General features: G+C 40.9%; 2 protein-coding genes and 1 long non-coding RNA gene across 7 annotated transcripts; 1 reads left to right on the top strand and 2 right to left on the bottom strand.

The window, feature by feature from the left end:
• Nucleotides 1–2,318: 2,318 nt before the first annotated feature.
• Nucleotides 2,319–52,428, bottom strand: LOC311258028 (long-chain fatty acid transport protein 6-like). 4 transcript variants are annotated; one of them, XM_084354066.1, is made up of 7 exons: nucleotides 52,333–52,428; nucleotides 51,751–51,903; nucleotides 50,914–51,006; nucleotides 50,665–50,773; nucleotides 12,745–12,835; nucleotides 3,551–3,672; nucleotides 2,319–3,462 (listed from the first exon to the last, which is right to left on the bottom strand). In XM_084354066.1, the coding sequence occupies exons 5-7, from the start codon at nucleotides 12,827–12,829 to the stop codon at nucleotides 3,286–3,288; spliced, it is 384 nt and encodes a 127-aa protein (XP_084210192.1). In that variant the 5' UTR covers nucleotides 12,830–12,835; nucleotides 50,665–50,773; nucleotides 50,914–51,006; nucleotides 51,751–51,903; nucleotides 52,333–52,428; the 3' UTR covers nucleotides 2,319–3,285. The 4 variants fall into 3 exon arrangements, 3 of the variants coding, with proteins under 3 accessions (XP_084210192.1, XP_084210193.1, XP_084210194.1); XM_084354068.1 differs by lacking the exons at nucleotides 2,319–3,462; nucleotides 3,551–3,672 and having other exon boundaries at nucleotides 12,658–12,835; XM_084354067.1 differs by lacking the exons at nucleotides 50,665–50,773; nucleotides 50,914–51,006; nucleotides 51,751–51,903; nucleotides 52,333–52,428 and adding an exon at nucleotides 13,722–13,802.
• Nucleotides 17,861–22,724, top strand: LOC311258525 (uncharacterized protein). 2 transcript variants are annotated; one of them, XM_084354862.1, is made up of 7 exons: nucleotides 17,861–17,942; nucleotides 18,779–18,990; nucleotides 19,356–20,029; nucleotides 21,208–21,253; nucleotides 21,393–21,451; nucleotides 21,545–21,655; nucleotides 22,078–22,724. In XM_084354862.1, exons 2-7 carry the CDS (start codon nucleotides 18,961–18,963, stop codon nucleotides 22,118–22,120), a joined length of 963 nt encoding a protein of 320 aa, XP_084210988.1. In that variant the 5' UTR covers nucleotides 17,861–17,942; nucleotides 18,779–18,960; the 3' UTR covers nucleotides 22,121–22,724. The 2 variants fall into 2 exon arrangements, 1 of the variants encoding a protein (XP_084210988.1); XR_014622740.1 differs by lacking the exons at nucleotides 21,208–21,253; nucleotides 21,393–21,451; nucleotides 21,545–21,655; nucleotides 22,078–22,724 and adding an exon at nucleotides 20,997–21,071.
• LOC311258546 lies at nucleotides 24,404–25,302 on the bottom strand. Its single transcript, XR_014622749.1, has 3 exons — nucleotides 25,216–25,302; nucleotides 24,819–24,966; nucleotides 24,404–24,522 (listed from the first exon to the last, which is right to left on the bottom strand). It is a non-coding gene; the product is annotated as an uncharacterized lncRNA (long non-coding RNA).
• Nucleotides 52,429–72,089: the final 19,661 nt, after the last annotated feature.

Consider the following 72,089-nt stretch of genomic DNA (forward strand, 5'->3'; position numbering starts at 1 on the left):
CAACGATAACCTCGCGAGATCAAGGCGGCCAAAGTTGTTAGAGCCAGGCGCCGCAGTTGCTCTCCACCGACTGCAAGACCTCAGGGCATGATGAGAAACGCCTGGCTGTCACCTGATCAAAGAGCTGATTGGCTCTAAGTTAGGACGACAAATACTACGTGTAATGGTTATATTTAATGCTAGATTATATGAATCTCATGTGCAATGAAGGTTTAATCTGTTAAACATATTTTGTGTGGTTGATATACTGTATATAATTACAAATATAAATAGCCTACATCAATAAATAAAGATCATAAGAAACCTTTGCTGCTTGTCCTCCCCATGTGTAGCCTATATATGTAGCTGCTAGAACGTTTGGACTGTTAATTCAGTAGCCTAGTTCAATTTCTGGGGATTTAGGGATTGTATGATTTATAAATGACAGTGCTTTTACATAAATCTACTTTGTAGGCAATTCTTATTCAATAAATATGACTTCCCAGGGCTGACATCTGCCCACTCGTTATGATTCTCACCTCAATCATAACAGTGTCATCAAAAAGTTATGATTGACAAATTTAGACCACAGTGAAAAGTAGTTATCATTTTAGAAAAATCCACTTTGTATGACCTCAAAACCGTGAACCTAAGAAGTATGATCAATTCATTGGTACAACGTTTGTATTTCTATTTGTTACATTTGTGAGATTAAATAGTAAAAATCACACCACATCCCATCTGCCCATTAAGAGGATTAACACAGGGGAATTTATGTGCAAAGTGGAAAAGTAGGGGGATCTCTTCTGCTTCAATTTCATCAGCGATCAAGAACGCATGCGCAATTTCTTCAGCCATAGCTATCCGAACGTGTTCTGCAAACTACAGGTAGCCTACAGATGGCTCTAACAGGACGGACATATTTCTGTGACTTCCTGTATATTCTTTGATGGCGGCTGGACACTGTCCGACTTGACTGCAGCTTTTTGTCACTGCCCCCTGCTGCTGCCGCCTGGTCTCGTCCACCTTCCAGGTGAGGCGCAGTTCATCTCGAACGAGCCTACTGTCTCACGGTGCACATCACACAGGGAAAACATAGAGCTGCCTGTGTTTTATTAATGTTTACATCAGGCTGAGTTCAACAAATCAGTTTATGCTACTGCGATTTATGTAGTTAAATACAGTAATCAACATAGTGGCAGGAAAGACTATTTACCAAATAACGTGTTACTTAAACATGTTTCATTGTGCTGTGCTCTAAAAATAAACTAACAAACTAGTGTAGAGTCCTGTATAAGGAATGTTCAGCTGAAATTTTCCCCTTAAATTTAGGTTCTCAGGAAAATCGCATCTTATCAGGTAATCGTTAATCGATCGATAAGGTCCATCAACTAACGATTAATGAATTAATCGATAATTTGCATCCCTAGTCTGTTGGTCTTGGTTAAGTACCACCTTGAAAAAAAAATAAACAATGTTTTGTTGCTTAAGCTTATGTATTCAGTCATTATTCAATGGTATACTAAAACCCATATGAAAAAAATTGCTTCTCACTGTTCTCAGGTCAAATATTTATATGCGATTAAAAATGCGATTAATTTCGATTAATTAATTACAAAGCCTCTAATTAATTAGATTAATTTTTTTAATCAAGTCCCGGCCCTAATAAAAATATATATGAAGAGTGCAGATCTGCCTCAATTTTGTCCTATGGAATTTTCTGCCCTCAAGCTGAGAAGACACCTGTTTCTGCTGCTGACACCTGTTTCTGCTGCTGTGTGTCGTCGGTATTGTTGGATCTGTTTGTGTTTGTGTTGAAAAGCATACTAAAAGTGTTGTCACAAATTGTAAAAGATCCTGTTGTTGTATTGATTGATTAGCGCTGTGGAAATTGACATACTGTGTAATAAATTATACCTTATTCATGTCAAGATAACATGTGATCATGGAGGAGGGGTTGAGTAAAACAACAGCCAGGACACAGAGAGGCTTCTTACTAAAATATGATCAAATATACTTACATACAAAACAGGGAAAATTAGAAATAAAGACCCATCTTTAATATTAACCTACTACTAATAAAGATAAGATTGAGGTAATTAAAACCTACAGCCACTAATTTTACAGTAAATAAATAAGAATCTTCTCAAGGAAGTTTTGTCAAATTGTTAAATATTCAAATTCTTTTTCAATTTTTGTAAAACAATAAACTAAAAAGTGTAGAAAAAAGAAATGTCACGGTTGAATACGGTGTGCCTGCACACACCATATACACTGAGTGTAGGTTGAATGTTTAACAAGATAAGAAAGCAGGAAAAACATTTTCTGCTCCACAGTTGTAGTTATTTTTCACATTTTGGCTTCTTTTCTTGTGAATTACAGGCCAATGTTACCTCTTCGGACAGATCGATATTATTCAACAATCTGAGGAAAGTTGTTGGTTAAATGCTCACAATTCATGGACATACATGTATGCAAACTGGGAATAAGGGAAGAGACAGTGGTTTTAAAGTGTTAAAAATCCCAACATTTTTTAATTATACTCCTCACTGTGGTAACTGATCACAAATCTGGGTTTAAATACCGACAAATGGAAATGAGGCCACAACATGGAATCACTTTAGCTTATTTTTCTGTGCTGTACTGGAGCACTGTCAGTACTTCTACATTAAAGGCAGAATAAGTAGGATCTTCAAAAAAAGAAACAACGAAGGCCCAACCACCCATAACTGCTGACATAACTGACTCAATCATAGATGAGTTATAAAAAAATTTAAAAAAGTCCAAAAACACCCAATCTCAAAAGTGAGAAGAAAAGTCACTTTCTCTATTTTTCTGAATCTGCACCAAAAGTTAACAGAGTCTAAAGATCTACGCAGAGACCCATCCTCAATCCAAGTTTCATGGAAATCTGTTGAGTAGATTTCGTGTCATCTTGCTGACAAACCAAGCAACCAAACAACGGACACGGGTGAAAACATAACCTTTTAAGCGGAGAAAACAGGCCCTCTCAATCATCGCGTATGAACCACTAGTAGTGTGCTACGGTGTTTGCATCTACAGAGGCCCAGTCCTCTGCATGTATGTTTTTTTTTTATTTTACTTGAGTTGGGACTTTTCTGAACATCAACCTTTGGGAAGTGGGCATATAGCCCCCAGCCAATAAAAGCGCACAGGGTATGAGGGCAGGACTCTGTAAAAATGTAGCGACTAGGTGCAAGATCATGCACACAAGTCCAGGAGTCCAGAAGGAGGGTTGTGTTTAGAAAATTCTACTCATTCCGCCTCTAACTTGTACTAAATGTTTTATAAATTGGTCTTTCCAGACACAATGTCTTGATATAGAGATAAAGTCAGGAGAACATAGTCCTTCTTTGAGACATCTAAGAAATACAGAGGATCCTGGGTGATGTCCGGATTAAAACCCTCCTGGACCAGCTTCACCTTTTGTTGCTTGAAGGTCTCGGTCACATCCAGAGAGGTCTGAAAACACAGAAAGGGATACAAACAAGCAGTTTAACTTGACACTTAAAACCACATAATGAAGGTAATGAATATCTGAAAGACTTACCTGTATTCTGAGAAACCATGGCCAGGGAATTGTTTTTACTACATGGTTGTAGAGTTTTGTCCCATTTAATTTGTGAGCCGGGTTTAAGACGATAGCAGCCATACCTGCTCGACCTTCATATCCTGCATACACAGAATGGAAAAGGTCACTGTGTCACAATGGAAAAATAGCAAAGTAACCGTAGTGCCTCCATTATCTTGCTTTGATATGTCTATGATATATGGCTATGGAGGCCCTGAAGTGCAACATTAATCGAGCTGCAAAGTGGACAGAGTTGCTGGTACTCAAAGTATTTAACACCACTGTAAAAAATGACATACAGCTATTTGTTAGATAAGTGTGATTTTACGTTTTTTATTATTACTACCTCATTATTAAACACTTTTCTTTCCCTAACCCTAACCCAAGCATGTGCAATATTTTACATCTGTTCATTTTTGTCTATGTAACTTATTAGGGATGTCCCGATCCCGATATGGGCATTTTTTCACTGATTGGGATCGGCAATTTTGAACGTGGATCCAAGCCCGATTATTTTTACGTCAGCTGTCGTCCACGGAGCGCAATTTACGGCAGAATGCAGTCGTGCTCGTAACGTTAGTCTGGAAAACCTGTGGATAAAATGTCCAGCCCATCTCCGTGAGAGGATCAGGGTTTAGTTACTGACTTTGTTTACTTGGTTGTTTTTGTTAGAAAAAAAACAAAGGATATGCAGAATAAGAAAGAGCCATATGAAAGTATTTACTTTGTTTTAACAAAAAAAAAAAAAAGCTATCAAGAACAGCTTGGATGCAGGTGATTTTTTCTTATTGCAGCTGTATTATCTAGGAAAATATTAGTTAGGGCTAAGTATCGGATCGGGACTCGGTATCGGCAGATACTAAATATCAAATGACTCGGATCAGGATCGAGGTAAAAAAACCTGATCGGGACATCCCTATAACTTATTGTTGTGTTTTGGGTACCACATCGTTACGGTAGACACCACTGGACTTTCTTCTCTGTACTGTCTTGTCACTTACATACAGTTTTTCAGTTGACTGTAGCTGTATGCACCCCTATTGCCCAAGAAAAATTTTCCTTTAGGGAAAATGAAGTATATCTCATCTTATTTCATGTTATGCCTAAAATAGAGTTGTTGTCATCCACAAAGGCCTCAAATTGAAATCTGAAGAAACACTGCAATACGTGCACACAATACACCTGTAGTTTATGCCTGTGCTGTTTCTGTGAAGGTGATTTGATTTGACCAACTATAAATGCTGGAAATGCAAAGTCCTTTTCATGTTCAGTGAAAATGTTTTGAATGTTTAAAGAGAAAACAAATATTTGAGTAACTCAAATTTTTAGATTCCACAGACCTGGGGTCCGTTTCACAAAGCAGGTTCAACAAACTCTGAGTCTAACCTTGAACTCTGAGTTGATCTACTCTGAGATAGAAAACTCTGAGTTTTCGGTTCCAGAACAGCTGATTTGAGTTAGTTTGATCAACTCGGAGTAGTTTCACCTGGAGTTAAGCGCGTGCGCCACAAGTATAAAAAGACAGCATCAGTGGAGCCTCGATTCGACGAGTCACCATGGCAACGGGGAAGAGGAGGGCTACGTTTTTCACCCCACTGGGCGTTTCAGGGCGAGGCACACTTTTCTGACCGCTCTGCATACAGTTGCCTTGCTCAAGTGCTCTGCATCTCCGACGTTGTATAAAAAAACTCCCTATTCAAAAAAAAAAAAAGAAAACACGCAGCGCAACACACAATATCTGCTGGGATGTGAGAGCATGACTTCTGTTGGTAATGTTGGAAATGTAAGGGCGGATTAGGTTGTGTATGTAAATGATGGACTGTGACGTGAAACGGTACCGCTCAAAAAGATAATTGTCTGGAAATGCAAGAACATCTATGCGCGGTCTGATAATCATCTCCCGACGAATATTTAATTCTTGCGCAGTAATGCTGCACCTTCATCCACGGGATCATTATCAAAAGGACATGCCATGGTAGTGAAAATAGTCGCCACCTAATATAACTTCTAATGTAGGCCTACTGACTGATTTTTGCAATGATTTTCTCAAAAAACAGACGGCAGAACTATATTACGCCAAAACTCTACTGCTGACTGAATGAATGAGGAAATCAAATACCGTGTGTGGCTGAAAGAGGGCGGAGACAGAGAGAAACTCGAGGTTTGTTGAGAAAAACCTGGTCCCGACCAGGTTAGGTTCATAGAGCATGTTACCATGGTAACTGACCGAGAGCTTAAGTTACCTCTCTCTGTGAAACAGGCTAGAGTTACCCCTCCTTCTCTGGTTTGAGTTACCTCCCTTTGTGAAACGGAAAACTCAGAGTTTCCCTCATTTCAGGGTTAACAGACTCAGAGTTTTCACTAAACCTGCTTTGTGAAACGGACCCCTGGTATGGTGACTGGTGACTATGGTGAGGTTAGATACAGTTAGCCTGCAATAACATTTGTTTTTTTGGCCACCAGACAAATATTGACATCTCAGAATTTTAAAGCTGGTTCAGTTGGTAAAGTTGTTAACCAACAGTTGCCTATTCATGCAACCAGTCATGTGTAAACCGTTTGTTGAATGTTGACTGATTAGTTTTAGTTTCAGTATGCCAATATAGCAACAATACATTTCAGTTGTCTATCCACATTCTCAACAAACTTGCCTCCTAAAATAAAAAACCCCTGGCAAGGTTGCGTTAACACAGTTTGAATTTTACAGACAATTATGCATGGCAGAAGCTGCAGGGATCACACACCTTCCAACTCAGAATAGAATTAATCTTTTTTTACAAATGTTTGACTTACCAGTGGCTTACGTTAGCTAACGCAACATGCAAATGAGACAACTTTGGAGTTACCAGGCGATGCATTTCTCATCTTTTGAGAGATGCAAGCTAACCAGCCAAGCTAACATGTAAAGGAGAAGTCAATACGAGACAAAACTGATGTCAACCCTTCATCTAGGATCCCACTGGACTTCTTGCAAGACCTGCCCTGCTCCACCTGTGATTGGTTGGATTCGTTGGTTGTGTGTTGTACGCTTGACTCAAACTGTGAACTCACAGTAGCTCTGGTTGCAATGTATGATGTTTTACCACCATTACTAACATTAGGCTATTATGGTGTCTTATTCTCTGACATTTTTATTTTCAAACTGCATGCATACAAATTATTTTAATCATTTTTGTAATTTTAATCATATACTCTTCGTTTGAATGACTTTAACATCAATCCAGGGACTAAAATACATATGAAAAACAGCCTTTGGTCTAACTCGACTGCATTTACAGCTATGTTCGTTTATTAATGTGCACTTGCCCTGGTAAATAAACCAAGAAATAAATGAGTAAATAAAAGTCATAATTTATAATCTTATGATAGATAATGAAATTATTTTTATTATGATTATTGTTATTATTATTATTATTATTATTAAGTAAATCATATATAATCTGCAGCTGACAACAGTTGCCAAACACTGCATCTCACTTGACAAAATGTGGGATTATTATGACAAAACATTTCCATCTACAATGGGAAGCTTCTTTTCTTTTTCTGAAATGTAATTTTACCTTGAAAAAAGTCCCAGACGATGTCTGAGACTATACAAAATATAATGCACAGAACAAAACGCTAAAAAACCTGTGACTGTCTTGAGGGTGATAACTTCTGTGAAACCAAAGTTCACTGAGTACATCTTTTTTTCCTCTTACACCCAGTGATGACTGTTTACTGCTCATATTACTGTAATGTGACAATCACTCATCTCAGCTGGTTTTTTCCTTCCAGTGGAATCCCCAAACAATATTAACGACTACCCCGACAGTCTATCTGCAATGCCCAAGTGTTTATGTTAATACCATTATGGTGTCTTAAAGTATTGGTTTCACTCAATTGAAATTTGTTTCATACTGAGCTAGTGGGAAAAAGAAATCACATTATCCACAGAAAGTTCAATAAAACCAGAAGGTTTAATGAAACTGGTTTTAGAAGCTGCTACATCAGAGATCAGTATTTGATTTCATATCTGTGTAGCAAATGAAAACAGTCACATCATCTTTCATGGAAATATAAAAATGTATATAATATATATATGTACATATACATATATATGTATATATATATATATATATATATATATATATATATATATATATATATATATATATATATATATACACCGATCAGCCAAACAATTCTGACCTCTGATCAAGCATAGTGTTATGCTATATTTATATATAGACTGATGAGTGTTTATTCTGTAATATTGTCTTCCTGCTTGAGCTTTACTGTCAAAGCACTTTGAAAACTCTCTTTTAAAGGTGCTATATAAATAAAGTTTATTATTATTATCATTATTATTATTAGAGTACGCCATTGAACATGATAAACTATACAGCGCTGCCTAAGTACAGCTTCAAGGAGCATAGCTCTAAGAGGATTTTGTCAATTAGTTTTCATTACTGAATGAATGTTATGTCCCTCTTGATCAGGATAGTAGACAGACCATGTTGACAGTGTGCAAAAAATGAAATACCACTTGAGGGGCAAAATGTGTTCCCACCTCAAGAAAGACAATGTCCTATATTTTACATACATTACTGTACAATTACTACATACTACAATATAAAGCTATTTGAGCAGGAATTTTATTTTTTTTCCATTTTTTATTTTTTTAATTATGTGTTTCTTTAAATCCAAATTTAAACAATTGTTTTGAAAATTGTGGGAGAACCGGAGCACCCGGGGAAAACCCACAGATGGTAAATGGTCTGCATTTCTACAGCGCTTTTCCAGTCCTCTCGGGCAGCTCAAAGTGCTTGACATGCCACATTCACCCATTCACACACACATTCATACACTGATGCTGGAGGCTGCCATGCAAGGCACCAACTGCTCATCAGGAGCAATTTGGGATTCAGTATCTTGCTCAAGGATACTTCGACATGTAGCTGGGGGGAGCCGGGATTCACAACGTCTAGTGACCTTCCGATCACTAGACGACCCGCGCTACCTCCTGAGCTACAGCCGCCCCTTGACAGAGGCATGTGGGGGACATGTTACCTCCACACAGAAAGACAAAGTATGGGGAGCTCCTGGTTTCTCCCCATTCTATGTCCGCAAGATATATGTGTGCCGCTGTGGGAGGTAACGGCGATCCACTGCCCCCCCATGCCTGACCACAGATGACATATGGTATCTACCCATTCACACACACATTCATACACTGATGCCGGAGGCTGCCATGCAAGGCGCCAACTGCTCATGAGGAGCAATTTGGGATTCAGTATCTTGCTCAAGGATACTTCGACATGTAGCTGGGGGGAGCCGGGATTCACAACGTCTAGTGACCTTCCGATCACTAGACGACCCGCGCTACCTCCTGAGCTACAGCCGCCCCTTGACAGAGGCATGGGAGGGACATGTTACCTCCACACAGAAAGACAAAGTATGGGGAGCTCCTGGTTTCTCCCCATTCTATGTCCGCAAGATATATGTGTGCTGCTGTGGGAGGTAACGGTGATCCACTGCCCCCCCATGCCTGACCACAGATGACATTGACACACACATTCATACACTGATGTCGGAGGCTGCCATGCAAGGCGCCAACTGCTCATCAGGAGCAATTTGGGATTCAGTATCTTGCTCAAGGATACTTCGACATGTAGCTGGGGGGAGCCGGGATTCACAACGTCTAGTGACCTTCCGATCACTAGACGACCCGTGCTACCTCCTGAGCTACAGCCGCCCCTTGACAGAGGCATGGGGGGGACATGTTACCTCCACACAGAAAGACAAAGTATGGGGAGCTCCTGGTTTCTCCCCATTCTATGTCCGCAAGATATATGTGTGCTGCTGTGGGAGGTAACGGCGATCCACTGCCCCCCCATGCCTGACCACAGATGACATTCACACACACATTCATACACTGATGCCGGAGGCTGCCATGCAAGGCGCCAACTGCTCATGAGGAGCAATTTGGGATTCAGTGTCTTGCTCAAGGATACTTCGACATGTAGCTGGGGGGAGCCGGGATTCGTACCAGTGACCATCCGATCACTAGACGACCCGCTCTATCTCCTGAGCTACAGCCCCCCCTTGACAGAGGCATGGGGGGGTACTTGTTACCTCCACACAGAAAGACAAAGTATGAGGAGCTCCTGGTTACAGCTTGAGTTGTTGAAGCCATCTTACTTCTTCCACTTCTTTGGTTTCCTTAATCCCAGAAAGTGACGGTCTCTTTTCCAGACAGTCTTTTTTGGTTTGCCTTGGTGATTCTCCTCAGAGACTTGAGTCACGTCAAGAAGTTCAGGGGCCAGTGCAGTAGTGATCGACTCCTGCTCACACGGCTTCTCCTCAGGAACTTGAGTCACCTCCAGAAGTTCAGGGGCTAGTGCAGTAATGATGGACTCCTGCTCGCACGGCTTCTCCTCAGAGACTTGAGTCACGTCAAGAAGTTCAGGGGCTGGTGCAGTAGTGATGGACTCCTGCTGCTCGCACAGCTTCTCCTCGGGAACTTGAGTCACCTCCAGAAGTTCAGGGGCCGGTGCAGTAGGGATGGTTTCCTGCTGCTCACACAGCTTCTCCTCAGGGACTTCTTTCAAGGCCTTAAGCTCTGTGGAGAGCTCAACGTTGAGAGAGATCTGAACATTAAGCTGAGTTTTCAGCTCCTCCAGATGTCTCTCATAACGTCCCTCCTTCTCCATGTTTTGCTGGAGATTATTGATTTCCTCGGTGATCCTGTGACAGAGGTCATCCTGTTCAGCCCTCAAGTTGGTAATCATCTGCAAGCCTTTCGACACTTTGTCTGCGTGAGACTTGACTTCCTTCTCAAGCTCCCGCTGCAGAGTATCAGCCTGCTGTCTCACAGTGATGACTTCAGTTTCATACCTTTGGCTGATCTCTTGTTGTGAAGCCCTGGTCTTGTCCAGTTCTTCATGGAGAAGCTTGTTCTTGTCTTTCTCCGCCTGCAGGTCAGTTTGAAACTTCTCCTCATTGATTAAATGGGCCACTTGGAGCTCTTCATAATCTTTATGAAGGTCCTTCTTCTTCTTCTGCCTGGTGTTATCTCTCACCTGAGTAGCTATCTTTGCGTTGCTGAGAGTTACATCATCGCTGTACTTTCTCAGCCGCTCTAGCTCTCTGGTTGTTTCTTTTCCCCTGTTGATGTACATTTCTTTCAGGGTTTTTTGCTTTTTGAGCTGCTCTTTTGTCGCTTCCAGCTCTTGAAGAAGTCTCTGATGAGACACGTCTCTGTACTGCTGGCTGTAGAGCTCCATTTGGCTGGTATAATCTGTCTCAGAAAAATGCTGTTGTCTCCAATGAACAGATATTGTCCGTATCAGATGTCTTCCTCTTGAAGCTTTTCTTTGGTTTTCTATCTCTCGTTTTCACGGCTGGGTCAGTGGTTGAAGAAGTCTCTGATGAGACACGTCTCTGTACTGCTGGCTGTAGAGCTCCATTTGGCTGGTATAATCTGTCTCAGAAAAATGCTGTTGTCTCCGATGAACAGATATTGTCCGTATCAGATGTCTTCCTCTTGAAGCTTTTCTTTGGTTTTCTATCTCTCGTTTTCACGGCTGGGTCAGTGGTTGAAGAAGACTCAGACTGAAGAAATGTTGAAGACCTTATACAGACTGCTAGGTTCTATTTGGCTTTGATTCTTTAGGCTTCCATTCTTTTGCTTTGATTTCACACACACACACACACACACACACACACACACACACACACACACACACACACACACAGTTGTACTCAAATACTTTTTGAAAACAAACATCTGCTATGAATTTTTGGACTTCGGTCCTCTGAGCGGAATTTCAGCATTTTTGTGATTCCTTGTATGCATGGGCATAACCACCATATACTTTGGGGGGGACCATATACTTTAGTTTAGTAGACACATGAGCCCTTCCTCTGTATATACACCTACTGCGTATACAACAGACTTTATGACTCTTTTTTACATACATACTAGGGGTGTGCAGAGCAGCCGTTATTTGTATCTGTATTTGTATTTGTTGAGGGGGGAAAAGTATTTGTATTTGTATTTGTATTCGATAAAAAAATTCAAAATAGGCGTAAAAATATTTTTTTTTTTTAGTTACGCTTCTAATTTTCGTTATAGTGTAAGTATTCTTTAATTATCCATTATAATAATTAGGGATATGCAATATTGGTTGATGTTTTTCCATAAATCCAGCAATGAACATGTAACAAGGAATGTCATTGAAAAGAAAATAACATAACAGCCATTACCTCATCCATGGTTAAACCAAAAACTAATAAAATATCATTGTGAACATTATGAACCCCACCCGTCCTTGTTGGAGGACGTTGAACAGACAGAATAAAAACAAATAATACTTAAAAGAACTGTTCTTTCTAATGCACAGAATTCCAAGAACTAAACTTGATCTGTTGGTCTGCTGTCAGCAGGGTCGCCGGCTGCAGCAGCCTCGCCCCCGTGAAGTGGGCTCAAGCTGCGTTCAGCCGCGCTCGAGTGGAGCGGGGGAGAGAAACAATGTGTATTTCTTTTACTCTGTGGAAGATCTCCCAACGGAGTGAGGGACAAAGCAAGTGGGACAGATCTGCCCAGTCCCTGAGCAGCGTGCGTTTCACAGACAAGCCACAACGCAGAGTGTAAACAACATCACCTGGTTCAGCAGCACCATGGACAGCTGCCGGGGCGGGGGGGTCGGAACAGCGGTGTTTTGACGCCCCCACCCCCGACTCCTGAACGTCACTCACTCACTCATCCGGGCATGTACTGCGGTCTCATGAGGAAACGTAGCTTTTTGATATGATGTTTTTCTTGTTCCCAAATACAAATATTTTTTAAAGTATTTGTTCGAAATAAGTATTCGTAAAAAACACGTTATTTGTGCCTTTCCGAATACTGTATTCGGGTTCGGCTCCACCCCAATACATACAGTTTTAATTTAGAAAAGTACAAAGTACAGTGCTTTTAAGAACGTTGGTAATCAACAATTGTCCAATTGTGCCCATAAGTTATAGCAAAATGATAGTGTCTTTGCTGAAAGTTACCCGAGACTGTCGATCACAATTGATTCCATCAATATTTGAATGAAGAAATGTGAATCTTTCCAAGCACTAATACAAACTTCTGTATTAGACTGGATGACTTTCATGTTGAAGGACTTGTCATGCGATACACTTACCTATTTGTGCTTGTATGCATCTCTCAGAGTCTGTTCGGACTGGCTCATATGTTTGTGGATCATATCTCAGGAGCTGAAAGGGCATGGAAAGCTGAAAGAGAGGACATGACAGAAGAGGAGTTGTGCATGAAAATCTAATAAAAATTAACAGCAACTCTGCAATTTCAAAACAAGACAAGAGAATTAAATGTAGACTCCTAAACATCAGATCCCTGTCATCGAAAGCTGTATTAGTAAATGACTTAATTTCAGATTGTAATATTGATTTATTCTGTCTTACTGAAACCTGGCTGCATCCTGAAGAACATGTCAGCCTGAATGAATCCACTCCCCCTAGTCATATTAATACTCACATTCCTCGAGGCTCCGGCCAAGGAGGTGGTGTTGCAGCTATTTATGACTTAAGTCTGTCAATCAATCCTAAACCTAAATTAAATTATAACTCATTTGAAAGCCTTGTTCTTAGTCTTTCACATCCAACGTGGAAAACTTTACAGCCAGTTCTATTTGTTGTAGTGTACCGAGCACCTGGTCCTTACTCAGAATTTTTATCTGAATTCTCTGAGTTTTTATCAAGTCTAGTCCTCAAATCAGATAAAGTAATTATTGTAGGTGATTTTAATATTCATGTGGATGTCGTTAATGATAGCCTTAGTACTGCATTTATCTCATTATTAGACTCTATTGGCTTCTCTCAGTGTGTACATAAACCAACTCACTGTTTCGACCACACCCTTGACCTTGTTCTAGCTTATGGTATCGAGATTGAAAATCTAACAGTTTCTCCACAGAATCCTCTTTTATCAGACCATCACTTAATAACTTTTGAAGTTCTATTACTGGACTACACACCATCAGGCAAAAACTCCTTCACTAGATGTCTATCTGATAGTGCTGTAGCTAAATTTAAGGAAATTATACCGCTGGCACTTAATTCAATGCCATGTCTTAATATAATAGAGGACTCCTCCACTAACCTCAGTTCCTCACAAATTGATCATCTTGTTGATAGCACTGCAGGCTCATTGCGAACAACACTGGACTCTATTGCCCCTCTGAAAAAGAAACCTATAAAACACAGGAGGTTAGCACCTTGGTATAACTCGGATACCCGCAAATTGAAGCAAACATCACGGAAATTTGAAAGGAAATGGCGTTCCACCAATTTGGAAGAATCTCACTTAGCCTGGAAAGATAGCCTTAAAATATATAGGAAGGCCCTCCGCAATGCCAGAGCAAGCTATTACTCGTCATTAATAGGAAAATAAAAACAACACCAGGTTTATTTTCAGCACTGTAGCCAGGCTGACAGAAAGTCACAGCTCTACTGAACCATGTATTCCCACAACGCTCAGTAGTAATGACTTCATGAGCTTCTTTAATGATAACATTTTAACTATTAGAGACAAAATCCATCATTGCTTGCCCTCAACTGGCACTATTGTATCTTTAAACACAGGAACCTCAGAAACAGTTGCAAATTCTGACTTATATTTAGACTGCTTCTCTCCCATTGACCTCCACCAACTAACTTCGATGATTTCTTCATCTAGACCAACAACTTCTCTCCTAGACCCCATCCCAACTAGGTTGCTGAAAGAAACTTTACCTTTAATTAGCTCATCTCTACTAGAAATGATCAACCTGTCTCTATTAACAGGATACGTACCACAGTCCTTTAAACTAGCTGTAATTAGGCCACTTCTTAAAAAGCCCAATCTTGATCCAGAAGCTTTAGCCAACTATAGACCTATATCCAACCTCCCTTTCCTCTCCAAGATCCTTGAGAAAGCAGTCGCCAACCAGCTATGTGACTTTCTTCATAACAATAGTTTATATGAGGATTTTCAGTCAGGTTTTAGAGCACATCATAGCACAGAGACGGCACTGGTGAAAGTTACAAATGACCTCCTAATCGCTTCTGACAAAGGACTTGTCTCTGTCCTGGTCTTGCTAGATCTTAGTGCTGCATTTGATACCATTGATCATCACATTCTACTACAGAGACTGGAACACTTAATTGGCATTAAAGGACCCGCATTAAACTGGTTTAAGTCCTATTTATCGGATTGATTTCAGTTTGTACATGTTAATGATGAGTCATCCCTGTATACCAAGGTTAGTCATGGTGTTCCTCAAGGCTCCGTGCTTGGACCCATACTATTCACCTTATATATGCTCCCTCTAGGAAATATAATTCGGAAACACTCCATAAACTTTCATTGTTACGCAGATGATACCCAGTTATACTTATCAATAAAGCCAGATGAAACTAATCAGCTAACTAAACTCCATGCATGTCTCAAGGACATTAAGACCTGGATGACCTGCAATTTTCTGCTGTTAAATTCAGATAAAACCGAAGTTATAGTACTTGGTCCTAAACACCTTAGAGATGCATTATCTAATGATATAGCTAGTTTGGATGGCATTAACTTGGCCTCCAGCACCACCGTCAGGAATCTGGGAGTTACCTTTGATCAAGATATGTCCTTCAACTCCCACATAAAACAAATTTCAAGGTCTGCATTTTTTCATCTACGTAACATTGCAAAAATCAGGCCCATCCTGTCCCAAAAAGACGCAGAAAAGCTAGTCCATGCATTTGTTGCTTCCAGGCTGGACTATTGTAATTCTCTATTATCAGGCTGCCCTAACAAGTCTCTAAAGAGTCTCCAGCTGGTCCAGAATGCTGCAGCACGTGTACTGACAGGAACTAAGAAAAGAGATCATATTACTCCTGTATTGGCCTCTCTGCACTGGCTCCCTGTAAAATCAAGAATAGAGTTTAAAATCCTTCTCCTCACCTACAAAGCTGTTAATGGTCAGGCACCATCATATCTCCAGGAGCTTATACTACCCTATTACCCAACTAGAGCATTACGCTCCCAGAACGCAGGATTACTTGTAGTTCCTAAAGTCTCCAAAAGCAGAATGGGAGCCAGAGCCTACAGTTATCAAACTCCTCTTCTGTGGAACCATCTCCCTGTTTTGGTCCGGGAGGCGGACACCCTCTCTAACTTTAAGAGTAGACTTAAGACCTTCCTTTTTGATATAGCTTATAGTTAGGGCTGGCCCAGGCCCGTCTTGGACCAGCTCTTAGTTATGCTGCTATAGGCCTAGTCCGGGGGACAAATGACACACTGAGCTTCTCTCTCCTCCTCTCCTCTCCATCTGTATACATTATGCCTGTATACATGCCCCATCTCTGCATGTCACTGACTTCACTTCTTCCCCGGAGTCCTTGTGCTTTCTAGTCCTACAGGCTCTCATGGATCCTGGCCGCACCCGGGTCGTGGATCGTGGATGCGCCTACTGCCATGGCCCTGCCTGACACCCACCACTACTGTTGCTAATATTAGTCATATCTCTGTTACATACGTTTCACTACTATTATTGTAATGCATTACTACATACTATCCTTACCGTTAACCACTACTACTGTTATTACTAGTAGTCACATTTCCATTATGTGCATTTCATTATTATTGCTGTAATACCTCTTTATGTACTTTCATTCCTGTCAACAAGCTATTATAATTGTATACATTGTGATCTCGTTGATCTGCTCTGTACATGCGACATCTATTGCACGTCTGTCCGTCCTGGGAGAGGGATCCCTCCTCTGGGGCACTTCCTGAGGTTTCTTCCGCATTTTTTTTCCCTGTTAAAAGGGCTTTTTTTGGGGCAAGTTTTTCCTCACTCGAATCGAGGGTCGAAGGACAGAGGGTGTCGTCTCTGTACAGATTGTAAAGCCCTCTGAGGCAAACTGTGATTTGTGAATTTGGGCTATACAAATAAAATTTGATTTGATTTGATTTGACAATAGCTGTTACTTGATGAGCCACTGCTTTAGCATTTAGCATTTGTCTAACGAGGTTATATTACCATTGATACCATTGGTACATAAAACTACCATATTATTGTTAAAAACAGTGGTGCATGAAGATGCAACGGCCAGTAGCTCCTCCAAATTATGCTACATTTTTGTTTTTTTGAACATAATTTTTTCCACTCTATTGCTGAAACAAGAACTGCTTATGGCAGCAAACTGTTAACTATTGGAGAAGAAAGCAGATGTTTTGGATCAAGAGCAGCAGACTTTGAGACCATCATGGCCCATGGTGTCTTTCGACCATCCAACCTGACCATTTGGACCACCCCAGAGAGGAAGAGAGTCAGAATAAGAGTCATGCTAATCCAGCTTGGTTTAAGGCTGCTCCTGGCTGATGTCTGGTCACAGGAAAAGGAAATGGACACAATGGGACTCAGGCTGACAAAACAACGTGAAATCAGAGGCTGTTGTGCCAACAGAGACCTGTCTCTGCCACAACATCTCAGATCAAGCTGTTGCAATTGATGGGGGGACTGTGATCTGAGCCGACAGAGCGCAGGACTACAGCTGGGAGAGGAGAGGTGGACTAACAGCGATGCTTGGTGCTCACACGCAGTCAGAGTTGATGGATAGTGTTTCCCAGGTGTCGAACTTTTGAAATAGAGATGTCGACCATGTTATCATCACCATCATATTGCTGCTGTTTACATATAGTACACCCTGACGCAGATTCAAAAGATGCACTATGTGTTTATGCATAATTGTTTGTTTATAAATAATTTGTGTACCATGAAGGAGTTTACAAACTAAATAAGTAAATAAACAACATTCTTAGAGATTTCTATGCTAACTTATTATGGAGCCAGAACGGTGACTTTAAAATTTGGCATCCAAAAAAAAAAATTGGCATTGAAAACAAAACCAGTACTGAAAAAGGAAACATTGGCATTGAAACATTTGTATTGAAAACAGTTGTATTGGCATTGAAACAAGTATTGGCACTGAAAAAGGAAACTAATTAAAATAATTAAAATCTGAAAATCTTATTATTTTATTTTTTTGGGATTTTTTGTATTTTTCAATGACAATCTTCAGATTTTTTCTTCATGTCACTTTTTTTTCAGTGACAGATTTTTTTACAATGTCAGTTATTTTTCAGTGTCACTGATTTTCAGTTTCAACTTTCTGTCACTGTTTTGGCGTTGAGAGGGAGGGGTCTGAGGGGAGGGGCAAGTAGAGCGTGGTTTGCATATCATTTGCATATCGGCATCCTGAAGAAGTGCGCAACCCGCCATCAGCCCGTAGCCTCTGGCATGGTGGCATTGCTAAAATGTCCTGTTCACCGGGAACTTCCAAACCGCAAGTAAGTCTGTTTTTTTTCTCTGCTATTTACATGTTTATTCACATGCAGCCTGGCCTGTTTGGTTAGCTTTTAACGGCCGTTATGCTGTTTTTGTAGAGGTCCGCTGGAGGCATGTAAGTTTCTAACATTAGCCGTGTTGGCTAACTTAACCTGTGGTTAATGCAGGATCAAAAATAAACACCCGCCAAGCGCCGAACACGGCTAAAAGTCGGTTTTGGCAGAAGAATAAATTAACGTCATGTGTCACCGGCCTGGCGGTAAATACTTGTTGCTGGCAAGTAATAATACATCACAACAGCGGCTAACAGTAACATAGCCTGGGACGTTAACATTGACATGATAATCAGCAGGGCTTCGGCTGTGTACGTTAAGCTACTGACACACACACACACACACACCATACAGCCTCTCATCTTTGAGCCGCTAGCTCAGCTTCATCGCAGGTGGTACACAATACTGGTGACGATAAAAATGTTCCAGCGGACTCTGTTTCCAGCGCGGTCATGGAGAGTCTGAGCAGCTAACTTACTGAGCTGTGACTACCAGCTCTGCTTTTCTCAGTTTACCTGCCACTGGCAGATGAGCCAGAGAGTTAAATGTGGACCCTGGGTAAATGGTAGCTAATGTTAAGTCTCCAGCCCTGTGATGTTTTGCCGTTGTGTTTTTCACAAAGACCCTGGCCGAGTTAAAGTTAACTTTGAACGGCTGTTGTGCTGGTTTGGCAGCGGTCCACTGAAACAAATGCTAAGTTAATAGGTGTTGGCTAGCTAATCTGTGGTTAATGATAGTTAGCGTTAATTCTCCAGCCCTGTGATGTCTCTTTTCTTTTTCTTTAGGAGTTAGAGGCCAGTGTTATTGCTGCTGCACAAGGCCTCATAAACGTGCTAACGCAAAATATTCAGCAGCATCACACCCCAGCACAGCAGAATCTAGTGCAGTCACATGTGCAACAGAATCGACAAGCACAAACCCGGAATATTACTTCAGTTCAAGGGAGGTGTTGTTGAAGTTGAGAGAGATGGCAGATTCGCGACCCCAACAGATGACGGTAAGTTAATCAAAATATGTTTACCTATTAGCTTTTATATATTTGGCTTTTTGCTCTGATGATCCAAGGAAATGACAAGTTTCTTTAAATTACATCTTTTGTTATTTAATGAATTGCACTGAGTTCTGCTTAGCTAATTTGAAATCAAAATTAAAGTTTTGCATTTGCTCATATGTGGAAAGGGGGGTTTCTAACATTAAATTATTTGATTTAAACGTAATTAATATTTAATTAAATGTGTGCCAATTCAACATTTCTATAGCTGTATGGCAGATCTAAGGTAGAGTAGCTTGTCATGGCAACTTGAGCTCTGATAAATGTGTCATCACATTAGTGTTTTTTTTTTTTTTTAATATTAATTACAGGAACCTTCGATTGTGAGGCAGTTCATGGAGAGAATGCTGAGAAGGCTTCAGGAAGTTCTGCGACGTCAGCCTGTGGATTTGGATTATTTGCACTTTGTTTTAAGTCATGAAGTGGGACTTCTACGCTCTTTTGCCAATGTAGTAGAGCTGCCTCAAGATGTTGTTCGTGCTTTATCTGACTTATTAAGACTTCTTCGTTTACAAGAGGAGAGTTATCCAGCTGCCACCTATGTAGAGGTTCTGGGGGGTGGTAGGGGACAGCCAAAACTTGCAATTTCTAAAGAATGTCTCCAAAACCTTATCGACATGCAGTTGTCCATCCCCTGTGTAGCTAAGCTCCTGGGTGTCTGCAAAAGGACAGTATATTGGCGGATGCGTGTGTATGGACTATCAGTTACGGGATCATACAGCAATATCACAGATATGGAGCTGGACAATCTTGTGCGCTCAGTTAAATTGAGGATGCCGCACATAGGCTATAGAATGATGAAGGGCGAACTGCAAGCGATGGGACACCGAGTCAGATGGGAGCAGGTTTCAGCATCCATGCACAGGGTGGATTCTGCAGGGATCTTGGAGAGAATGGCACGTTTAGGCTGTGTTGCTAGAAGAACATATTCTGTCAAGGGTCCCCACTCACTGGTCCACGTGGACACAAACCACAAACTTATCAGGTGTGTGTGTATGTGTTTATGTTTTACAAGAATATTAGTATAATATGTTCATATATTTATATGCATAAATGTTGAAATTGTTTGCAGAGTGAGTCTTGCTTGAGCTTTTACAAATAAGTTCTATTCATGTTTGAAGGATGCTGGTAGATTTTGTATGCTATTAAAACATAGGCTATAGATTGCTGGAGCTGTATTACAAAAAAACAAACTTTTGTAATACAGTTTAAGCTGCACATACAGTTAGTTTGTGCCCCCATTCTATAAAATTTCAACATGTGAATGGGTAGCTATTTAATGATTGGTGCTTAGTGACTCTTAGTCCATTCCACACTGTATGGATCAGCATGCATGCTGTAAATTAAGAACATTCCTGAAGAAGCCTTGATCATTTTAGCATGATTCTTTAAGGTTCTTTAATTCAGCGTTAGGCAGTAAATGCAGTAGTTTACCATAAAAAAACAGGATGAGGATGTCATACAGTCAGGAAAAAGTCTGCTGTGCCACACATAATGAAACATGGTTATGTGTACAACATTGGTTTAACTGTTACATGAAATAAAGGAGGGAAAAACAGTCATTTACACACTGAGGCTAGCTTCATTTCTCATGTCATATTATAGGGGGATGTCCCGTCTAAAGTGCAGCTATTACAAATAATTGGACTTCACTCTATGAGACCATCTCAAGAACATCATCTTGAATACTGACAGTTTTTCTTTAAGGTCTTTGCAGTTGTCTCCAGTGAGTCCTCTTTGGACAGTGTGAAATTAATTAATTAAGAAATTATTTAATAAAGTGATGGTAGATGTCTTGTTTACCCCCCTAGTAAACCATCCATTAATATTGTGGACAATATACCGGAGGATGCTGCCCATCTTTGCTGATTAAACCTTTTTGAATACCCTAATTTTTTTTATTGTAATTTGGTTAAAGCAGAATCATGAAGATAACTTTTTTTCTTTTACAGTATAACTGCACAGTGAGAAAAGAAACATGCAATTCTGTAGGGAAAAGATTCTAAATGCTACATGGGTTCATGGTAAGTTAACATGAAACATGAAAACCTGGGAAATACCTTGTATGAAAATCTGAATTGACCCACTTAATGATTTGTGTATGTAGAGCTATTATAATTTTAAGAGTTGATACACTTTCTGATAATTTATTTTTCCTTTCAGATATGGTATTGTTATCTTCGCTGGAATTGATGGTTATTCACGAAAGGTAAACATTTGACACTTTTTCAAAACAGCAATGCGGCTGAGCCTAGTATTACAATATTCTATTTAGTATGGCACATTCACGCAAGTATTTTGTTACTATACTCTACATAATGTACCTGGGTTCTGCGAATAATAACAAGGCATCAACAGCACTTGGCTTCTTCATGAGCTCAGTTGAAAAGTTTGACTTTCCATTAAGGTAAGAAAACAGCAAGAGCATGGTTGTCTTTTTGCCAAAATTCATTGACTGAAAACATTTGTCTTTATCTCTGTTTCTTATGTCATAATTTAGAGTTAGAGGAGACCAAGGGGTCGAAAATGTCGGCATTGCTCAATGCATGTTCACTATTCGTGGCTGTGGCAGAGCAAGCTACATATCTGGGAAAAGTGTGCATAATCAAAGGTAAATATCAAAGTTGTGTTTCTTTTAAGTAACCCTAACCCAATGATTTGTTTTTTGATGCCTAAAGCATTAAAGAATTGCATTGCAAAGAACGTAACAATACAAAGTCCCAATCAACTTTGGACCATTGGATTTCTCCAGTATCCTGTGGCTGCTCCAGAGAATCTAGAGGTAGACCTCAAAAATGTTGTATCCAAGCTATGTTTAATCAGGTTTACCCATTGTCTCATATATTTTAAGATCTGGAACAATTGTGACAAATAATGCAAAAATAGATCAAATCAGAAGTCAAAAAATGTTTTAACGACAATGTATATTCAGTATTTTTGTACTCTCAACAAATTAAAATGAATTCTTTGAAGATCAAATGTGTGAAGTATACAAAAGGCAAGTGTTATAACAAAATTACTTGCCATTCATAGGATTTGCAAGATCACTTGTTGGACTTCAACCCTGACAGTTTGAGAGAAGATGCTCCTGCTGCTGCTGGTGGAGTAGTTCTACCACCCATCCAGTGCCCTCTGGGGCCACAGGCTATGGCTGGACTGAGGGCAGCCATCAATCCTATCACTCCCTCCCAGGACAATGGAAGAGACATTTACAAGGCTGCGCTTGACTATGTAACATTTCACTCAAACTTTGCAGGATAAAATGCAGTCTGCAATATAGAATAGATGTTCAACAGTTTTTGTGATTTCAAAAAAATTGTTTCTGATTCTTAGACAAATGAAATTGTAATTGCTTGCATGAATAGGTATTTGTGCAGAACTATTATGGAGATTGTTTAGGATATATAGGTTTTACTATGCAGTATATAAATAACTCAGTCTGTCATGGTAAAAAGAGATCCAGTTTTATTCTGCTGTTATTTGTTTTAAACAACCAAATGTAACCTCCCACAATTTTATTGGCCAAACTTTTAAATCTAGTGTATGCAGATATTTTAAACTGGCGTCTTAAATACCATTAGACAGTTATCTCACACTGCATAACACATCTACCAAACTCAATATGTCATGTTTGATATCTTGGTAATGAAGAATTTAAAATAAAGCTATATGAATTTGAACACCTTGATGCTGCATAATGTGCATCTGTATTGTGTTGGGCTCTTAAGTAATATGCTGGGTTTTTTTTTCAGTGGAAAACAGCACATTAGTTCCATTTTACAGCATAATACTGTAGACATATTCAGGTAAAACATATTCACAATGAGAAAAATGATAAAGGCCACAGACCGCATTATGTCCATATTTATTGTTGTCAAGTTAATTTTTGCTGACGATTTAGTAAAAAATCCAAACCCCCACAAAGTTGATTTCACTTAAATGACATGAATATGCCATACACATGTTGAAACTAATGTGTATGTGGAAGACTGAACAATTTCAACTTTTCAATAGTACACGTAACCTTGTGATATGAGGAACAGCATCACATTTCAAAGTTTTACATTACATGTACATTTGTCAGTGCGCTGTAAACAAAATGCAAATACAGAGTTCTTAAATGACCTTTTTTCAAATAAATTGTTAGCAGTGATCCCAAACTAAAAAAACAATGCAATGGGAGAATCAAGTGTAAAGAACCAAACCGTAATATTGAGCTGTTTTTATGGTTTGACTTATCTGTATTTGCTATCTGTGTAACTCACAGAACAATAAATAGCTCACTGAACAGATTTAACAAAAATGCCAAAAAAAATTCACAATACTGGCTTCAAGTAAACATCAGTGGTCACAAAACATGACCTCTACACACGACCGAAGTCTCTACCCATTCTGATTGCTACTGTCATTATATCTCTGAACTCTGTGTATGTTTTCATATGTTCGTCAGGAATAGTTATTGTATTTATGCAGGCACTTACAAGTGGGAAACAAATGTGGTGACCAGGCATTTTCTCATTACAGTGGTGCTCAAATATTAGATTTATTTTAAAATCTGCCCTCTCTGATGGAAGAAGGGGCTTGTGCCTTTGTCCAGTTAACCACTGCATTACTCTTGGGACAGACAGGCTTGCATGTTTTTGTTGATTCCAGTGCCCTTTACTTAGCAGCTCCTCTTGGGTCAGAGGCTCACACATTTTCTGGTCTTCATTCTGATCTGCATGATAAAACAAATCAGAGTATTTCATTACAATGGAGTAAAAATACAACACTGCAAGAAACCAACCCTATTTACCAATTTGCACGATTAATCCCAAAGGCCTATTTCATCTAACCCTACTGCGTTCATTTCTATTTAATATACACTGACATAACTGAAAGATAAAAACAAAAGGTAGGAATAGTCCGAGAATAATGTAATCCAAAAGAATACCAGGTATACAGTATGAAATATTTTGATTACATTTGTAGTGTACTATGTTGTCACCACAGGCATATGTTTCCATTCAACAGTTTTTTTTAAGAAACATGTATTTTGATCTATTACTTATGTCTTTGGGCTGCGGAGGGCAAAGTCCAGAAAGGCTCTAGTGAAGTTCAAAACCTGGACCATTTTGCCATAAGCATTGCCACCCGCCACTACCCACAAAATTAATGTTTCTAAAAAGGAAATCTATTGATGGTCCTTTTTGGTTGAGTGCTAATATTCATCTCCCTAATCAAAGACTGAGAACCAAATGTAGGTCATGTACGTGGAATCATATTCTGCTCTACTCATTTTAGGTAACAGCTGTTTGCATGGCAAATATGTATAGTACTTTAAAATGTGAGAAAGACTGGTTAAGTCAAACCTGTCATTTCCAGGTCTTGTAGAAAGTCCTGGAGGAAGTTGATGATGGCATTTTCTCTTGCTTGCCTTGGACTTCCCTTCTCACTCAGCTCAGGCACTAGGATACTCATTATGTAATCAGCATCCGGCTGGGGGGGGGGGGGGGGGGGGGGGGCAAAATGGGGAAAACAAGGAGGAGGGTTGACTACACATATAGGAACACAGAAACTTTGAAAAAGACCACAGGTCCACATTACATATGACTTTGTATTCTTCAAAAACAAAAAAGGTTAAGCAAAGCAATAACAGAAAGTCATAAAAAGATAATGGTATCAATCATAAAAAAAAATGCAGCTCTACTACTACATCCTGTAGGGTTTCTAAGCATATTATCAAGTCATAGCAGTAAAGCAAATCTGGATGATTTAATGCCCAGAATCCTTACTCTGTCATCGTCCTCTTTGGGGACAAACAGGTTTGAGCAGAGAGTTTGATACTTCCCAATCACATCCAGAAAGTTGTAGACCTTCATCCCATTTCTAATTTGCTGAAGCATAGGAGTCAGACGCATTGTAGCATGCAGAACAATGGCTCTATTGAGAACAGGGAACAAAGTTTGTCTTGATTTGCAGAAGACCCATAAACAAGAGGGAAATACATGCTTTTTTCCACAAAACTAAATTAAGACTAAGACAAGGCTGTACAAATTTATATTTTAAGTTCAAATGCTGCATTTCTAAAAACAGTAATATTACTATTCTGTTATAGTGGCTACTGATGCTGGCTGCATCAAAATGAATTATATAAAAATAAAAATTGTACTCTGGAGAATAAGTATGGACCTTATGATTCTGTCCTTTCGGTCCATCTTTAGCAAACCAGTGTAGCCACAACTCACGATTTCATCTGTCAACTGTGTCAGATCAGTTGCTACCTCCACCTAAAATTACAACAAACTTATTAACAGTATAGCAATGAAATACTGTACACTAAGAAAAGCCTTTAATGGTCTTGCCCAGTTGTTCATAGAGATGTACTCAACTTTTCTATGAGTGAGGCATATTCATCCACATCATCTTTGGTCAGCTGCAGAGCATCAAAGTCCCCTGTTGCAAGAAACTGGTAACACCAATTTCTGAAGAAGCATGGTGCTGGGCCACCCTGAGCTAGGCTGACAGAAAACAATTCTCCTGCAGTTCTGCATGTCATCAACAAACAGTGCAGACATTGTAATTGTGACTTTTTACTTTTACTTGCATAAACTGCATAATGTAGGATAACTAGGAAACAATGCAAACCTGTAGAAACATTTTTCTAGGTCACACATAGAGTAGACAGGACTCTTTCCCTTCTTGCCACTGCCCTCAAACAATCAACAATCAACTTCTTCCGCATGAAGGCCCTAAAGCAAAAATGGAAGAAAACTGTTACGTTTGTTACTTGCAAATGCAAAATAAATCCTGGATTTACTGACCTTGTTGAATCTTTGCACTGCTGTATCTGAGCAGGAGTGGCTCCAAAGGGGTCGACAATAATGGAGCGTCTCTCCTTTGGATACGTTGCCTTTTACAGATAGGATACTTGACTTGTGTGTATATAGTTGCATAAATGGCAGTCATCAAAATACACTTACGACCAAGGTCCAATGTCGGTCCTTGCAGACAGCCCCAATGAGAATATCCCACTCTGATACGTCAAGCTGCAAGTGAGAATTTCAGATTTAAGATGTGTAATTGTAGTGAACAGACTTGAAAACAACCATTATTCTCACCATTCTCATCCCCCTTGACGTTCCATTCCAGATGGATGTCATCTCGAAGGAGTCAACCACCTTGACCCTTGCAGGGATGGTTTTTGTAATGACCTCCAGATACCCATTTATGATCTGCACAAAGAATATTGAAATTATTAACTTATATCAAGGAGGAAAAATCTGAAACAACTCACAAAACTCACCTCACTTACTACTTCCCTCCCAGGTGCCAGGCTTTGAAAATCAGCTGTGTATAGCATATAGGGCCCCACCTTGGCCCACAGGAGCTCTGCTTTGCTCCTCCATATAACATCGAGTGCTGGAAATTTTAAACACGGTCATTTCAAAGCATATTAGCGTTATCATACTGTGTCACATTACTGAACAGGATGTACCATTGTGGATTGGTCGACTCTGTTGTAAGGTGGCTGCTGGAGGGTCGCAGATTGGAGTCAAGTTGAGGCTGGTTGGGCTGGATGGTGGTTGTTTGGGGGGGCTGGATGGTGGTTCTGTGGGGGGGCTGGATGGTGGTTGTGTCGGAGGGCGAGCCAGAGGAGAGCCGCTAACTTTGAGCAGCTTGGCTGGTATTCTCTCCTCTGGCTCTGTGTATTTGGTCAGCTGGTCAATGTTTGAAATAAGTTTGGTGGTTTTGCTGGCCAAACTCACACTTCTATCCTTGATTTCAGTGATGGTAAAGGGCCCCAGCATGTCTGGGGCCATTTTACCCCCCTTCCTTTGCTGCTCCCGGATGTTTTTTTTAAGGACAATGTCCCCAACTTTAAAATTGTCATTGTGCCCCTGTTCCTGCTTTCGTTTTGCAATTTTATTTTGTGTTTTTGACACATTTGCCCTCACATTATCATAGGTTCCAGGCTGGGATTCAAGCCCCTGGAAAACTTCCTCCCTCACCACCAGACTCTCCACTTTAGCTGTTGTCACCTAAAGTATAAAAATGCAAAGTGGTGTTACATTCCAAGCCATTTATCAAAGTCATTACCACAACCCCTTGACTTCATAAATATAAAACTAATACACACTTACCTCATACTCCTGTGGTACCTCTGATGGATACCTGGCCTCCCTGCCAAACATTAGGTAGTATGGAGTGTACTTGGTCGTCAGGTGTTTCTTTTAGCGGAGACCAAACATTGTTGGCTGCAAATACTGGTCCCATGTGCTGGGCCGCTTATGGGCCAGCTTGTTGAGGGACCTGACAATTGTGCATATTAGTCAACAAAACAGCAGCCATTTTATGTCACCAATTCAGTCTATACCATTCATGTCATGGGTGTATGATTACCTGCCAATATCACAATATGCACCCTACCTCTGGATGGTTCCATTTAGTTTTTCCACCAAGCCATTAGTCTGCGGGTGGTAAGGGGCACAGAAGCTTCTTTGAATCCCCAGGGACTCACAGAGTCTGAGATTCACCTTAAATTCAATTTTGAAAATGATTCAGCATTTGCTGTATACCTGAGTGAGATATAAATGTTTCTCATATTTTTACCTGGTTTTTGAACTCTGTGCCCTGGTCTGTAAGCAGTCTCTGAGGTGCACCAAATTTGTATACAAAATCAAGAATACACTTGGTCACCTCCACTGCAGACTTGCTCTTCAGAGGGTAGGCCTCTGCCCACTTTGTGAAATAATCAACCATTACACAAATGTATTGATTACCATCCTCTGTAACAGTCAGCCTCATCAGATCCATCCCCACCAGCTCAAATGGCTCTGAAACCTGAAAACAGCATAGGATAATTAGACATCTGTACAAGAAATAGTTGGTAGGTAAGCACATTTTGTTGCATGTGAGAGGCAGTTGCACAAGTAACCTCACTTGTATTGGCTTGTACTGTGTCTTTTCCTTTAGACTTGCCCGCTTGGTCTGGCAGTCTGGACACTGGGCAACCTGAAGCCAAAAAATATTTAAATAAATGTGGCTCATTGGCTCTTTGGTTTCAAAAAGATACTGACTGCTTAATTCAAGCCAATGTATTGTTACTTCAACTTGAACGATTGTTTTGTTAAGTAGGCCTTAATGTCAAAAACTCAAGGCAAATTTGGGTGAGCCAACTTACTTACCCACTTACGGATGTCAGCCTCCATTCCAGGCCAGTAATAACGGCTGATGATGGCATGATGTGTTTTCTCGACACCGCAGTGGGAGCCCAGTGGACCGCAGTGCATCTCTCTGAACACCATGTCTGCCTCTGTGGCTGAGGTGACCACTTTGGCCAGGTGCTCTGTCTTGTCTTGTCTTCTTCTACAGATATAGTAGAGACCATCCTCTGGACAAGAACAAGTCCTCAGTCTTTATACAACAGAACAAATGTACTTATTGTAAATGATGGTAGATCAATCCAGTACTTACCCTTGAGCACATATGTTGAGGCTCTTCTTTTTATACTGTAATAAACCTTGTTTCTAATGCGAGAAATGTAGAGGGCCCGTACACAGAGTATTTCTACTGTGCACACACAAGAAGGAGGAAACTAGAAGGTACAGATAGTTATATTCTTTATTAACACAAGTTTCTTAAAGTACAGCAAGTAGCTCAGCATACAAGGATGGGACACAGTGAGAGTCATTAGCCTGCTCCTCAAGGTGCCACTCCAGGGCCAGAAACAGGTAAGGCTACTATTAGCATGGACCGCACCACATGGAACTACACCCCCTTTAGGGCACTGCAAGTACTGCACGGCAAAACCAAACCCCACAGGGCACACCACACGACACTGCACTGCACTGCAAACAACTCACTCTCCACTACACACATGTGTTATGGACCCACATGCTGTGACACCTCTGAGACTTGTCTACCTTCCCCTAACTGCCCTTCCCACCCCGTCACTATAGCCACGCTGTTGTCTTAAAATTCATGACACTAAAGACAAAACACACACAGACAAAATAACGCCAAATTGATCGATCTCAATTAAAATCACTTAACTGGCCCGGGGTCCGAGACCCTCCCCCAGGGTCTGAGCTTTAACGCCGGCCGGCTTTCGTCGGAGTCGGTTGCGAGGCGATCGCCGGTCCAGCGCCGTGAGACGTCTCCACCTGCAGCAGGAGAGCCTCAACACCAGTCCGGGAAGCGGAAACAGACACTCCTAGGTTTCCCCGCTAACACTACTTCGTCCCTGCCTCACGCCGGAACCTCGCCCTACACCCGCTGCCTATCTTCGCCGCCGGCAGCCCTAAACGGCATGCGAACGGCCACCACCCCCCGATATTGAGTGAACAGCAAATGCTCGGCTGGGCTGATACCCCGTAATGCTCACCGAACTCCGCTCCCCAGAGACGCCCGCACCCCCTCACTCTCTCTCTTTTCACATCTCCTATTCCTCCCGAAAACACTCCCCTCCACAGGTGCGGCCACTCTGCAATTATCCCCATACAAACAATCCCCCACTCTCCCCGGTCCACCGGGTCATTCACTACAATACTATACCTCTGGTGTTTTGTCAGGCCCTCGGGCAGAATGCTATGGATTTTAAAATCCAGTATTTCTTTGAGAATGTTTTTGTCCATGACTTTTATTTTCTTTATTTTTTTCACTTACTACTACTACTACTACTACTACTACTTCCAACACCGATGCCATCTCTGCACAGCCTTATATATATTCCCTCCTATTGTTTTCTAACGACCCAATTGGAAGAGGCCTTGACTAATGCACCCAGAATTCACCTGGGCCTATTTTGGGGAAAAACAAAGCCATACTAATACCTGTGTGTTTTTGATGGGTTTCTCAGCAATCACATATGGATAAAATAATTGGGTGTTCATACTTCTGGCCATAGATTGTATGTTTTTAGGAAATGACAATTTTCAATCTTGTTTTACAAATGAGGATTTTATATCCTCTTCCTTTGTTGAACATTTTGAGCTTGGCCTCCTTATTTATGGGCTTTCTTGGTAGTGATCTTCTATATTGAAGACAAAAGAATGCTTGAATGACAGAAAATAACTGGGGCTCTTTTAAATTTTGAGCAGATAAAGAGGAGGACCATTTTCATTGATTTTGGTATTGTCCAGTTGTTGCATCCTTTTGGCAGCACTAGGCACCCTGATACTGTTGTCATTCCTACACATGTACAGTGGCCTATAACATGGGAAGCAGTCAACCCCAGCACATCTCCACTTTGTCTATTTAATCACATGGACATTCTTAACTACCTCAGTACCAACTAAAACTTTATGTAAATACTGCCTATATCTCTTTTTGTTCTTTTCATAGCTTCATATTTCTCTATTTTTCTTATTTTTATTTAATTTATTTTTTTGTATATTTAATTACTTGTTTTTTGAAACTAGCTGACTGTTCTGTGTTGTGTTGTATATCTGTTAAATGTTGTGTTATGTTGTGTATAACTGCTCCTTGCCTTGAGTTGCCCCCCGGGGACAAATACAGTTTTTTGAATTTGAATTTAGACAGTGCAGTCACAAGTTGATCTGGCCACCTCTGCGTCCAAATGTGGCTGTGTGTAGGTTATGAGGAGTGAAATAGGCTATATCACTGACACCCTGTGTGATCTCTTTGGCTTAGTAGATTAGATTCAACATTAGAGTTTTCTCCCCCTCAAATAATGTGAGTTCAAGTCCTGCAATATCTTTTCTTTTTTCTTTTTTTTTCTTTTAAACGGGTTCCACAGTTCTTCAATGCGATGCATGTTTACTCAAATAGGAAGCGAAGACGAGTGAGTGTATTTAATAAACGTTATGCGTATTTGTGTTATTGGACCATCACTGTACCGACATGGTGAACAGACACCGCGGTCACAAGTTGATCTGGCCACCTCTGCATTGAAAAGGTGGCTCTGTGTGTGTGTGCTGTGAAGAGTGAAATAGGCTGTACCTACAGTCTTGTGTGGCTTCGTTGGCCTAATGGCCTAATTACTGCGTCGCAGTTAAATTTTCTCTCAATCAATGTGAGTTCGAGTCTCGTTTTTTTTTTTTTCTTTTTTCGTTTAAAATGATTCCATGGTTCTTCTGTGATGCATGTTTACTCAAAGAGGAAGCGAAGACAAGTAAGTGTATTTAATGAAAATTTATTAGAAATTAACATTCACAGGAAGAGCAACTCTCCCTTTTCCTGTTTACAACGTCTTCCGTGACAACCAGCAAAGTTGATACAGCGATTGAGGATTAAGCACGTTTACTCAAACAGGAGCCCACCACGGATCGGGTATGTTTTGCACAGAGACAATCTGAACAAAGAGGCATATCTGAGGACAGCTACGTCTTCTCTACCCGTTTTCAACATCTGCTGTGGCTACAGCAACCACCGACGCATTCGACTCATGGTCGCCAGTTAACATAGCCGCGCGTTAATCCGAAACACCGGGCTGATGGCAGGTTGCTACTTCTTCAGGATGCCGATATGTAAATTATATGCAAACCACGCTCTACTTGCCCCTCCCCTCAGACCCCTCCCTCTCAATGCCAAAACAGTGACAGAAAGTTGAAACAAAATCAGTGACACTGAAAAAAAACTGACATTGTAAAAAAATCTGTCACTGAAAAAAAAGTGACATGAAGAAAAAATCTGAAGATTGTCATTGAAAAATACAAAAAATCCCAATAAAATAAAATAATAAGATTTTAATTATTTTAATTAGTTTCCTTTTTCAGTGCCAATACTTGTTTCAATGCCAATACAACTGTTTTCAATACAAATGTTTCAATGCCAATGTTTCCTTTTTCAGTACTGGTTTTGTTTTCAATGCCAATTTTTTTTCTCAACAGCATTAATTTACCGCAACTCAGCAAGGAACAAATCGACTTGATTGACTCACCAATAACAGAGGCCAAACCATACACTGCCCTCAAGCTCATCCCCAACAACAAAGCACCTTCTGGTCAATTTTAGCTCCACTATAAAAAAATAAAAAATAAAAAAATAAAATTCAAGAACGCCAGCAAATATAAACACAGCCACAATCTCACTGCATCTAAAACCCAACAAAGATCCGACGCTATCATCTAGTTACAGCCCAATTTCTCGACTCAATGTGGACATTAAAATCAACAGTAAAACACTCACTCACAGAATAGAAAAAAATTATTTCATGCATAATCCACCTAGACCAAACTGGCTTTACCAAAGGTACACATTCATTCAGTAACAACCGCAGACTTTTTGATTGACTATACATCACTACAGCAAACAGCAACCATCATCATCTCACTAGATGCAGGAAATGCCTGGAAATCATTTATCAACTGGGTTAAAATTCTATACACTGCACCTTCAGCTACTGTAATCACCAATGGACTTAAATCACAACGCTTCACATTGCAAAGGGGGGACTAGGCAAGGATACCCACTTTCTCCCTTTCTCTCCACCATTTTCATCAAACCACTAACTCCAGCCATTCGTCAGAACACCCACATCAAAGGAATCCAGACACCAACCACAAATTTTAAAATTAGTCTTTATGCAGTTGACATATTGCTCTTCCTTCAAAACCCTCACTTATCACTCACTTAGTTTGAAGAAAACTATCAAACTCATTTAAACATACTCCAACATCGCTAATCACTCCATACACTGGCATAAATCCTCTATTCTTCCACTGCATAGTAACAGGTTGTAGTAACATGGGCAGAAAAGCAACCGTTAAAATGACAATACTCCCTAAAATAAATTACCTTTTCACAATGATCGCTACTCAACCCACCCTCTCCTGATGCAAAGCTCTAGACTCAGATCACCAATTTCTATTGGAAAAACAAAATCAAACAAACAAATCTACAAAAAATAAAAATTAATCATTATTCCCTGGGGAATCAACTTTAATACACATTCAAATAGATCCACTCCCACCAATCAGAAAACATTTGATTAGATATCGAACCAACAGTTTGCAATAACATTTTGATCTCAGACTTACCACTTCTCAGCCAACCTATCAGCTACCCTGACAGCCTGGTGGAGTTCTACAGAGTCACAAACCCTACTTTGGCATCTTCTAAATTCACCCCCATCTGGAACAACCCCGACCTTCTAATCAACAAGAAACCAGCTCATTTCCACACTCGGTCATAGAAAGGAATCACACACTTTCAACACGTCTTTCAGAATAATACACTAGTTACATTCCACCACTAGGTCCAGGAATATGGCATTGGGAGCTACAATTTCTGGAATACTTTTGATGCCAACTTCTGGAACCAAATGTGCCAAAACATTTACCTAATAACAAAACAACGCAAATCTACAACTAATACAATACAAGATACTCCATAGAAATCACCTCACTGGACAGAAAACGTTTAGAAAATGGGATTCACACCAGAAAATTGTACAAACTGCACTCAAAACAACCCTAATAGTTACATTTACGCCTTCTGGCACTGCACACCCATTCAACAACCTCCATCCAATACACTGCAATAGAACCCCTCTCCATCTGGTCACCACTCATTCATTTTTTACAACCCTAATCCTTTTTATCAAATTAAATTTTATTTTATTTTATTTATTTGTGTTTTGCCTGTCAACCATTCATAATTTACACATACACCCATTGAAAACATACATATATACTGTACATACATACATATAAACATACACACATACATACAAGGAATCAAAATAAGGGAAAGAAATAATGACATCTATAACTGTACTTTTACTAACGATGTTATTATTTTTTGTTGTGTTTTTTTGTTATTTAATTACATTATTATCTAAAGGTGACATATTATGCTCATTTCTGCTTGTTGACATGGGTCCTTGGTGTCTAAATGGAATGTTAGTAACATGCTTTGGTCCAAAAAACCGAAGGATTGAGCACAGCAGGGTTCTTCACACACCAGTTTCACAGCCCTGCTCTAGGCGGCCGGTTTGAATGCCTTTCCCTTTAATGCTAATGAGCTACTGCGTGCGCTGCCCACCTCTTCCTGCCGCGCAGGACGTGAGGACGGCAGCGCGTGACCAAGGCAACAAGCGATACACAGCAACTTCAATAAAGTTGAGAAAAAAAAACAAAAAAAAAACAAAAAAAACAACGAGCAATACACAGCGCGACGCAACGCAACTTTTCTGTGTCCATGCCTGCATATAACTGATAGTAGCACAGCAGACATGTAGCAGGTAACCCCTGTCTCCGGCTCCAAAACAAAGTAGTGATTGCTTTACTGCAGATAACGTTTTGGTGCTCTCAGGTCTGGGGTCCGTTTCACAAAGCAGGTTCAACAAACTCTGAGTCTAACCTTGAACTCTGAGTTGATCTACTCTGAGATAGGAAACTCTGAGTTTTCGGTTCCAGAACAGCTGATTTGAGTTAGTTTGATCAACTCGGAGTAGTTTCACCTGGAGTTAAGTGCGTGCGCCACAAGTATAAAAAGACAGCGTCAATGGAGCGCCGATTCGACGAGTCACCATGGCAACGGGGAAGAGGAGGGCTATGTTTTTCACCCCACTGGGCGTTTCAGGGCGAGGCACACTTTTCTGACAGCTCTGCATACAGTTGCCTTGCTCAAGTGCTCTGCATCTCCGACGTTGTATAAAAAAACTCCCTATTCAAAAAAAAAAACCGCAGCGCAACACACAATATCTGCTGGGATGTGAGAGCATGACTTGGGTTGGTAATGTTGGAAATGTAAGGACGGATTAGGTTGTGTATGTAAATGATGGACTGTGACGTGAAACGGTACCGCTCAAAAAGACAATTGTCTGGAAATGCAAGAACATCTATGCGCGGTCTGATGATCATCTCCCGACGAATATTTAATTCTCTGCGCAGTAATGCTGCACCTTCATCCACGGGATCATTATCAAAAGGACATGCCATGGTAGTGAAAATAGTCGCCACCTAATATAACTTCTAATGTCGCCTACTGCCTGATTTTTGCAATGATTTTCTCAAAAACCAGACGGCAGAACTATATTACGCCAAAACTCGCCTGCTGACTGAATGAATGAGGAAATCAAATACCGTGTGTGGCTGAAAGAGGGCGGAGACAGAGAGAAACTCGAGGTTTGTTGAGAAAAACCTGGTCCCGACCAGGTTAGAGTCATAGAGTATGTTACCATGGTAACTGACCGAGAGCTTAAGTTACCTCTCTCTGTGAAACAGGCTAGAGTTACCCCTCTTTATCTGGTTTGAGTTACCTCCCTTTGTGAAACGGAAAACTCAGAGTTTCCCTCATTTCAGGGTTAACAGACTCAGAGTTTTCACTAAACCTGCTTTGTGAAACGGACACCTGGTCTCTCATGCCAGCAGCTAACGCTACAGCTAACTCTACACACGTAGTTAGCTGTAGCGTTAGCTGTGTGTATACTAACACACAGTAAGTCATACGACTGCCAAGTTACTCCTGGGCATCTAACACACTGTCCTTTAGCACAACATGCTAATTAATCAATGTAGCTCACTGGCTGTGAATAACAGACCATTTCATACCATCTCCTCTGCGTGTTCACGGCGGAACAGGAGCTCACCGTCCACTAACAACTGAGACAATGTCATACCGTCTCCTCTGCCTGTTCAACGTTGATAACTTCACGTTACGTTAGTTCAGCCTCATATTTATATATATACGGTTAGCGTTAGCTCCTGTGCTAAACGGCCAAAGTAACACAAACTATACTGTTAAATAAATACTTACAGTTCCATCATCAGTGTTGTTGCCAGCGTTATACTGACCCTGGTTGCTGAAACAGTCCGGCGTGAAGTGACTGGCACAGACCATACTGCTTTTGCTCACTGAAGCTGGGACGTTTCCCTGATAAATGAAATAGCCACTTAGCTCTGATATCCTCTTTGGTAGGGAGGCGATGTATCAAAACATGAGGATCCGTGCATCCGACAACAGAGTAGCAGTGCTTGGCTTTCGGGTTGTACATGGTAGAGGTCAGGCTGTCGCGTACAAGAGAAGCGAGAACGAGAAAATGGCGGATCCTCGTTCAGGTAGCTGGCATAGTGTGGGAGGTGATACCCAGAGCGAGGGCTGGATTATTCAAAAAACCGGACTGTTACGTAACAATCCGGGTGAAATCCAAACGGCTCATTCAGAGACTCAATTCCTGACTCTGGTAGTTTACAAAACATTGACTTAGTTGTTGAAAATCACACTTAAGGGGTGGGGAGGCACTCCGGATACGAAAATATACATACTAAATCAAGGATAAAGTGAGTTTTGCATAATATGTCCCCTTTAAATACTATAGTAATACATGTTATCTATTAACTAACTTATATACCTATTTAATATGGCTGTCAAAGTAAATAATGTAGTTGATAATGATGCGTTTATTATTTGGACATGTGATTAATGCACACACGTTATGACCCTCGGCCTGCTCCATAGTTTGGGTAATCAGGAAGCGATGCAGCAGTACCGTTGTGGATGGCAGCAGAAACAAACCTCCTTGAGCAGAAATGGATAAAGAAAAGGGTCTTTTGAATGGCAAGTTCGGCTTCAAAGCCCTGCCAGATGGTTCTCTCCACAAGATTAAAGTTATTTGTATATACTAGGGTTTCTCAACGGGGGTGGTACTGCCCCCCAGGGGGCGTTCTAAACATTGTGGTGGGTGCTGGTAGTGTGAGAGCTGAGAGGGGGGCGCTCAGGCGCGAATGGGGGGCGCCACAACTTGGCTCGTACAAAGCTCATTTAAACTCTACATTTTAAACTTTCATGGTTTCCCAACTTTTTTAGTGCAAATAACCGACCTAAATAGTCTACTTTATGGGTGTTTCAATAAATTCTACGAAGCCACATGTTATGAGATAGGTGTGTGTCCTGAGCGGGAGCAGTGTGTGTGTGTGTGTGTGTGTGTGTGTGTGTGTGTGTGTGGTCGAGAGAGGTGAGCGAGCGAGAGTAGAAGCGGTCGAGAGGAAAAAGTGTATCTTAACGTTCAGATATAGTTTCATAAAAATAAAGCTGCTGTCTGAGACCAAGAACCCGAGTCTGCTGCTTCCACTGCTGGGTAAAAGGGAAGAGATATCCTCTCTGCTCCTTGACCACAATCGGGCGAGCCGAGCAGGAACGGTCTCCATAGTAACGCCCGTAAACAATAAATAAATCAATAAATAAAGCGCCTACAGCCCTATACAGTAGTAGCGACTCAAAAGTTCCCCTGTTTCCATGATGGGACCTTGGCTGGCCCTTGGCTGGTATTTGGCTGGTCCTTGGCTGGTAGCCTACAGGTCCATGGGGGTAGTGTAATCCCCCGCGATGACGTCATCAGTGAGGCTCCGCCCCTAAGCAGCCTGAGTGAAAACCAGCTGTAATGCCTCTTTTGTCCACGGGGAGGAGCAGTGATTTTAATGCTCTGCTCTCAGTAGTCTAAACCAGGGGTCGATAATCAGATGGACAATAAGTATTTCACTTTGATGTGACCAAGAATAAACTATTTTCAAGGTCTTTGTTGTCTTTGTACAGAGAGAATATCAGAATTTTATCTCAAAAACTGAATTTTTGAGAACATTTTGAATTCTGCTCTCATGGGAACCACTGGAGTCAATGTAAGAGTGGCATTTTTAAACATCAGATTTTCTCTTATGAAGCAAAACACTTTAAGTTAAAAACAAATCATCAACATTTCCATGCTGTCAAGATGCAATTTATGTATTATCAGATTTTTGTTCAGGTAACAGAATTTCTGACATTTTGACCATTTTTGAAATCCCTGAGTCGACAGATCAAGCTACACAGCAGGTCTCACTTCCAGCCAATTAGCTCAGTGAGTTAGGAGCTGGTGATTGGTTTCAGGGGTTGTGGGTTCAAGACCCAGCACGGATGATTATGATAGATCAAAATGTCAGATTTTCTCAACATCAAACACAAGACATGTTGTCACAAGACAATTGTCCTTATGGTGGCATCACACCAAGCCTCTAAATCAAATAAAAACAAATAGCTTGGACTGGACCATGGACGAAAGTTAACCAAATTTTGCACAAAGGTCCAGTCTCATGCCAGATTACCTCAGCTGTAAACCCAAGCCAATAGTCCTAGGGTCCGTTTCACAAAGCAGGTTTAGTGAAAACTCTGAGTCTGTCAACCCTGAAATGAGGGAAACTCTGAGTTTTCCGTTTCACAAAGGGAGGTAACTCAAACCAGAGAAAGAGGGTAACTCTAGCCTGTTTCACAGAGAGAGGTAACTTAAGCTCTCGGTCAGTTACCATGGTAACATACTCTATGAACCTAACCTGGTCGGGACCAGGTTTTTCTCAACACACCTCGAGTTTCTCTCTGTCTCCGCCCTCTTTCAGCCACACACGGTATTTGATTTCCTCATTCATTCAGTCAGCAGGCGAGTTTTGGCGTAATATAGTTCTGCCGTCTGTTTTTTGAGAAAATCATTGCAAAAATCAGTCAGTAGGCGACATTAGGAGTTATATTAGGTGGTGACTATTTTCACTACCATGGCATGTTCTTTTGATAATGATCCCGTGGATGAAGGTGCAGCATTACTGCGCGGAGAATTAAATATTCGTCGGCAGATGATCATCAGACCACGCATAGATGTTCTTGCATTTCCAGACAATTAAATTTTTGAGCGGTCCGTTTCACGTCACAGTCCATCATTTACATACACAACCTAATCCATTCTTACATTTCCAACATTACCAACCGAAGTCATGCTCTCACATCCCAGCAGATATTGTGTGTTGCGCTGCGCTTTTTTGCAAATGGGAGTTTTTTATACAACGTCGGAGATGCAGAGCACTTTACAAAAGTAAAAAAAAGTCATGAAAGGGAAATAAATATTTTTATGAATAGGTTTAAAATATATAGATAGTTCTAGGCATATTACATTTTATTAAAGCACTTGTGTCTTGGGGGGTGAGCTCAGAGGATGAGCTCAGCCACTGGCCTTCCTAGATTCTGTCTTAGGGCCGGCTCCTCTGCCTCTGTTAGAGGTGGCGGTGCTGGGCCACCACCCCATTTACGGGCATCTGCTTTCTTTCTGTTGGCTGAGTAAGTCTGTGTTAGTTTAAATAGGCTTAATTCTTTAACAGAACATGATATAGATGAGAAGACAATTATGTGTGTGAAAACAGCATTATGTTGGGGATAACACAACTGTACAGTCAAACAGCCACTTAATATTTACTTTACAATGTAAAACATGATCAAAATGAGGTAGCCTACCCCCGTGAGATTATGTTGAGGTCTTACCTGTTTGAACAATGTTTTTATGTTTCATCTTAAGCTGCTTACACTTCCTTCTAAAAACGTGCTCAAACTCACCGTATGAGCGCATTAATTAAAAAAAACGTAGCCCTCCTCTTCTCCGTTGCCATGGTGACTCGTCGAATCGGGGCTCCATTGACGCTGTCTTTTTAGACTTGTGGCGCACGCGCTTAACTCCAGGTGAAACTACTCCGAGTTGATCAAACTCACTCAAATCAGCTGTTCTGGAACCGAAAACTCAGAGTTTCCTATCTCAGAGTAGATCAACTCAGAGTTCAAGGTTAGACTCAGAGTTTGTTGAACCTGCTTTGTGAAACGGACCTCAGATGGTGGTGCTACAGCAAGCGTCTAAAGTTCAAAACTTTGAAAATTCATAACAAATCAACCATACTTGCTACAGCTTCAGAACTTTCATCAAACTATAGCCTCAATATTGAAGAAACGTTTGTACATTTAAACCTATTAAAAATTATGAAGTACATCACTCAGTTTTTTTTCAAAAACTGTAAAACTTCTTAAACCTATTTCCTCTCTCCTCCTTTGATTTATCAAAAATTGAGCCTGAAAAACTGAATTTTTCACAGCATTTTAAATTTTTCTTTCATGTGAACAATTGGAGTCAATGCAATAATGACATAGCTAAACATCAGTTATTCACTTATGGAGCAAATCAATCATTTTTAAAATGACCAACATCTCCATGCTGCAATATGTGTATTTTCAGATTTTTGTCTTGATAACTGAATTTTTCACAGTGGTTTCAAATCTGCCTGCACAACAGTGAATGGTTTAGTCAATTTGTAAAGCCACTGTTGTATTGCCACTTGCTAATTAGCTCAGAGCGATAGAAGTTGTGGGTTCAAGCCTCAAGTGGTCCAAAATGAACATTGTTGTCAATGTTCATTTTGGAGAATATCCTGTTTGTTGCTCTAAATTGCCTACATTTGCAAAAAATAGCCCGGACCCGACCCATCGCTGCGCAGCAGCTATAATCTCTTTTTGATTTTTGTGCGTATTATGGAGCCGTTTTGGTCCATGTTTGTAAGTCTTTATTTCACCGGGAGTTTCCACTAATCTCGCTCTCACAAATAGTTTGTGTATCTTTTTTACATAACATTGGTCATTGCTAATGACATACACAGTAATTAATCTAGCATACTTTCATTAAATACATCAATTCAAGCTAAAATTTATAATTAGGCTATTCTGAGCCTGATCTATTTATACCATAGATTTTCTAATGAAGTTAATACCTTTTAAAAAAATGTCACCTGGGGTAAAACTCCCCCTGCCACTTTTTGCATTTGTATAGCTCACAGCATTTTACTTTAGATCACTAAATCAAAGTGATGTTGCATGACCAAAAATTGGGAAATTGTTTGACTTATTAATTTTGCAACAGGGGGTCTTACAGGGTTATAATCACTTTTCCAGAGTAATTTGCCCAACACTGTGGCTGCTGATGAAATGGTAACAGAAGATAGCCTAGCTCAGTAGAAGTTCAGGCCCACAGCCTTCCAATAACCTCCCCCGCCAGCTGCATTTTGGCTCTCTGATTTGTGTGACAATGGGAGACCAAATGCCCACTCAGTGCAAACAAAAGGTTGAGCAATTATAATGCTAATTCAGCTTGCTTACTAGTTACTTTCAACTTGTAGTACAGCACACCACACATCACACATCCTAACACACATAAAATCCTGTTTAGTAGATAAACACATGAGCTTCAGCAACATCCCTAACTGATAATGCTAATTCCCTGGCCTAAGTCATAAGGCATGCACTGAATACCTGCACAGCTGCAAACATCTTCCAAAATTCTATTCATCACCTGAAATTATTCCTCTTTAAATGGAGATTCACAATGATTACATTGTGATCAAATAGGCTATTTGACAGGAGGTATTACTAGCATTCATTTCCGAATAAAACAGTGGCCAGCGCATAGGCCTGTTATAATTTCATGGCTCAAAACAAATGATGATTATGTATGTAATTGTGGTTTTATGAATTTTGACTGACCACCAGAGGTGCTTTAAGTGCTGCCTCTGGCGGTCAGTGGAAATTCAGATAACATCAGAATGACTGTGGGCGATGAGAATTTTGTGAGAGAAGCACCATCTCCTGGTCACACCATGTATTTCAATGAATGGGAGGAGTTACAGTAAAACATTGACACTCCCATGAGAAAGAGGGGGGCCACTCCAGCGGCTGGGGTTTGGAAGGGGATTTGGAGGGAAGTTGGCTGGAAGACGTAGGCCATTCGGCTGGCTTTCAGCCTGAAGGGGAACTTTTAAACCGCTACTACTGTATAGTCCCCCTATTTAAAATAGGCTTTTTTTCTTCTTTTTTCCTTGGTTCGTGTCAGCGTCTCAGTCCTCAGGCAATGACCGTTGCTTTTCAAATGTTTAATAAGCCTAGAGCGCATTAATTAACGCACAAGCGATTTCTGTTTTTTTATTGGTTCATTCACTGTTGTTCACGTGAAGTGTGCGTGTTGTTGGCATCTCTGACTACATTACCCTACTAAAACTAATTTTCAACTAATTCTGCTGTGGTGGTATTTTTCTTCCCAAGTTCCACATTGCTTAATACACCTGGGGTTATTTTCAAATGTTGTGATATTGTGAAGTGATATAAACTTTAACCACTTCTATTCAAACTTAATATGCATTTCATTCATCATCCTCAAAGGCTGTGTGGCCTTTCTCTCAGTAGAAACACCAGTTTGACTTAAATTCTATCTCACAGCTCTTTGCAGAAAGATCCTAGCAACTCAAGAGCTCAGGGTCCCATTACAACTAAAATAACATTTCCATGTTGTTTACCAGTTTCTCCAGGCATAGTGTTGAGTTATATACAAACATGACCTACTTTATGTGTCAAAAACATAAATTTTGGAGGCAATGTTCAAATTAAAATCCATGCTTTCATTTCCTATAAAATGGTCAGATTTGCTCAGCAGCACATCATGTTGTTGGGGGCATACATACAACTCCAATCCAATAAAAACAGGGACTTTAAAGCAAACAAATGGCTTCCCTCATCATACAAAACCCAATGTCAAATGTCAAAAGTCCTCCGGTCTTAACACACTGTTTACTACAAGAACACGTCAAACACCAGAAAAAAAAGTAGATTTGCCTCTCCCCCATACCATAAGAGGATCATGGTATGGTCAGGGGGGCGTTTGTTCAAAAAAGGTTGAGAACCACTGATATAAAGGATACAGTCCGCATAAACGTGAGTTCTTTCATCTCTAACTTGTATTTATCTGCTGTGGGGTTTTGATGTTCAGTTGAAATGTGCGGAGCATTTTAAAAATAATCTCAGGGAGACATTTGAAGGTCAGATTTAATTGCGCTGTAGTCAGAAGAGCTTTTATGTTTTCACATCTGACCCTGAAAGTCAAAGATAATGTGGACTGCACTGATGGTGAAATGGTCAGAACTTAAGGTTGATATACAGGGACTGAGCAGCCAAACATGTGCCCAACCGAGCACCAGTACATGTATTTTACCACCACATCTGGAAATCAGATGTTATGTTGGCATTGATAGACAGTTTTGTGAGTTAGTTGAAAAAGAAATTGAAATGCACTTGGTTTTATATTTTCTTTAAGGTCATTATTAAAGAAAAAGTCATTCAGAAGAATTAAAGTTGCTCTGTGAGGCTCACAGTGTCAGACTTTGCAAAACAACTGTGGAAAATAAGTTAAAAGTGTTATCTGTAAAATATGACCAGAATTCGAAGGGAGCTCCAAAACTATATGGTGTAGCATATCGCTATAGTAACCGACAACTGATGATCTTTGCCAGCTATCCTTGGCTGTAGCTAGCTAACATAAGTAAAGTTACTTCAGTTAGCCATGGAGCTAAAATACCTTATTAGTTGACTGCAACTTGCCTACTGCAACCTCAGATCAAGGGTCGAGTCCCTGCGGTCACCAGGGCTCAGCTCAACTGGGCTCTGTTGCCTCCATATGAACAGCAGCTAGACACCAGACAGTGATTTACAGCAGCTCTGACCAGAGCTATGACTCCAGGGACAAGAAGACACAGCAGGCGGGGACAGGAGAGGCATGAAGCAGCAGCAGAGAGCGAGTCGGACATCAGGAGCGGAAACGACATGTAGAGCTGGAATAATTTCACATCTTACACTCTGGATTTATTTGACCAAATGAGACATGATTGGGGAAAGACAAGCGAACAGCAAGACAATAAGACTGAGTTTTATTTGGTTTATTAAGCTCCTCTTAGTTCAATACACTAAAAAAATATATAACATTGCTCAAACTTAAAAAAAATTATGTCCAGTTATCGCATCTAAAATATTTGACTTCACCGAATCTCAATTGAGACATTTCTTATGACCTGATTATTTTATGTTGATGTAAACAATAATACTGCACTTGACTCAACCTTAATTCTTTGCATTGATCCAAATGATTTTCTTAACATTTTAGTTATTGAACCAAACTAATAATTTGAAATTGAACCAACCTAATGTATTCACTTTTAACTGATTTAATGTTTGCATTGACACCAGTTAATTAATTTACATATAACCAAACTATATTTTTCATATTTTATTTGACTTTACTTCAAAAATAATTTGTATTTCCCATCTTATAAACTCTATAAAAAAAGACGCTTGGCCAACAGATTACTTTAAATGTATTTATTCATTTTTAACTTATGAACCATATGCAACATATTTCACATTAGGCAATCGGCCAAATTCAAAACACTCACTCAAACAAAACTGGACTCTATTGCCCCTCTGAAAAAGAAACCTATAAAGCACAGGAGGTTAGCACCCTGGTACAACTCGGATACCCGCAAATTGAAGCAAACATCACGGAAATTTGAAAGGAAATGGCGTTCCACTAATTTGGAAGAATCCCGCTTAGCCTGGAAAGATAGCCTTAAAATATATAGGAAGGCCCTCCGCAATGCCAGAGCAAGCTATTACTCGTCATTAATAGAGGAAAACAAAAACAACACCAGGTTTCTTTTCACAGGGTTCCTACACATTTGAAATTTCAAAATTCCATACTTTTTCCAGACCCTAATTTCCAGACTTCTCGGTAAAAAATGCAAATAATTTGTGACATTTGAGTAAATAGATGTGCATCATGTAAATAAATTATGGAATTTAATCGTTTGTTTTTATTATTCTGAATATGTATGCCATTAAGTCACCAAATAATTTCCAGAAGATTATAGCTAGGTAATGTAGCTCATACAAATAAATAAAGACCAAACCCAGATGAATTCAGTGCATAGCTTTTTTATTTTAAGTTGCACGTGAACAGAACTACTGTACTGTCTACATCTCTCAAACCCCTGGAGTAACACAAGGGAAGTTACAAAAAAAGACTTGGCCTCACTGGCATTCTTAAACATCAAATAAACATTTTAATAGTGTTTAACAAGTAACTATAAATTAAGTCAATTAATTATTATTACTAAAATAAATTAACAAATCATAAATTAAACATTATAAATTAAAATGAAGAACTAGGAAAGGCTTTGCCTCACTGGCATCAAATGCTTCAACATAAAACATACTTGTAAATACTGTTCAACAAATGACTTTAAAGTAAAATAAATAATACATTAAAAGAATGCAAAAATGTAATAAAATGTAAACAGCAGGTATAACATATTTAAACTGACTTGTTTTTACATCAAAACCCACAAAGAACCACTGAGGGACTGTGAAAAGGAACTGACTGGAACTGTCTGATTGACAGACACAGACGCATGACAGACAGAGACACATTTACAGATACAGACACACACACACACACACACACAAAGACACAGACACATGACAGACACACACACACACATTTACAGATACAGACACACACACACAAAGACACAGACACATGACAGACACACACACACACACACACACAAAGACAGACACAGACACATGACACACACACAAAAACAGACACATTTACAGATACAGACACACACACAAAGACAGACTGACTGCATGGCCTCAACGTGCATTAATTTCTGAGGTTTTCTTTTCTAATTCTTTATCATACTGCATTAGCTGTTGTTTTTTGTCTTTGGCAGCTTTCCGGAGGGCATTGGATTTAGTGAGGACATATATCTTGTCAGTGACTTCTGCTTCAACTGCGAGTTCATCTGCTGATGCCAGGAGTGCATTTATGTGTGTCTGAAGCTTTATTCTCTTCTTCTTGAGTTGGTCAACTTCATCCTGCACGGCCCTCCGTTTCTGTGTTTGCCGTGATTGCTCCTTCTTCTTCTTCTCCTCTTCAAGGTACAAATGGTATCTCTGTCGTGCAAAGCGTGCAGACTGAAGTAGTTCTTTGGTCATCTGTACCTTAGCTACCCCACCCACATGGTGCAAGTGGTCTACAATTACCCGCTGGGCAATCAAGGTTCTCTCCTTCATGTTTTCGACAACAATGTTCTTATTAATAGAGAACCCTCGTTCTACAGGAGCCTGGCCATGGGACAACAGAAGAATCTTTTGGACAATTTCACAGATCTCTGAATTGATGCTGTTTGGCCAGCTGTGCATAGAAGAAGGTGTCCAGTCTGGAGTGGGCACCTGTCGGCCACTGTGAGGCATCCTCACTTGTTTTGCACATCACAGCGAAATCCTTGAACTGGTTGAGGATTCTGTCACACTTGTTCTCTATAACTCGTCCAGCACTGGAGATGATCTGCAAGCAGAGTTTCAGTTGTTTCTCGCAAATGTCTGGTTTCTCTTTGATCTTCTGTGGATCCAGCCATGCTAGGTTTCTCACCAGAGTGTACTTAAGGGGGCATTTATCCAGCAGCTTTGTCACAGCTGTGACAAGGAACTCCTTGGTTTCCATCCTAAGCATGAGAGCATCTCGCTCAGAAACCTTCTTCTTCAGTTTCAACTCTGAAAGTACTTTGTCTGAAACAAATCCTATATTGATAAGGGAGGCGTCTTTGTGATTTGCTTGCTCCTTGAAGTCTTCTGAGAAGAGCCTCAGTGGTGTCTTCACCCTCTTAAGTGTTTCGTCAGTGACAAATCTCTGGAGAAGGTGCTTCAGTATAATGAAAAGATCATCTGCCAGGAAAGGTAGCATGGGCTGATCAGTTTGATATTTGATTAGAAAAGGTGTGCACTCTTGTGCAATGGAGAGGAAGGTGTTTGCCTTTACCAAAAACATGGGGTCAGAGCATTCCTTTTCAATACAGTCAAAAGACCTGTTTTTTGGATGTGGCACTTTAGCGGCCTTAACATTAGCCACATATGTCTGGACCTGGGGCCATATTGTAATGGCTCTTTCTAGGACTGTGACATTCTCTAGCCATCTATGTTGACAGTACCTGAGAGGAAAAACAGTTGAACCTGTTACTTTTGTATAATCATCACATCTGGCTTGGGAGTCCTTAAAAAGCCAGTAAAGACTATTTAGAGTGTGCTCAATGTCCCAGGTGGTTGTGTTGCTGCCAGCTTTAAATGCATTGTGCATTACATGTAGACCACAGCTCCCTATGTTGAGGAGTTTGGAGCCAATCTCCTCTTCCAAGTCCCTGGACAGTGTGTCAAACAGCTTCCAGTTTACATTTGGTCCATCCATTGCTAGCTGCAATATGCCTCTTTCATCAAACAGTAGGACATAGTCACTAGCAGATTTCACTTTTGACAAGAGAAGTGATGAGAAATGTGGTGCAATGCCAAATGTTGTCAGGTAAGCTGCCTTGTCATCCCCGCAGGTGAACTTTGAGGCAATATTATTGTCTGGAAACATAAGGCTGAAAAGTTGACTCTTTCCAGCACAGCTGTTGAAGGATCCATGCTTCTCAATGACATCAAGTGCCCAGTACACTTCCGCAGACAGAACCTCTGGCCCACTCACGAAGGTCCTCATCAAGCTACTGGATGTAGCTGCAGCTGTATCACTGGATGAAGCTGGAGCTGTGTCACTGAAAAAGATAAACAATTTGGGCTCATTGCAAAATAATAAACATTTAAACACCAGAATGACTGAATTGCCTTTAAAGATAATAACACGTGTTATACCATTGTCTGGGTGAATACACACACATTAAATAGTCCGCTATGATAGACGGCATGTCAGTGCACTGTAACCAGCTTACATCATAAGATTAAATACTACTATTGATTCATTGTGCAAATAAAGTAAACATACAATAAACATGACCGTAGCCGGGGGGCAACCGCCATTCCGACATGTCGCCATTCCGACATGAGGCCCTAATTGTCGGAATGGCGGTATGTCGGCATTTTGGGATGTCGGAATGCCAGCATGTAACCCCAGTAGCCTACCTTAAACATAATTCATTTCAGTATGTAAACATTTGAAATTAACACTGTAAGTTACCTAACTAAAACAAATAGACTGAATTCATAATGTTCAATAAAGTTCTCACCGTTCATCATTCGGTGTGTGGGCAAGTTCGCTGGGTTGAGTCAAAAACGTTGCGACTCTCAGTGCAGAGGATGCGGCGAAAAGACGGCAGTGTTTTTTCCCCTGCATGTGACTCGCAACCGCCGACTCCCCCATGTTAGAGATGTCAAACGACTTCATACAAATTCTGCATTTAGCTTTTTTTATCTGTCCAGTGTCCTTGGCCAACCAGTCTTTAAATTTCGGATTTCTGAGCCACTTGTCAGAAAATTTACATCTTCCCATTATGAGTTCTGTCAACGATAAGGCATCTGGATAGCTTGCTCACGCAGTGTGGACGTGTGGACATCTTCTTCTTCTTCTGTTGGTTTTGCTTGGCGGCTGGCATCCAGTTTACAGGTGCATTCTTCTTCTTCTTCTTCTTAGGTTTATGGCAGTTTGCTACCCATTTCAGGGAGCATTACCGCCACCTACTGAGCAGCATTCAACTTTTCAATCTACCCAAATGTTTTCTGGGACGCTTAACCTTCTGTGTGCTCTCACACAAACATTTTAGCTGCGCTGCCAAGCGCCTTAAAAAAACAGATCAATCCATTTCTCTTTTTTTTATATTCATAATTCTATGTTTTAGAAAACAGAACAATGATAAAAGTCTTTGAAACATGAATATTTTTCCATACAATAGTTTCAATTTTCCATACTTTTCCAGACCTGGAAATTTATAAAATCAAATTCCATACTTTTCCATACTTTCCATACTTGCGTAGGAACCCTGTTTTCAGCACTGTAGCCAGGCTGACAGAAAGTCACAGCTCTACTGAACCATGTATTCCTACAACGCTCAGTAGTAATGACTTCATGAGCTTCTTTAATGATAAAATTGTAACTATTAGAGACAAAATCCATCATCGCTTGCCCTCAACTGGCACTATTGTATCTTTAAACACAGGAACCTCAGAAACAGTTGCAAATTCTGACTTATATTTAGACTGCTTCTCTCCCATTGACCTCCACCAACTAACTTCGATGGTTTCTTCATCTAGACCAACAACTTCTCTCCTAGACCCCATCCCAACTAGGTTGCTGAAAGAAACTTTACCTTTAATTAGCACATCTCTACTAGAAATGATCAACGTGTTTCTATTAACAGGATACGTACCACAGTCCTTTAAACTATCTGTAATTAGACCGCTCCTTAAAAAGCCTAATCTTGATCCAGAAGCTTTAGCCAACTATAGACCTATATCCAACCTCCCTTTCCTCTCCAAGATCCTTGAGAAAGCAGTCGCCAACCAGCTATGTGACTTTCTTCATAACAATAGTTTATATGAGGATTTTCAATCAGGTTTTAGAACACATCATAGCACAGAGACGGCACTGGTGAAAGTTACAAATGACCTCCTAATCGCTTCTGACAAAGGACTTGTCTCTGTCCTGGTCTTACTAGATCTTAGTGCTGCATTTGATACCATTGATCATCACATTCTACTACAGAGACTGGAACACTTAATTGGCATTAAAGGACCCGCATTAAACTGGTTTAAGTCCTATTTATCGGATCGATTTCAGTTTGTACATGTTAATGATGAGTCATCCCTGTATACCAAGGTTAGTCATGGTGTTCGTCAAGGCTCCGTGCTTGGACCCATACTATTCACCTTATATATGCTCCCTCTAGGAAATATAATTCGGAAACACTCCATAAACTTTCATTGTTACGCAGATGATACCCAATTATACCTATCAATAAAGCCAGATGAAACTAATCAGCTTACTAAACTCCATGCATGTCTCAAGGACATTAAGACCTGGATGACCTGCAATTTTCTGCTGTTAAATTCAGATAAAACCGAAGTTATAGTACTTGGTCCTAAACACCTTAGAGATGCATTATCTAATGATATAGCTAGTTTGGATGGCATTAACTTGGCCTCCAGCACCACTGTCAGGAATCTGGGAGTTATCTTTGATCAAGATATGTCCTTCAACTCCCACATAAAACAAATTTCAAGGTCTGCATTGTTTCATCTACGTAACATTGCAAAGATCAGGCCCATCCTGTCTCAAAAAGACGCAGAAAAGCTAGTCCATGCATTTGTTACTTCCAGGCTGGACTATTGTAATTCTCTATTATCAGGCTGCCCTAACAAGTCTCTGAAGAGTCTCCAGCTGGTCCAGAATGCTGCAGCACGTGTACTGACAGGAACTAAGAAAAGAGATCATATTACTCCTGTATTGGCCTCTCTGCACTGGCTCCCTGTAAAATCAAGAATAGAGTTTAAAATCCTTCTCCTCACTTACAAAGCTGTTAATGGTCAGGCACCATCATATCTCCAGGAGCTCATACTACCCTATCACCCAACTAGAGCATTACGCTCCCAGAACGCAGGATTACTTGTAGTTCCTAAAGTCTCCAAAAGCAGAATGGGAGCCAGAGCCTTCAGTTATCAAGCTCCTCTTCTGTGGAACCATCTTCCTGTTTTGGTCCGGGAGGCGGACACCCTCTCTAACTTTAAGAGTAGACTTAAGACCTTCCTTTTCGATAGAGCTTATAGTTAGGGCTGGCCCAGGCCCGTCTTGGACCAGCTCTTAGTTATGCTGCTATAGGCCTAGTCCGGGGGACAAATGACACACTGAGCTTCTCTCTCATCCTCTCCTCTCCATCTGTATACATTACGCCTGTATACATGCCCCATCTCTGCATGTCACTGACTTCACTTCTTCCCCGGAGTCCTTGTGCTTTCTAGTCCTACAGGCTCCCATGGATCCTGGCCGCGCCCGGGTCGTGGATCGTGGATGCGCCTACTGCTATGGCCCTGCCTGATCGTGGATGCGCCTACTGCCATGACCCTGCCTGATCATGGATGCGCCTACTGCCATGGCCCTGCCTGACACCCACCACTACTGTCGCTAATATTAGTCATATCTCTGTTACATACGTTCCACTACTATTATTGTAATGCATTACTACATACTATCCTTACCGTTAACCACTACTACTGTTATCACTAGTAATCACATTTCCATGTGCAAGACGAAGACCGCCATGGTGGTACTCTCCAGCTCCTGCTCGGCTTGATCTTTCTCGGACATCTGAGGTAAAATTTAGGACAAAATGTATAAGTGAACAACTGATGATTAATCACCACATCCAATGGCAGAGCTGTCAAGCTTCCCCCAGGATTATTAAAGCTGCATCTCATCATGGAGAGACAGAACAGATTTGGACATACCATGTATTCTTTTATCAGGTCCTCAACACATTCTCCCAGGTATATGATGAGAGATTTGAGGACACACTCCCTTCTGACATCAGCATCGGCATCCTGCAGGGACAGTGAAAAAAGGTTACTATGCAATGTGGAGGATAGGCAAGCTTTTGAATTCCCAGCTCTACCACAAACAGTCGGTGCTTGTACGATTGGATCCATAGCACAAATTAACTGAAAGCAGAGCCATACAGGACCTATGTCAGAGACCACTGGCAGTCTCTCTTAGAAGAGGGAAGACTGGGTGGCTCTTTGCCAGGTCAGGCCAATCCTGCCTTTTACAGCCCTCTCTCAAGACCTGCCAGTGGTCATTGACGTGTTCTCATCCTGGATGTCTCTGCTTTGAACTAATTTGTGCTGTGGATGAATGTGGATTTGAGCTGGAATCAAGGTATTGTACAAGCATCTCGCCGGTTTGTGGAAGAGCTGGCATCGGCGCTGGTCACTTCACAAACGCAACAATGACAGTGGCTCCCCACCAAGGGAGAAGGCCACTGCAAGGTGAGGACAGCAGTTCCTCCAAATCCCCCAAAATGCAACTCTGTGTGCACCAGAGGAAGGGCATCTGCTGCTAGTGTGTAAAGAACATTTGCAAAGCCCACACATCCTTCTGCTTGACACACACACACACAGACACACACACACACATCCTACCAACAGTTTAAAAAGACACAGCATTTGCCAAATTATGACTATAACCATAATCACTGAAATAAAAATAAAAATGGAAAAGATACCTATCCCCACCAGACAAGGGTTAAAATGCTAACTGTTGTTTATGGTTAATTATATACATCATACCTGATCAAGAAACTCGATCGTGTCAGTTTTTGCTTTGGTTGCCCCTCCCTTCTTTCTGATGATCTTCAGTAGCTGTGTGGAGTACTTGTCCAGCTGGGCCATAAATCTCGTCAGCAGGGGAACTGCAGTAATCCGCAGAAACTCTGCATTGATCTGTACATGAGGAAGCAGTGCACGATATTGTTTTTTTATTGAAGACAAACTTGGCACAAGCATTCATTCCCCATCTCCAAACTATGACTTAAAAGGTAGTATATGTATGTATTTATTAAATTGTCAAATATCAAAAGTTATATTTCTTCATACACAATAAATACCCCTCAATGATCATTTAGGTCCCACTAGAATGTGTGGTCGATAACAAACGTGTAACAATCGTTCCCCATTTGGCTGTGTTTTGGTTATGATTTGTTGTTGTTCATTGTTACTTAGTCAAAATTTAATTGAGTAGTAATTTCAAACAAAATATAATTTTTGATGGAAAAGCAATACTTTTACTAGTCTTTGCAAAGCCCTGTGGATGTATTATTTCTGAAAAAATGTTTGTTATTATTAGTATGAAAGAGGTTAAGAAAGGTATACCTCTTCCATCTGAATGAAGGGTTATGAAGAGACCTTTGGTGGACTCCTGAGGAGTATGATTCCTAGTAAGATGTTTTTGTAGACCATTCCATGTCTTGGACGAACAGGGACAATTTGCATGGATGCATGGGTAAGGACGGCGCCTACCGTGAAACCGATGGTCAATGCGTTAATGTCTTAGTAGCTCAGATCGTTCTGAAAATGACAGACTGCAGTCTTTGCATTTCCACATCCGATAACTGAGAAAACAAAGGAAGTAATAGTGGATTGGTTGTGTTGGTTCAATCAACAGAACTAAAAAAATACAGTAGTCCATCTGCTGCTATGAAAATGTATAGCTGAGTGAGGGTCTAATATTCAGGGTGATTTGTGAAATGGTTAAAGGATAACTACCGTTTTTTACAACCTGGACCTTATTTATAGCAAAATATATGATCATTTACTCACCCAGATAACTTTGGTGTCATTTGAAGTTGTTCGGATGAAATTAGATCCAGTGTAGCGCCGATATATCCATATAATGCGAGTGAAGGGGCATCGACACACAGCCTCTATATAACGCATTATCTGCCACGAAACTAGTTCATTTCACCAATATTTTGTCATGATACGCTAGTGCTATTCCCCTCTGAGTCCGGGCTCGTCTGTTATCAACATCCGGGGTCAAACTAGCAGTAGCAGCTACAGGTTAACAAGCCGGGCTGTCGCGGGTGCACACGCAGCTCAGAGACGACATCTTCCAGGTCAGAGGTAGAAGGTCAACCTACAGACCCTGGATGTTGACAATAGACGAGCCCGGACTCAGAGGGGAATAGCACTAGCGTATCATAACAAAATATTGGTGAAATGAACTAGTTTCGTGGCAGATAATGCTCATAGAGGCTGCACTTCGGTGCCCCGTCACTCGCATTATATGGATATACCGGCGCTCCACTGGATCTAATTTCGTCCGAACGATGCCAAATGACACCAAAGTTATCTGGGTGAGTAAATGATCATATATTTTGCTAGAAATAAGGTCCAGGTTGTAAAAAACGGTAGTTATCCTTTAAAAAGGCGATGTGCAGTGTAGATGCAAGATGTTACTTGTTCAGGTGGGATGAAGATGTAGGCTACAGCCAGGGAACTGAAGAGAGTGACCTTGTGGTTCTGAAAGCAAACAAAATAAACAATTACTACTCTCTGAAGACCACATAATACAGAACCAAGAAGTAAACCTTTCTGGGTGGAGAGCGAGAGAGCCACACTAGGGGGGTCCGGGGGCATGCCCCCCCCGTAAGAAAAATTTGAAAAATGACCCTCTAAATGGTGACTAATGGTGAGATTTTGGAAAAAAATGTTGACAGATTGAGACTTACAAAATGAGTCTCATTCTTGCAAGAGTAGCGTTTTGCCTAGGAGTGTGGACAGCAGGTCTGAGGGGGCTTCAGATAGCTCTGTCAAGTTTACCTAGCTAGCTGCTAGCAACTTTTAATGCAAGCTAGTGAAGCAGCTTTAATGTGGTTGCTTAAACTGAAGAACATCAGTCAGACCAGGAATCAGGATTTGCACATTTATTCCCTATGGGGATAGCGAGGGACACAGTCAGTACACACAGGCTGTCAGACGCTCTCAGTCTCCTGCAGCAGGTCGTTAAATATGCAAATGAGGGTAAAATCTCCTCAAATTTACCAAAATAAACGGCGGTTTTCACCGACCAAAACAAACGTAAATATTCAGCAGTGTGTTAGCAATGATATTGTAACCTTTATATACAGTTGAAGACAAAATAACTGCTAACTTAACCAACAGATAGAGAGCATCAAAACCCATCTTACCAGCACAAAAGCTTCCCAAGTTTTGCCGGGAAGGTAAAGCTACGTGATTACAGCGTCTTCGTGTACCGTTAATTAAAGCCCCCCCCACAACAACAGGTGACACGGAACTATGAAAACACTTATTCAAAATAATGCTGATTTCAGTCACTCAACTTAAACGGTGACTAGTAGAAATTATACAAATAGCAGTAATGACAATAGTAATCGATTTCAAGATAATTTAGGATGTAGTACTTTCACTGTGTGCAACTTAAATTCACTATTCATCCATGATATTGAACCTACAAAAATAATGTCTTTTTTTTTTTTTTTTTGCAGCAGCAGCAGCAGTGCGCCACTGCAGAATGCATATAGGGGAAACACTGTATCGTTATTCATGGTCATAACATTATTGGTAAATGCTAGCTAGCTACTGCCAGCTACAATCATGCCAGCTATCACCCCATTTAAGCTGGCTAGCTAGCCACCGCCAAAGCTAGCTAGCTAGCCAGCTTAAATTGGGCTTTTCTTTGCAGTTTTGACAACACAAAACAATAAAACTTTAATTATCAGCAACTGCTTTGCTACTTACGTTAATTTTTGGACGAAATCCTCCCAGGATGTAAAGGATATCCACAATGCGTCTTGGCCAGCATGGTGATAGAGAACAACAGGACTTGACATGTGCTCTGTGCAATGCGCATGCGCAATTCACATTCCTCAAACTAAAAATATTACCTGCAGGTCATGAAGAAAAAAAATTCATTTGAGAGAAATCAAAAACTTTGTTTTGGGTCCTTTGGACATATATTTAGTTCAGTATAAATCAAACTTGATGTCTCTAAATGCAAAAAGAATGAGTTTCACAATCAAATAAATAATTTTATCCTGTTTTAAATGGCAGCTATTAGTTTGAATGAACAACTGCATGTAACACTTTTTAGAGTGTAGAAGAGAGAAACTTGAATCCATTCAGTTTATTTTTCTTGAAATTTTATGAGTTTATTTTGTTTACTTTTTAAACTAAGTAAGAACATTGGGGGTCCGCCTGCTATTCCGACATCCCGCTATTCCGACATGTCTCTATTTAGACATGCCGCTATTCCGACATGTCTCCGACAATGACAAAAAACAATGTCGAAATAGTGGGACGCTTGAAAAATAACTTTAATGCCGCTATTCCGACAATTAGAGGTCACTGTCTAAATAGCGGCATGTTGGAATAGCAGCATGTAACCAGAACATTGTGGCTCACATTCATCTCCCAGCTGAAACAGCAGAGGGTTATACTATCAGACTATCACCTCTTCAGGTACAAAGTGGTATTATGAGATGGGACGAGCCAGCGCTAGCTGGTTAGCATGCTAACTTCAGTAGACATCTCTGCAACACAGTGCATAGACGTCTTTGACATAACATCAACACTGTTGTTCCTTCACACTCTGCTGATAATGTTAGTTCATTTCTTAATGTTTTAAACTAAAATTCTGGCCATATTTTATAAATTGCTCCTTTAAGGCATTAACAGTTATTAGAATTCACTCTGAGGGGAACAGAATGGAAAATAATAAAATAGCCAAATTTCATAGCAATCAATCAAAAATCTATTTAATATTTATTTTGAATTATTTCATTCTTGATGAAAGCTAAATGTATTGTATAGGTTGATCTTCTGTCTTCTATTCTGTTCTCTTTGGATTTCTTTGGAACATCAATGTCAATAGCTTGGCATGGTTTTTCCATGCTGTGTAACTCCATGAGGCTTTAGTCCCTCCAATGGTATGATGCAAAAGACAAACACAAAAATCCAAAGCTGAGTTTCCTGACATGTCCTTGATTGAAATACTCAAATAGTCCAAACGATTTGTAACTGTCACCCTTTCTGTAAAAAAAAAAGAAAAAAAAAGAAATTTCAGGAGACCGTTGATTCCCTGACATGCTTCAGACAGACATCAGTCAACATCTCCTGTCTTTGTATTGCAGGGCAGAGGTTTATCTTTAAAATAAAAGGTCAGACTGAATCCCTCCAGTTTTAGAATGAATACACAGTTAGAATAAGATCAGGACATTTTTGCTCAGCTACACTAAAATGTTTTCTGTTTTTTATTTTGTGTATTATTGCGTCCGAACTCAGTTCACAGCAGCACACCAGTATCTATCCTCAAAGCACTAACCCTAACCACAGTGGAGCTGCTCTCACAACAACAGCTTCATTAAAAAGACACATGATCAGCGTTATCTTTACAAGGACTGACAACAACAGCAGCAGCAGCTCTGTCCCCACTGACTGAGAGGAAGCCTTCAGAATGAAAAGTCTGTTTTCTCCTCTCTCATTAGGTCTGACCGAGGTCAGGAGTCAGGACAATGGCAGAAAACTGATAAGCAGGTAAACATAGGCAAAGAAAAGATGTGTGATGTCACCAATAACCATTGCATAAGATGCTAATAAGGCTTTCAAGTTTGATCAGTCTTATCATTAAATATTTAGCTGACAATTGTGGTTTATATGAGGTTTATTCTGTATTAAACTATACAGACAGTTTATAGAAATATTACAGTAGTTTACAGTAACCTCTTGTGATGAGCTCCTAGATTTAAATAGTTAATTTTATTTTTCTACAATGACTTTGCCACCAACCAAGCTAACCAGGAAACTGCCCATCTGAGATTATACTTGTCATAGGCTACAAACCATACTGACATTTCTATAAAACGTCATATCATTTACATTACATGTTTATTACCTGATTTTCATTGCGGGAGGTGAAGTGGACAGTGTTGCAGTCAGAGGCAACAAGGCTGCCAAGCCACTGACGGGGTTGAAGTCTGCGTTTCAGCATTTGTAAGTGTGAAGCCACTGCAGATTTTTTTTTACAAGGGACCATGATGTTTCAACAATTGACACCAGTGGATATTTTTGAAAAGACCTCCAGTCATGTTTGTGACGACCAAGACAAAAATTTTAAGCCAAAAAATGCAAGTGGTTTTTGTCCCTAAACCTAACCAGAGCATAAGCACACAGAGACGCACTGCAGAGCTTCTCCTGCTCCAGTTAAAGAGATCATTTGATCACTATCAAAGGCAAACTCCATGTAAAAAGATAGAACTGTAGCTGTGCTGGGTAGCTTGTATCCATGGTGCCTCCAGCTGATCAGTGAGAAATGACGCTACCTCCAGAGGGAGGACTGATTCTCTCCTTTGTACAGCCCTGTGCATTTAAAAATCCTGCTTACTGTACACACACTGATCAGTGTCACCACCGTGCTCTCGCCCTGTCTGACCCAAGCATAAAGTAGAAGTTAATCATATCATGTAAATGAGATAATAATAATATAAATTATCATGTTATTCGTACAATAAAGTTTTCACGTTATGACGTAATAGTGTTTTGTTTTTTTCTTGTGTGACAGCAATGCACTTCTGTAAGGAAGAGATATACGTGAGAGAAGCTATGACAACCATGAAAAGCTTTTATATGCAGGAGTCGAAGCATGAGACTTTACTGGCAATCCAGTTTCCTACTTTATTAAGTCATTTTTACAGTACTTTTGGTCTTAGCTTGTTTATGCTTTCTCTTTTCTCTGATTTGTCCTCACTGAAGTTGTCGTGCTTTATTCAAAAATGTTTTGCCTCCAGTAAAAATTTCAACTGCTGTCTTTAGCCTTTATTGGAAGTGTGTTTAGCTCACTGCTGTTCACCTACACACATACTGAGGGCAGAAGAGCTATTTTAAAATGATTTATTATTTATTTCCAAACAGATGATAATGCTTAAATCTTTCTTCATTTAATGTCACATTTTCAAGGCCTGACCTTTGGAAATATGACATTTTGTTCAAAGTACAAAAATTAAGGATCATTCAGAGACTTTCCTGAACCTCTAAGGCGTATTCAGTTTCAACTCATTCCTCTCAAATCACAGATAGACACTGATAAACTCCCAGATTTATTTTTTAAGGTAAATAAAAAAGATAATCGGCTCTACCTGAGCCCATACATAAGGAAAGTATTAGGGCTAGGGATGAGGGAAAAATTGAGAGGAGGAAGTTTTTTTGTACATTATGCACTTCAAGGAAAAAGTCGAAATCTGAAGAATAAAGTTGAAATACAATTTCATGAGTAAAGTCGAAATGTCGAGAATAAAGTCAACTCTTCTCGTCCCTCATATCCAGTTAGGGGAGCGACCTGGAAGCGACTGACAGCTATGCCAGCTGCCCGAGTGTCCGGTCTCTGCCATATACATCCTTGGAGTGTAACGGTAATGGTGAGTTTTTTGAAGTGATGCAACAGCATACTTAATTGATATGTGTATCATATCAGTATTGTTAACTTATTACTAACCTAAGGGGTGCGAGGCTAGCTAAAACTGTGAGATGCTATTTTTGGTGTTGCTGGGACAACATGCTGCCTGTATTCACTTTTTACTAATGGGACTGTTTACAACTATTTCCAGGTTAGTCAGGATGCAAAGCCTCTCAAAATCGACATGAAATAACGCGCTAATGTTACCTCGGAGTCTAATGTTGTGCTGTTAGCTACAACTTTGTTGCTAAATCCTCAAAATGAGATGTATAGCTCCTGTTTCATTTATCATCGTTAATTGTACAGCAAATACAGTCAGTAATAATAAGTTGCTGTAGTTTAGGCTTGCAGAGCTAAGGTTGTACTTTTATTCTAGCCTAACTAGCAAGAAATGTGTTCTTATGATATCACTAGATTTGTAATGTTTACTTAAAGTCAAAGTTTAATACTGTGCTAAATCAGGTTACAATATAGACTCATCTGCTCATGTCTTCTCAAATATCACCATGCTTATATGGATGCTAGAAATTCCTGTGAGAGACAGGACATTGTGTGTAATTATAAGACATTTGATGCTGTTGAGGAACCACTGTTGCTGAAAAGGAATAACATTACTGTTTACGACTTCTTCAGCTCTGTTTCAACATAATCTGTTCATCGGTACCACCTGCACTATTTTTCACTGCTGTTGCTTAGGGCTGGGCAAAATATATTGATATTATATCATTTTGTGATATGAGAATGGTTATAATCTCAGATAGTGATATGATGGAAGTGTTGTGTTTTCCTGTTTTTAAAGGTTGCATTACAGTAAATTGATGTAATTTTCTAAACTTACCAGACTGTTTTAGTTGTTTGTTTGGGTATTTGTCTTTACCTCTTTAGTCATTATATTTACTTATTACTATGATTATTCATTTAAAATCTCTTTGTGTTAATATTTTGTGATAGTGGTCATCACTAAAATACTGTTGATGTCAAGGTACAGTATTGGATATTTTGCCCATATCTAATGGACCTAATGGATTATGTAACCTCATGTGACTCCTTTAAAGGACCATAGGCCACAAGAACACCAGTTTCTTGGACCTGTTCAGCCCTGGGGAACACCACTGGAGACTGGGGAGGAGCTGGATCTTAGATTCTTGAGTTGAACAAACTGTGTGAGACCAGTGAGATATGATTTCAACCAAGCCAGAGGGATTTCAGTGATTCCAATGGAGGCTAACCTGTCCAGGAGGATGTCATGAGAGACAGTGTCAAAGGCTGCGCTGAGGTTGAGGAGAACCAGGATGGAGAGTATGCCAGAGTCAGATGCCATCAAGCGGTCATTTGTGATTTTCACCAGGGCTGTCTCAGTGCTGTGAAGGGGACGGAAGCCGGACTGAAATTGTTCATAGAGGTTGTAGTGAGACAGATGGGTGTTTAGCTGAGCTGCAACAGTTGTTTCTAGTATTTTGGAGAGAAATGGCAAGTTTGAGATGGGATGAAAGTTGTTCAAAGCATTTGGGTCTGCGGCAGGTTTCTTGATAGGTGGTGTAATTGCAGCAGTCTGTAGTGATGATGGAACAACACCAGAAGTCAGTGAGGAATGAATTATGTCAGTTATTAGAGAGGACAGGGCAGGCAGTCCAAGGGACAGGTCAGGATCTCTGGATCCAGCTTGTTCCAGGCTGTTAAGAGAGAAATGGCGCCGCTGTGTGTTGCTGGCCGCCTGCTGCTCCTACAATGGTTAATGTTTCTGTTGTTTTTAACCCTCGGCACTACTCAGATAGAGTCTCTGCTGGTGTATGATTGCCAGTCCCTCTTGGATCTTCGACTTAATGTCGGGGATCTAGGTGCATTTAAGCATAATGGGCAGAAAACTGTGCCCCCGTTACTGACTGGGATCCCAACTCACCTGTACCGGGCCTTGGCTGCACCTGCTCGGCGGAAGCCGGCTGGTGAAACTGAAAGTCTGGCTGGCACGATCTTCGTCCATTTCCCGGACAGGACATGGATTAATCGATCCCTTCGTTGTGCCCCGGCGTTTCCTGGATCCCATCGACGCCTGCCTGGTACCCGTCGCCGGCTCGTTCGAGGGACTCCGGCCCCGCCGCCCCTGCCCTCCTCGGCTCTCTCTGCGCAGCGTGAACCCCCTGCTCCTGAAGACGCTGCCACGGGCTCCCCGATCCGCCGCACCGAAGCCCCCGGCTCCCGCCAGGTTTGGCCTGGTGAACGCCAGATCGCTGGCGAACAAAACGTTTATCCTGAGGGATTTTTTTCAACTCCCGTGACCTGGATTTCCTCTGTGTGACAGAGACTTGGATCGGTGCCGGTGAGTGCAGCCCTCTGATCGAACTTCTACCTTCTGGCTGCTCATATATTAACTCCCCGCGTTCGTCGGGTCGTGGAGGAGGAACTGCAACTGTTTATAAAAATGATTTTAAATGTAAGCAGTACGCTGTCTCATCCTCATTTCCCAGCTTTGAAGCACATTTATTTGAGGTGCGTCGCTCCGAACCGGTGCTGTGTGCCGTCATCTACCGACCGCCCAAATACAATAAAGACTTTGTAAATGACTTCTCTGATCTTCTGGCTGAAATTATGCCTAAGTATGATCATGTTCTCATTGTTGGGGATTTTAACATTCACGTGTGTTGTCCTGATAAACCGCTGGTGAAGGACTTTTTAAGCCTTATTGACTCTTTTAATCTGGAGCAGTGCGTGTCTGGTCCCACACACGAACATGGACACACATTAGACCTCGTCCTCTGTCATGGTTTACCTGTATCAAACATTGAAATCTGTGACAATGTGTTTTCCGATCATTTGTCTGTGTTGTTCGAAGCTACTTTCTCTTGTGCTGCAGTTAAATCTGGCGCTCCTGCTCGCAGCCGTAGGATTATTAACCCTGTCACCGCTGGTCAGTTCTCTCCTGCCTTCAACCAGCTCTGTGTTCCCTCTGACTTAACATCCGTAAACACGGAGGTGCTCAGTACTTGGTTTCACTCCTCCTGTCAAACCATACTGGACTCTGTGGCACCATTAAAAACTGTGCAGCCCAAAGCTAAACCTGAGCCCTGGTTCAATGCGAGAACTCGCTTAGCTAGACAGGAGTGCCGCAAAGCTGAACGCAGGTGGAAGAAGGACAAGCTGCAGGTTTCTCACCAAATCCTAAAGGACTGCTGGCGCTGCTACCAGAGCACTGTTAAAGAGGCCAGAAGACAGCACCTGTCAAACCTTGTTGAGGCAAATTGTCACAACCCACGTGTGTTATTTAAAACCATTGAATTTGTTCTTGATCCCCCTCAGCCTGCGTGCACAGAGGAATCCCCTGAAATGTGCAATAGCTTCCTGCATTTCTTCATTGATAAGGTTGCTACTGCAAGGGCTCTCATCACCACTCCTGCATCTGACCCCTCTGATCCTGTTCCCTGCTCAGCTGTGTTTGAGCTGTTTGAGCATGTGTCTCTGATGGCTTTAGAAGATGTGGTTGGCCAGATTAAGCCATCAGGCTCTCCCTGTGACACTGTCCCGCCTCACTTTTTTAAAGAGGTTTTCCCTAGTATCGGGCAGTCGGTTCTGGCTATTATCAACAGCAGTCTGTCTTCTGGTGCTGTTCCCCAAAGTTTTAAACATGCTGTGGTGCAACCCTTGCTTAAGAAACCTGGCCTTGATCGTAATATTTTAGCCAATTATAGACCTATCTCCAAGCTTCCTTTTATTTCAAAAATCCTGGAAAAAGTTGTTCATGCTCAGTTGAAGTCCTTTCTGGATGAGCATGATGTCCTGGAGGTTTTCCAGTCTGGTTTTAAAACACGGCATAGTACGGAGTCAGCTTTATTAAGAGTTTTCAATGACATCCTCCTGGCGAATGACTCTGGAGACTATGTGATCCTTGTCCTGCTAGACCTAACTGCGGCATTTGACACTGTGGACCACAATATTTTAGTGTCTCGGTTGCAGCACCTAGTGGGCATTTGTGGTAGTGCCCTAGATTGGTTCAGATCCTATCTTGCAGGAAGAACTATGTGTGTAAGCCTTGGTGGTTCTGAATCCCGCTCTGCTCCGCTGTCATACGGGGTTCCACAGGGTTCAATTTTAGGCCCCCTGCTTTTCTCAGTATATCTGCTTCCCCTGGGTTCCTTCCTGAGAAAGCATGGTATCTCCTTTCATTGTTACGCAGACGACAGTCAGATTTATGTGCCCCTGCAAAAGAAAGACGTCTTCTCCCTGAAACCACTTCTGTTATGTCTCGAAGACATTAAAGCCTGGATGTCACTGAACTTTTTAAATTTTAATGAAAAGAAAACAGAAGTGATGGTGTTTGGCCCAAGTGGCTCTTGTGAACCCCCCCCTGTTGATCTGGGCTCTCTGGCACACTATATGAAGCCAACAGTCTCAAACTTGGGTTTTAAGATGGACAGTGATTTTAAATTAGATCGGCAAATTGGTGCAGTTGTTAAGTCCAGCTTCTTTCACCTTAGGTGGCTGGCAAAGGTGAAGCCCTTTCTTGCACAAAAGCACTTTGAATCAGTAATCCACGCCTTCATTACATCTCAGCTGGATTACTGCAATGCACTTTTCTTTGGAGTCAGCCAGTCCTCCCTCTCATGTCTCCAGTTAGTCCAGAACGCTGCTGCTCGCCTCTTAACCGGAGTACGTAAGAGGGAGCACATTACTCCCATTCTGGCTTCCCTCCACTGGCTGCCTGTGCATTTTAGAGTTCATTTTAAGATTCTTTTATTTGTTTTTAAATCTTTAAATGGTCTTGCCCCACCTTACCTCTCTGAGCTGCTCCATCCCTACGCTCCTGCCCGGTGCCTCAGGTCAGCTGACCAGCTGCTCCTGGAGGTACCGAGGTCTAAGCGGAAGCTCAGAGGGGATAGAGCCTTCTCTACTGCCGGTCCCAAACTCTGGAATGACCTCCCACTCCCACTTTTAGTGCTTTATCGTTTTAACTTTGTCACTGTTTTTTGTTTTTATTGTTTTTATATTGTTTTATGTTTTTTTTTTTTTTATGTTTTACGTTCTATTTCTCATTTATGTACAGCACTTTGTCCCAGCTGTTGCTGTTTAAAGTGCTTTATAAATAAAGTTGAGTTGAGTTGAGTTGAGGCAAGCAGCCTTTTACCAGGTAGGTAGGTAGGGGGTCTTACTGGCAGGTGGATGATGGATGAGTCCGGTTATTTCAGAGACAGTTGGCAGTTTGAAGGTGGCAAGCAGAGAGCTGATGGAAAATGTGGGCAGAGAGTGCAGAGAGGATGTAGAGTTATTTGAAGCAGTCAGTGTCTGGTGGATATTTTGGCATTGAAGAAGGTCATGAAGTTATCACACTGTGTAACTGTGAGTAAGTGAGGTGGTAGAGCATCAGGATATTGTTGATGGTTGAGAATAGGGCTCTAGTGTTCCCATCAGCTGTCCTGATTAAGGTTGAGTAGTAAGGGTTTTGGCTGAAGAAAGTATGAAAGGACATAAAGGCGTTCCAGACAACGGCCTTTAGTTTTGAGCTGGCGTAGTGCTGGTGTAAACCAAGGAGCAGAGTGGGCAAAGGAAACAGATCTTGTTTTCAGAGGTGCAAGAGTATTTAGCAGTCCATGAAGTCCACCATTGTGGTGAGATACTAGTTCATCTGTGGTGGATAAGTTGTCTCTGCTGGGAAAGTCATCAATTCCATTAGAGAGGGCCGACAGATCAATATTTTTGATGTTACGAAATGTGATAGAGCCGAGCATGTTACTCTTGGATAATTTTAGATTGACATTGAAGGATATAAGCTTGTGGTCTGAGATAGGCAAATCTGAGGCAGTTTTGAGGGGTTACACAAGAGCAGCAGAGTAGGTCAAGAATGTGTCCTTTGGAGTGTGTTGGAAAGTCAATATACTGCTGTAGTCCAAAGCTGTCAAGGCATGAAGTAAAGTCCTTTGTAAAAACATTGTTGATGCTATCCAAGTGGATATTAAAATCACCCAGCAATAGTAAATTTGGGGACATAGAACATAAGTTTGTAAGAAGGCAGAGAATTCCTGTAGGAAGGCATTATTCGGCTTGGGTGGTCGATAAATAGTGGCCAGAATAGTAGGAGTTGGGCCCTTGATTTGCAGAGCAATGGACTCAAATGAGGGGTACACGGGCACTGTAATGGAGGACACTTTCCACTTTTCACTGTATAGTATCGCCAGGCCACCCCCTCTGCCAGAGGTACGGGGTTGTGATGAGTAGACAAATCCAGGAGGAATAGTTTGATAAAGGTGTGAAAATTCATTAGTTATTTAATTATATCTCAGTCAAGCAAAATCAAAATCAAACTTAGGGCGCTTTCACACCAACAGCAGTTGGTGCGCACTAAACAGTCCATTCGAACCAAAAGCTATTAGCTCGTTTTCATCAGTGTTAAAAAAATCAATCACACTCGGGTGCCCACTAAATCAAGCGGACCGAGACCTCCAAAAAGGGGTGGTCTCAGTCTGCTTGATTCCACACCAAATGCCAACCTTTGGTGCGGTCCCTCTGGTGAGAATGCGAACCTGGACCAACTCAGGTATAAATCTCATTGGACGTTACCCACACATCTGACCCAGATGTTGAGGATGGTGAGTCATTTTTCCCGCTTTTGCTTATTATTATTAAGGCAGAATAACACAATTTATGTCCATCAATGAATAGGTTATAGGCTAAAGCCTAATATGCGTGCTGCGTGGATATCGTTATGATGCAGCTGCTACTAACATAATTAGGCTATGTAATTTTTGTCTGACTGTGATCCTCATAAAAGTGATATTTTACACATCTTCATGAAACGAAATTTGTTAAAGTAAGTCATTTGGTGATTCCTAAGCCACTCAGTTAAACCAAGTTTGCTTGGCACTGCTCCGCTTAATCACATCGCAATTAAAAAATCGATCTGTAGTAGTTTACTTTTGCCACCTCTGCTTACCACAAAGGCAATCCACTGGATTGTAAGGTCAGAATCAGAAGAACATGCTTGCGTTTTTTTTTATCATAATGTGCTGTGTTGATCAGCTGTGTTGTGTTATACCAGCGCACAGCTCATCAACACACACGTGTACATGTTTTAACCTATAAAATTGCACAAATGCTCACCGTGAGCATTTGTACAATTAGTAATCAAAATACAAAAAAAAAATTTTCATAAAGCAAAAGACTGCAAGTAGTCAATATCAGTCAGATGACGGAAGATGACGAAACGTCATTCAGACCAAGTTTGGTCCATTTGCATGTGTGAACGCGGACCACACTGCAATCTGTATGCTACAATGTAATAATTTTACTGCCTGGTGCGGACCAAATAATAAAACTAGCGGTGTGAAAGCGCCCTTACAGTCATTCAGTAGATCATAGAGCAGAGGTCCTTTGTTGGTCAGTGAACAGATGTTAAATAACCCAAAGGTTAGATTGCTGGTGTGAGGTTTGGTGTTAGCTGACCTGGCTGGATTAACAAGCACACTATGATGGACAGTTCGACTACACCTGTGCCTGTGTATTGATTTGCGATGTTAAATAATAACAGGAATTGGAATCCAGTTAATAACAGCAGTGAAAGTAGCTTTATGACAGCCAGTAGGAGACAGTGGACAATGGTAGGGGCGTTGAGCCAAGGAGAGTGTCAGTACCTGGGTTGGTCGCCAGGGGAAGCTTGTGAGAGACACAGTACTGTGTGCTGCAAGAGTAGGTGGAGAGGAAGAAGGCTCCAGGAGGGGGGCGTGGCAGGTCAGTAGTCAATCACATGGAGCAGCGGTCTGAACAGCATGCTGGATGTTAGCTGCTAATACTGTGCTACCCACAGTAGCACCCACTGTGCTTGTAGGTGAATAACAAACTATGCAGTGAGATCCATACGTAGAGATCCAGACATACTTGGACTGAAACAGAGTGATGACTTTTTCGGTTAAATGCTGATTACTTTGAATGTGAGATGACAGCAGAGATATATAACATAAATAATTACCACTTAATTAGTTAATATACGATTAGAGGAAGAGGAATAACTTGTTTTGCCAACATTGGGCTGAAAAAGGAAGGGGCATTATTAGTATTCATGTACTTAACTATTTAGTTTGTCTTAAAGGTCCCATATCATACTGTTTTTCATCAATTTCACACAGCTGTCAGAGGTCCAACAACACTGTATTCGAAATGTATTGCCCCAAACCCATTCGTGGTCCTGAATTTCAGCTGTCTAAAAGTCGCTCAAGTGAGCTCTACTGAGAGCAGCTGTTTCTGTGCCTGCACCTTTAATGCTAATGAACTCCGTCTGTCAGCGCCTGCCTTGCCTGCTACACGCCCCTCCAGTGTTGCCAACTTAGCTACTTTGTCGCTATATTTAGCGAGTTTTCAGACCCCTCTAGCGACTCTTTTTCAAAAAAGCGACGAGCAACAAGTCTAGCGACTTTTTCTGGTGTATTTGGAGACTTGTGGAGACTCTGACGTGAAAGCCCAGTCCTCACGCAACAGTCTCTCCCAGCTGCAGTCAGAGCAGGAGAAGTTCACCCCTCGCATCCAGACTGCGAGTCACACATGCGCCAAGCCGCCGCTGGCTGATCCCACCCTGGGTTACAGTCAGGGCTGGATGTAAATGTAAAATGTTCTTTGTCCAAAATAAATCACTTCACTAAAATAAGTTCATTTGTAGTTCTAAACACATTAAAGGTATAGTTGGTAATGTTGGAGAGCTAGCAAGATTTGAAAGTGGCACCTCGTCTAAGCTCCATCCATGGATGTATTATTAGTGGATACAGGACCGGAAAATGGCCGCCTTTGATTTCAACGGAGTTGCCCGCCTGGCGCATACGCCGAAAAAGTTTCTGACTTCCGGGTTTACTTCCGCGTTATGGGGCCCATAGAGCATGCGCAGTTGAGTCACCCCCCATGATGCTCTGGGGCCTCCCATCATGCCCTGGGGCAATGAGAACGAGCAAATTGCGTTCTGGACAAGCGCTGCGCGTTCATGAGTGCTTGTGGATGAGTTTGAGCGGTAACGACAGATCTACACAATCAAATGATGGATTTATAGGCACATCAACCGATGATGTTCTCAAAGTCATGGTTATAGACTATACGTGGTTAATTTGTGTTGTTTTATTATTTCTAAGTAAGGATAAAACGTTGTTCTCCGCTGTTTTCCCAACCCTCCTCCCGGTCGTATGCATTTGTTTCAGTGAAGTCAATCGGTGGATCGATGGATTATCATATACATGTTATGTTGTGTGTATTTGTGTAGTCCGATCTGTCATAAACAACAGATTACATGTTACGGGGCGCGTTTGTGTCGCGGACTCACGGTGCCACAGAGACGAGAGAGCTGAGCCTGTGGCCAGAGCGACTGTCTGTTTAGTGTTTCATACTGAACACAGTGACTCAACTAAATCACACACTGATGGCACTACAGTCTACACATGTGAGCCACAGTAATTATGGCACATGTTCCACCAAACACTAACAAAGTGATACAGCATGTCCAATCTCCCTCTATTCAGGATCCTGACTCTCCCTTTCAGGCGGAGCTGGTGTGATGTGTGGCATTGACCTGGTCTCTAATCTGAGCTGCTGTTAACCTGCGATTTCTGAGGCTGGTGACTCGGATGAACTTATCCTCCGCAGCAGAGGTGACTCTTGGTCTTCCTTTCCTGGGGCGGTCCTCATGTGAGCCAGTTTCTTTGTAGCGCTTGATGGTTTTTGCGACTGCACTTGTATATGATTTGACTATTGCCGTAGACTTTACAACAGTGAAGGAAAATTACAGTAAATAACATGTTTAAACGCATTTTTGCCAACTTTTGTGGAAATTTGCGGTCACAATTATTTAACCAAGATGAATGCAATGGTCATCGCTGCCTACATGCAGATGAAAAATAAATACAAATCCAGTTTTAATTGGACCGAAAAACTGTTCTGTAACCTTATGGCTTTTGTAAATAAAGTTTATTGTTAAAAAATCTTAAGCGCACTTTGAACTTGTGACGTCAGTGAATGCGCCGGTCCATTGCTATCCCCTCCTCGGTAAGTACCACTGTGAATTCATTAGACAGGTGATATCTATGTGAAAATCCTTAAATGTACACCATAAAAAACGATTGATTCCGGCCAATAAGTTGTTGTTTGCACCTTTGGAAGAGCAGGGTAGCAATTTTATGTGACTCTCAAATCATTTAAGACATTAAAATATAACTTGCTGAACCACGTGTGCAGTAGCTTAGCTAACGCTAGCCACGGTTAGCTAATAGCCAGCACAGTTGAATAAAACTTATTGATAAAATGGAGGCTGTTCAATTCTGAAACGTTTTTTTATTGTTTTCTCTCCAACAGGCCCTTCAATTCATTTCCTTCCTCCATTTGTCTCTCTTTCAACCCTTTTTGCATTTCATAAAACAAACCAAAGGCACTTTTTTTTTTCATTTGTCTTGGTAACCTGTCCTTGCTGAAGTAGTGTACTTGTCAGTCTTTCTGTTGTGCTCTCTCTCTCTCTCTCTCTCTCTCTCTATCTCTCTCTATCTGCATCTCTGTCACTGTGTATCTCTGTCACTGTGCTTGTGTTATCTGTCCATATCTCTGTTGTGAGTCTTTCTGTCTGTTTGTGATTCTGCCTGTCACCATGAGTGATTTAGAACTCAAGGATCCGGTCCAAATTCTTGATGACTTGCTTGCTGAGCTAAGGGAAAAGGCGGCAGCGTCGGTGGCAGCAGCGTCAGCCATCCATGCAAGGCCAAGATCAAGGAGGAATCGGCCAAATCAGGGTGAGTATTGTGTTTTCAATCAAGATATTTTGATGATCTAGATCAGGGCTATTCAATTCATTTGGAATTGGGGCCAGTTCATGAAACTGAGGCAAAATAAGGGGCTGGAGAATATGAGTAATTATGGTAACAAATAAAGAAATTACAACAACATACTAAAGGAGTCAATATATTCTATTTTGTAAATGCAGAACAACATATGCACATTGTGATGCACTAAGACACATAGGCCCAAGGCATTGTTACATTCAAACGGCAATACAATGTTGAAAAATCAGAGACACAGACAATTAGAGAAATGCAATTAACTAACAGAAAACATCCAGTTAATTGCACATAACTGTACCAACACAACTTTACAGCTCGTTATCCTCAATTGACAATGAGGAGATAAATTTCAGTGTTACAAGTAAAGAGGGAAATAATTCTCAGAAACATCAAACTGTTCCCCTTCTCCACTGGCTAAAAACAGAAATGCAGCTAATTGGTAACTGAATACAACTCACTCACAATAAAATAGACTGTCCCATAAATCCACACATGGACTACTACTGTACTCACTTTTGTCTATTTTGAACATAAATCAGACACCTTAATACCTCACAGATATTTAAGATTGCACTCATTTTAGTGACAGGCAACATCAAATGTATCTCCACCAACAAAAATGAAACCAAAGTGCATAGTATGGTACAGAATAGAATTAAAACATGGTATTTTATATCACTTTTATATCACTCAGTTAAGGTGAGCCATATCAGTTGTTTAGAATTTAAAAACAAACAAGTTCAATTCCAAGTGCACCAACAAATACTAAACAAAACTGCATAGTGTGCCTCTGAATAGAATTATAACAACATAACAGTGCATGGCACTTTATCAAGGCAAAACATTTAAAACTGCATTCAACAATAATACCACATCAGGAAAAACATTAAGTGCATAATATGAAGCAAATAACATGTTAATTGCATCATACTGTTCAAAAATCAATCCTCATTTCTTGCTTGACTAACATGCCTGTTACCTTGCATGTAGTTTGCCAACATTTGCCATCTAATAAGCGAAATGGCATTTTTTTGACTTGGCAAGAGCAGTGAAGTCAGGTGTATATGTTGTCAGGGCAATATGCAAGCAGTGTCACAGATGCTGGTCAGTGAGGGATATGCGATTGTGAGTTTTAATGGCATTCATGTGTGAGAATGACGACTCACAAGTGTATGTTGAGCCAAACATTGTCAGAAGAAAAGCGCAAGACCCTTGAATGTGGAAATTTCTCTCGGCTGGCTTCACAGGTCCAGAATTTTTCAAAACCTGCCTGCTGCAATGACTGTCTCAGTTCATTTGACGACTGAATGTCAATGAGTTCCAGTTGTAAAGACCCCTCAGCCAATGACAATACCAGCTCCTATCCTTTTAATGCAAAGTCTGCCTCAACATTCACACAGAAAGGGTCCTTCACAAATCTAATCACTTCACTGGAGATGCTGAAATCCTCAAACCTGGTGGCAAAGTTATTTTTCAATGAGTCAATAAAGCCTGACATCACCTCGGTAATTTGTAGGCCAGATTTCCTCAATGTGTTGAAGTGGAGCATCTTGCCAGGACAAAGATCAGCAGAGAAGAGTGAGAGCTTTCTTTAAAAAGCATGAAGGTTCTCCACAAGTTCTGGGAATGTTTTATCTATGCAGTGCAACTCCTTTTTGAGTTGGTTTAAATGATGGAAAACGTTGCTCAAAAAGCAAACAACAGCATTAAACTCACCATTTTCCATCAGAGACAGTTTGCACCACCGCCTTTTGCCATTGTGTGCCATTGTGTGAGGGGGGTGAAAATTAGCTACTACTGCTCTATAGGAAAATGCAATTTTAAAAAATAGGCCATGTTTAGAGGGATTGTTTGGGATCGTTAAGCAGGCCACTCCAGTTGTCCAGCTCCAGCTGGATCAGCAGTTTCGCCCCGTATACACCAGCATACAACGGGCTGCAACCTGCTTGACTTGTTCTCCAGTCCAGTGGCGTCATATTCTGACGTTGTGGGATTTCTCACTAAAGCTTATGGGACTACCCCAGTCGTTGAAAAGTGACCCTTAGGGGTAGTCTCAGAGTGCGTTGAAAAACGATGCCAAGGGGCGCTGGAGGAACGTCGGTTTTCTACTCCGTTCCAAAATCTTTGACTGCAACTGTGCCAATGGGTTACCTCCATTACCAGATTGAGAAGCTGTGTTGTCTTCACAGCTGGTGAAGCAGCTGCCCCCTCATCATCTTCGGACATTGTCAAGTTTCTGTTCAGTGTCTTTATTACAGCAGCACAACACAGTCAACACCTCTCTGGCACCGGGACTGGATCACTTCTCGCCACAACTGTCGTCTAAACACTCACTCTCCCTATCAAAATTGCAACCTCGAAACTTAATGGGGGATCCCACTTCTGACACCAAATTGTGTGGCCAGATCATACAAAGACGGGACCGGACACAAAAAAGTATTTTATGTGGGTCTTTATTCTCTGACTGAACTTACAAAATACATAAGAACAGTGTTAATGCTGTAAGTTGAGGGTTGTAGATAACTACAGTGGGTAACAGTACAGGATGGTTATCTTGCCTTTCTGTGGTTAATACAGGTACTCCAACCATTTGCTCCAATACACTTATAACAATGGTGCAGGAAAAACACAACAATGCACCTTTAAAATGGACTGTCCAGCTTATCTAAATAGATTAGATTAACCAACTACACAATAGTGACCAAAATGGATTTAACAGACCAATCCCAAATACTATAGACAGTACTATGAGCAATAGACAATACTATAGGCTTTAGTATAGAAATTTAGTAGAAATTTTATAGAAACAGTAGTGGCTTGTTTTTTCACTCCAGTGTGCAGCCTGCGCACAAAGACACAAACAACTAGAACCAAAG

Source organism: Pagrus pagrus (assembly GCF_965226575.1).
Source record: "Pagrus pagrus genome assembly, chromosome: 6".
Lineage (NCBI taxonomy): Eukaryota > Metazoa > Chordata > Actinopteri > Spariformes > Sparidae > Pagrus > Pagrus pagrus.

Coding starts and splice junctions, on each gene's coding strand:
- LOC311258525 (XM_084354862.1), top strand. CDS start 18,961: ATGGCAGATTCGCGACCCCAACAGATGACG. Junction 18,991..19,355: donor CGCGACCCCAACAGATGACG/GTAAGTTAATCA, acceptor TATTAATTACAG/GAACCTTCGATTGTGAGGCA. Junction 21,254..21,392: donor TTGATGGTTATTCACGAAAG/GTAAACATTTGA, acceptor AATAATAACAAG/GCATCAACAGCACTTGGCTT.
- LOC311258028 (XM_084354066.1), bottom strand. CDS start 12,829: ATGCCCTTTCAGCTCCTGAGATATGATCCACAAACATATGAGCCAGTC. Junction 3,673..12,744: donor ATGCATACAAGCACAAATAG/GTAAGTGTATCG, acceptor CTGTGTATGCAG/GATATGAAGGTCGAGCAGGT. Junction 3,463..3,550: donor CATGGTTTCTCAGAATACAG/GTAAGTCTTTCA, acceptor CTGTGTTTTCAG/ACCTCTCTGGATGTGACCGA.